Below are 56834 nucleotides of genomic sequence, written 5' to 3'. Positions count from 1 at the left end.
GGCGAACCAGAGCAGCGCACGGAAACGCCGTTTACCTTCCCGCCGGAGTGACATGCTTTCAGACTGCTAGGTTGGCAGGAGCAGGTAACGAGGAATGGGAGCTCACCCCGTCGTGGGGATCGAACCGCCGACCTTCTGATCAGCAAGTCCTAGGCTCTGTGGTTTAACCCACAGCGCTACCCACATCCCTAACCCGGAAGTAATACCTCGGGTTTAAGAACTTTGCTTCAGGATGAGAACAGAAAGCGTGCAGCGTCAGCGCGGCAGGCCCCATTAGCTAAAGTGGTACCTCAGGTTAAGAACAGTTTCAGGTTAAGAACGGACCTCCGGAATGAGTTAAGTTCTTAACCAGAGGTACCACTGTAAAAGCTTTGTCTGGAGATGCCAGGAATTGATTCTGGCACCTTTTGAATGCGAAACAGGTGCTCTGCCGCTGAGTGACAACCTTCTCCCAGCCACACTGCCTCTCCTGTATAGACCTTTAAAGTAACACGGCGAAATCCTTCAGTTGTTTCAGGCGGCTGCAGGGATTTTGTTAGATTCCCTGCAGTTTGTGCACCGAAATGCACCCCTCTGTACAGCAAGTAGAAGCCCCCCTCCCCTTCCACAAAATACAGTGCTACCTCGGGTTAAGAACTTAATTCGTTCCGGAGGTCCGTTCTTCACCTGAAACTGTTCTTAACCTGAAGCACCACTTTAGCTAATGGGGCCTCCTGCTGCTGCTGCACCACTGCTGCGCGATTTCTGTTCTCATCCTGAAGCAAAGTTTTTAACCTGAGGTACTATTTCTGGTTTAGCAGAGTCTGTAACCTGAAGCGTATGTAACCCGAGGTACCACTGCAGTTTGAAATCCAAGCTAAAGTGTGCAAGTCAAGTGGCATTTATAGATGCATGTGTAAGTTTATTAAATACACATTTTGTTCATCAACTTTGCTGCTCATGTTTATTTTCATTTGCTCCATATACAGAATCTAGAGTTTGCGAGTTTGCCAGGGGCCATATTGGCGTCGATGGACACTTTGGCATTTAGAAGCTCTGACCCATAGGCTCTTGAAACGTAGCAGTGAACAGCAAGTGCTCACCCAGTAACATAATAAGGAGAAGTCTTTTGTGATTGCAGGAGTTCAAAATTTGATCAGGGGGATCAGGAAAATGTCTTAACTCATGCACTGTCCTCCAAGTTGAAAAGCTCTGAATGCCAGGTTCTCCTCTATGTTCCAAACCCCATATTTTCATGGTGAACCCATGGAAGATGTGCAGTGCTTGAGATCCATAGGGTTCCATGCTCGCTTGCCTAATTTCACCCTGGCTGTGGTGAGATTTCAACTGGAGAGCCAGCATGGTGTAGTGGTTAAGAGCGGTAGTCTCATAATCTGGGGAACCGGGTTTGTGTCTCTGCTCCTCCACATGCAGCTGCTGGGTGACCTTGGGCTAGTCACACTTCTTTGAAGTCTCTCAGCCCCACTCACCTCACAGTTTGTTGTGGGGGAGGAAGGGAAAGGAGAATGTTAGCCGCTTTGAGACTCCTTAAAGGGAGTGAAAGGCGGGATATCAAATCCAAACTCCTCCTCCTCCTCCTCTTCTTCTTCTTCTTCTTCTTCTTCTTCTCCCCACCTTCCCTCTGCACCTCCTCATAGTACAGCTGGACCCTCACTTTTTCTCCGCCGTCACCTTCCTGCCAAACAGTTTGTTGAGCGCCTGCTTCATGTCCTCGTTCCTCAGCGTGTAGATGATGGGGTTGAGCAGAGGGGTGACGGCAGTGAAGAAGACCGACACCACCTTGTCCTCCGAGAAACTGGTGGAGGGGCGGGAATACATGAAGATGCAGTGCCCCAGGAAGAGGGTCACCACCGTGAGGTGGGCCGCGCATGTCGAGAGTGCCTTGCGCCGGCCTTCCGCAAGACGTTTGCGGAGGGAGACCAGGATGATGCCGTAGGAGACCACGAAGCAGACCACGGAGATCAGCCCCGAGTTGGAAACAATGAGGATCTCAATGACGTAGGTGTCTGTGCATGCGAGCCTGATGACCGGGGGGACGTCACAGAAGAAGTTGTCGACCTTCTGGGGCCCACAGTAGGGTAGCTTGATGGTCATGCCAGTCAAGGCGAGAGAGTGCACTGTGCCACCCAACCAGATCGTGCCGGCCAGCAGGAGGCAGACCTTCTGGTTCATGATGGTGAGGTAATGCATCGGGTTGCAGATGGCCACATAGCGGTCATAGGCCATGACGGTGAGGAGGAAGATCTCAGTGCAGGCAAAGAGGTGGAGGAAGAACATCTGGGCCACGCAGCCCCCGAAGGAGATGGTCTTTGCAGTTGAGAGGAAGTCAGCCAGCATCTTGGGCACAGTGACTGTGGCATGGCAGACGTCGATGAAGGAGAGGTTGCTCAGGAAGAAGTACATGGGAGTGTGCAGCCCCTGGTTGTGGATGATGGTGACCACAATGAGAATATTGCCAACCAAGGTGAGCAGGTAGACCACCAGGAAGACCACAAAGAGCACCAGCTGTGTCCCAGGGTCGTTCGACAGCCCCACGAGGATGAACTCGGTCACCGAGGTCTGGTTTGGGGCTACCACAGTCCAGTTTGGAACCACATGCTCTTCCATTTCTGTTCTAGAGAAAGGGAAAGGGCAGAAGAACATTTTGAGTGACCTAGAAGGTCCTTTATTTATTATTTCATACACTCTACATACTGTTTGATTGAAAAGAGAAACCCTCAGAGCTGTTTACAGATTGAAGATATCTGATTTATATAAACTTGCAACATATGAACAGCTTGCATATGAACGCAGACTTGCCATGGACAAATTCAATGATATTTGGAATCCATTCTTACAAATACAACCAGATGAAGGTTTCATTTTTGGAATTATAAATTTTCACAGTAGTTTTTACAGTTATATCAAAAATTACTGATTTGGTTATATTATTAGAAATACATAGACAGATAATTATGACATTTTTGTGAGGTTTAATAAGTTAACTGTTTATGTTTGGACAACTTTTCTTCTGTACTTTATTGGAAGGAGAAAAATAATCATTTTCGTAATAACAATTTAAACAATTTATTTAACTAAAACAGCAACATTACACCATATGTATCCATGTTTGTTAACTGATGTGGTTAAACATTTTTTTTTAAAAAAACAACACCTTAGACTGAGTTTTAGCAAACATGAAAGACTTAAAACAAATCCTTATTTCCTGATGAATCCTTTGGACTATAATGTAACTTAAATAGAAAACTATATTTAGAAAGATTTTTCCTCCAAAAGCATTTTATTTTTAAAATCCAATTTAAATTTTAAAAAAATCAAATTAAAAAAAAAAAATCCGATTTAAAGTTTTAAAAATCCAATTTTTTATTTTTTATTTTTAAAAAACCATTGATTTTTTTTTTTTAAATCATTGATTTTTATTCACCCTGGTGCTGAATAATCCTGAAGCCTGTTCTGCTTCTCCATATGGGTCAGATCTTTGACACAATGATCTTCCTATCCACCCATGTATTCTGTCCCCTGTACACACATACCACCAACTCTTGAGTAAAGGTAAAGGACCCCTGACTGTTAAGTCCAGTCGCAGATGACTCTGGGGTTGCAGCGCTCATCTCGCTTTACTGGCCGAGGGAGCCGGTGTTTGTCCGCACACAGTTTTTTCGGGTCATGTGGCCAGCATGACTAAGTTGCTTCTGGTGAAACCAGAGCAGCGCACGGAAAAGCCGTTTACCTTCCCACTGGAGCGGTACCTATTTATCTACTTGCACTTTGACGTGCTTTCAAACTGCTAGGTTGGCAGGAGCAGGGACCGAGCAACGGGAGCTCACCCCGTCGCGGGGATTCGAACCACCGACCTTCCGATCGGCAAACCCTAGGCTCAGTGGTTTAACCCACAGCACCACCCGCATCCCCTACCACCAACTCTTAGTTAACCATATATGTGGCATCTCACCCTCAGGATTGTGGGTGCCCACTGCCACAAGGTGGACATGTGATGTCATACACACACACAACTCTTCCTCCACTTCTGAGCCCCCCCCTCCCTGGGAAAGGGTGCCTTGCTCACTGGCTGCGGAGGACGGAGCTGAACTGCTTCTCTCTTGGAACTACGATTCTCTCCGCACAGAACTACAATTCCCAGAGTTCCATGTGAAGAAGAACTGTCCATTCTGATATTTTTGGCTCTGTGAGGGGAACAGGGGGCTCCTAATAGCTCTCAGCACTTCTTAACAAACTGCAGTTCCTTCCCGGGATTCTTTGGGAGAATCCCCCTCCTTTGAGAGAGGAGAGAAGAAGAAGGATTGTAAAGAATGGTAAAGAAATAAGGCAATGCAGCCAGATTGCTTTCAAATGAAATATAGATAATTGTTGCTATAGCTTCACTATGGTAACCATACAGGGGCCAAAGTACACCTTAATTCAGAGGCGGTAAGGGATGGGGGAGAGATTTGATTCAGGCCACATTTAAAGATGAACCTATTAACTTCGCACTTTCTGAAACAATATAAGCATCGACACACAGCCATCCATCAAAATCCACACTTATCTAAATCTTGCAGTGAAGGTCTCCGGCCAACGAAGCTTTACAAAAATGCATATATTAGGGGAATGAACATAACAGTAGAAATGACATACGAAAATGCGTTACATTAGGAGCAAGTGTTCGCAAAAATGTTTACTCTAGTCAAAACTGCAGACAAAATCTGTTTCTTGAGAGAAATTCACACTGTTTAGCCCTCGCCATCCTTGAGATTTCCCCTATCAAAATTCCCCCCCCACAGAGCGCTGCTGTTAATTTTGCTGGAGAAAAATGAATCCAGATCTTTTTCGTACATTGGGGCAAATGCAATAGGAGCTTTGGGTGTGTGTGATTTTGATCAGAAAAACTGCTTTGGGGAGCATTAAACACCTCTTTCCCCAACACCACTCCCTGGTCTGAACTGCCTTCACACCCACATCCCTGCTTAATATTTATCTTAAAAGAAGCAGAAGAAAAGGAGCAGGAGAAGCTGATAAGGAGTCTTATTTCAAACCTCTAAGAAAGTTATTTTAGCACCAACCAACCCCTAAATCTTTTCAAGTGATTCATGCTTTCAAATGATAAATAAAAAAAAGACCTGCAAGGTTGCAGTAGCCTCGGGAATATAGCTGCCGTTCTCCACTGTTGTCTTCTGAAAAGTTGTCTTCAGGTTGCAGCATGCCTTCTCTCAGGATATATAACCTTCTGCTGTTTTGCTTCAATCCAGGCTCTTGCCAACTTCACTTGGTTGCAATTCTTTAGCAAGTCAGCCCCTCAGAGATCAGAACTCCTGACAGGCCCCACAAGGGAGATAGTTAGGACGTTCAAAACTTCCAAAATGTTTTCGAACATTTGTACAGCATCACTGTACAAATGTTGAGGTTGAGGTTGAATCCTGACAAGACAGAAGTACTGTTTTTGGGGGACAGGAGGCGGGCAGGTGTGGAGGATTCCCTGGTCCTGAATGGGGTAACTGTGCCCCTGAAGGACCAGGTGCGCAGCCTGGGAGTCATTTTGGACTCACAGCTGTCCATGGAGGCACAGGTCAAATCTGTATCCAGGGCAGCTGTTTACCAGCTCCATCTGGTACGTAGGCTGAGACCCTATCTGCCTGCGGACTGTCTCGCCAGAGTGGTGCATGCTCTGGTTATCTCCCGCTTGGACTACTGCAATGCGCTCTACGTGGGGCTACCTTTGAAGGTGACCCGGAAACTACAACTAATCCAGAATGCGGCAGCTAGACTGGTGACTGGGAGCGGCCGCCGAGACCATATAACACCGGTCTTGAAAGACCTACATTGGCTCCCAGTAAGTTTCTGAGCACAATTCAAAGTGTTGGTGCTGACCTTTAAAGCCCTAAACGGCCTTGGTCCAGTATATCTGAAGGAGCGTCTCCACCCCCACCGTTCTGCCCGGACACTGAGGTCCAGCTCCGAGGGCCTTCTGGCGGTTCCCTCACTGCGAGAGGCCAAGTTACAGGGAACCAGGCAGAGGGCCTTCTCGCTAGTGGTGCCCGCCCTGTGGAACGCCCTCCCATCAGATGTCAAAGCGATAAACAACTACCTGACATTCAGAAGACATCTGAAGGCAGCCCTGTTCAGGGAAGTTTTTAATATGTGACATTTTAGTTTATTTTTCATCTTTGTTGGAAGCCACCCAGAGTGGCTGGGGAAACCCAGCCAGATGGGCGGGGTACAAATAATAAATTATTATTATTATTATTATTATTATTATTATTATTATTATTATTATTATCATCATCATCACTGTTCTGTTCTCTGCAAGGGGAGGGAAAAAACGACTTTATTCTTTAATTAGGATTAACTGCTGTTCTGATCCAATGTGATGTGTTTTTGTGCTGCCCACGGAGATGAGATATGAAGGAGCCCTTGAATAATGGTGGTGAGGAGGGGACAAGAGCCCACAAGCCTGACTCCCCCCCCAATTTCAACCTATTCATGCCCCTCCCCGAGATGTGAAACCTCTGGCCCTGCAGTTGTTGCTGGACTACAACTCCCATCATCCCCTGCTATTCTGTTTGGGACTGATGGGAGTTTGAGTTCAGTGACATCTGGAGAACTAGAGGGGTCCAGGGCAGCCCCATACAAAGTGTGTCAGGGGTGGCATCTCACTCTCAGGCCCATGGGTGCCCACTGCCACAACGCAGACATGTGATGTCACACACACACACACACACACACACAAAACTCCCTCCCTGGAAAAGGGTGCCTTTCTCACTGGCTGCAGAAAACAGAGCTGAACTGCTTTTCTCTTGGACAACAATTCTCTCCTCTCAGAACTACAATTCCCAGAGTTCCATGTCAAGAAGAACTGGCCATTCTGATAATTTTAGCTCTGTGAGGGGAACAGGGGTCCCCTAGCAGCTCTCAGCACCTCTTAACAAACATTTATTTATTTATTGAATTTATATATTGCCCAATACCTGGAGTCTCAGGGCGGTTCACAGAACAAAATCAAAATATAAAACCACAAAATATATAATCAAAATAAAAACAACCCCCCCAAACCGCCACATTTTAAAAGGGCATAGGATGTAAATTGGATCAACCAAAGGCCTGGTTAAAAAGAATCGTTTTTGCCTGGTGTCTAAAGGTGTATAATGAAGGTACCAGGCGAACTTCCCTGGGGAGAGCATTCCACAGACGGGGAGCCACTGCAGAGAAGGCCCTGTTCTTGTGTTGCCACCCTCCGCACCTCTCGAGGAGGAGGCACACGAAGAAGGGCCTCAGAAGATGATCTCAGGGTCCGGGTAGGTTCATATGGAAAGAGGTGGTGCTTGAGGCATTGCGGTCCTGAGCCATTTCAAGGTTTTAGAGGTCAAAACCAGCACTTTGAATTGGGCACAAAAACTAATTAGTAGCCAGTGCAGTTGGGCCAGGATCGGTGTAATATGCTCAAACTGTCTTGCTCTGGTGAGCAACCTGGCCACTGAATTCCACACTAGCTGAAGTTTCCGAACTCTCTTCAGAGGCAGCCCCACGTATAACACATTGCAGTAATCTAACCTTGAGGTTACCAGAGCATAGACAGCAGTAGTTAGGCTATCCCTGTCCAGATAGGGGCGTAGCTGAAGCTGATGGAAGGCACTGAGGCCACCTGAGCCTTGAGCGACAGCAAAGGATCCAGGAGGACCCCCAAGCTACGAACCTGCTCCTTCAGAAGAAGTATAACCCCATGAAGAACTACATCAAGAACCCATCAAGGAACTATACTTCCTCCCCAGGATTCTTTGGGGGAAGCCATGACTTTTCAAAATGACATCATACTGCTTTAAATGTGTGGTACAGACGGGGCCTAACAGTGAATGCTTATGTAGCCAAACCAGCACCATCTACACAGAAGTGGCATGTATAATTAGGCTTGTTTAAAATAAAAAGGTGGTGGGTAGAGAACCCAGCAAAGCTCAGTGAGGACTTAGCATGCTCAGAAGGGACAGAAAGCTGACACTTCTTCTTTGGCGATCACTCATACCTGAGTAAGATTGTCTTCCATAAACATGGTTTTAACAGTGAGTCCATAAGTGACTGTGGAGGCCAATTCTGGATCCATACATCCTTCCACAGTGGGAACATAGGCTCCCAGGTGGGAGTTGATCACGGTGAGGGTTTGCCAAATGTGCCCTCCTCTTAGCACGTTTCTCCCCTTTGTCCTGAGTTCAAGCATCTTTGAAGCCCATGACACGTTTGGTAAAGGCTGTTCTCCAACTGGAGCACTCGCAGGCCAGTGTTTCCCAGTTGTCTGTGTTTATACTACATTTTTTAAAGGTTTGCCTTGAGAGAGTCTTTAAACCTCTTTTGTTGACCACCAGCATTACACTTTCCATTTTTAAGTTCGGAATAGAGTAGTTGCTTTGGAAGACGATAAGCAGGCATCCGAATAACATGACCAGTCCAACGAAGTTGATGTTGAAGAATCGTTGTGGTTGGGTCAAGCAATGCCTCTATATGCTTGTTGCCAGAAACCTCAGGTGGAGAGAAGGATATTGTGCTTGGGGACTGCTTGAGGGGGATGCGGGTGGCGCTGTGGTCTAAACCACAGAGCCTAGGGCTTGCCAATCAGAAGGTTGGTGGTTTGAATCCCCACGACGGGGTGAGCTCCCATTGCTTGGTCCCAACTCCTGCCCACCTAGCAGTTTGAAAGCACGTCAAGTGCAAGTAGATAAATAGGTACCACTCTGGCAGGAAGGTAAACGGCGCTTCCTTGCACTGCTCTGGTTTGCCAGAAGCGGCTTAGTCATGCTGGCCACATGACCTGGAAGCTGTCTGTCGAAAAACGCCAGCTCCCTTGGCCTATAGAGCGAGATGAGCGCCGCAACCCCAGAGTCGTCCACGACTGGACCTAATAGTCAGGGGTACCTTTACCTTTTTACTGCTTGAGGATTCCCACAGGCATCTGGTTGGCGACTGTGAGAACAGCATGCTGGACTAGATAGCTGATCCAGCAGGCCCTTCTTATGTTTTTAAAGAAGGAAGATGAAAGTAGAGAGAGGAGGTGTTTATATTCACCCCCAACATCTGTTTCAAATTTTAGGTAAGCTCAGAGAATGACAAAAGTGACCACTAGGGGTCAGAAAACAACCAGGAATGATCAATGCCATTTAAAATTTTGTGATAAGGAAGGATAAAATTCTGGAAAAAAGGAGGACGAAGAGGAGATGAAGGTGCGATTGAAACAGAATCAGAGGCTTCTGATCTCATTACAGGGCCTGTCAGTGTCCCGACATCAAATTACATAATGGACATCAGCCCATGACAATGAGAAATGTACGTCTTCTTCATGTTTCATGTATCTGTTTCTGATGATAACTTCCCTAGCTATTCTCTGTCTCACACATTTGATCTAGAAGAGCAAGAGGTTGTGTTGTCAGCAAGTTACAGCAACTGAAGGTAGAGGCACCTCCTTTAATGCTCAGTGTGGGTTGAACAGGTTGCTCTCCTCCCTTCACCCCAGCTTGAAACATGGGCCTCCTTTTTAATTTTTTACCACACCTGTTCATCCTTTTCCTTCCCTCATTCCAAGGAATTCTGCCCCTGTAAATGGAGGTTAAAACATGTTTTCTAACCATGGTTAAGTCTGTTGTTCTAAACATACAGAGGCCAATTCCGCTCAGCACGAAAGCATAGCTGTCAACGGTTTCCCTTTTTTAAGGGAAATTCCCTTATTCTGAATAGGATTCCTCGCAAGAAAAGGGAAAAGTTGACAGCTATGCATGAGAGCCATTTGGAGACCCCGATTCACCTCATGGAGCTCCAGTTCCCAGAATTCCCTGGGAAGAGGGATTGATGGTTAAACCACTCTTAGCACCCTTAACAAAGTCCAGCACCCAGGAGTCTTTGGGGGATGCCTTGTCTATTTAAAGTGATATGATATTGTTTTAAATGTGTGGTAAAGAGGGGGCCAACTTCTACTCTTCTTGACTTTAAAGGGACAGCTTTTTCTTTCCCACATGTTAGACAACTGAAGCAGGGTGCTCCCTATGCACAAGGGGCTACAAATATCATAGGAGCAGCGCTATTAGGGGTGAGGGGTTGTTTAACCCTTTCATCCATACTGTTTCCCTGTTTTAAGTTACACCCCCCCCCTGCACCTGCTATATAAGAAAACTACAACAGATTGGTCATAAGTTGTACGTAGAATGTTCTGGATCATTCCTATTTTCAGCTTTAAGAAGGGGAAACAGGGTGAAAGCAAAGCATCGGTTTGTGGTGGTGGTTTGTGGTGTGCCGAGATCAGTAGGCTTTTCAGAACGTTACAGGAAACTCCCTTTCTGTCATAATGTGGTGATCTTTTGACAGAAGGATCTGTTAAGAGCTAGGGGTGGCCAGGCACCCTCCTCATTTCAGCGGAACAGCTACTCTTCATTTTTTTTTTTTATAAATTTTTTATTGCGTTTCTTTCCATAGTTTTATAGGTTACAAACAAATAACATAATTGCAAGAAACAAATTTTCCCCTTTTTTTAACAACAAACAAAGAAAAACAAACAAAAACAACTTGGACTTCCCCACCCCTTCCGATTCTGCGTTCTTTAAATTAAGAATGTCAGCATTTTGTTACCTTATTTCATGCCTTATTGTAACTTTCAAATGTTATGTACCCAAATTCGATATATTGTATCTCAGTTTCCATACCTTTAAAATAAACATAACATGTTCGATTCAAATTGTCTCATTTTCTCTTATTATCACTTATTTTACAATTTACTTAATCATGATTGCTAAAGCATAACTTTTCCTAATCATGCACTATCTTAAGATTCATACAGCTTGTAGTATTTTTGCAAATAGTCTTTAAATTTTTTCCAGTCCTCCTCGATTGTTTCTTTATCCAGATCTCGGATTCTGCCGGTCAGTTCAGCTATCTCCATGTAGTCCATCAACTGCTTCTGCCATTCCTCCAGCGTGGGCAAATCTTGTGTCTTCCAGCTCTTAGCAATAAGTATTCTTGCTGCTGTGCTGGCATACATAAACAAGGTTCTGTCTTTCTTTGGCATTTTCTGGTCTACCATGCCCAGCAGGAAGGCCTCTGGTTTCTTGGGAAAGGTATACCTAAATACCTTTTTCAATTCATTATAAATCATTTCCCAGAAGGTCTTCACTTTTGGGCAGGTCCACCAGAGATGGAAGAAAGTCCCCTCTGCTTCCTTACACTTCCAACATTTATTGTGGAACAGCTACTCTTCAGCTTTGAGCCGAAAGATGTTCCTGGCCCTGCTCTTCACAACTGGTGAGCCTGCTATTTGCTCTTGGAAGTCTAGCTCATCCTGTGAACTGTTGTTCGTTAAGGATGCTGAACATCATTAGGAGACCCTTATTCCCCTCAGATATACAATTACTACAATGGTTTAACTATCAATCCTCTTTCACAGGGAAGTCTGAGAACTGTAGTTCCGTGAGGTGAATAGGGAGCTGCCCATCAACATTCAGCACCCTTAACAAATTACAGCACCCAGAATTCTTCAGGGGAAGCCATGACTGTTTCAAGTGCTATCATAGTGCTATCAATGTACGGTGTCGCCCGAGTCAAACCATATGTCCATCTAGCCTCGGACTAGGCAATGTGCTGTCCTCCAGATATTGTTGGTCCTCAACTCCCATCATTTCTGATCAGGCAGAGGGCCTTCTCGGTAGTGGCGCCCACCCTGTGGAATGCCCTCCCATCAGATGTCAAGGACGTAAGTAACTATACAACCTTTAGAAGACATCGGAAGGCAGCCCTGTATTGGGAGGTTTTTAATGTTTTATGTTTTATTATGTTTTTGTATAAGCTGGGAGTTGCTCAGAGTGGCTGGGGCAACCCAGTCAGTACAAATATTATTATTATTATTATTATTATTATTATTATTATTAGTCATGCTGGCTGGGGCTGATGGGAGTTGTGGTCCAGGAACAACTCTGGGGGGAGCCATGTAAGCTAAACCTGATCTAGTCCAATACTCTGACCAGCAGAAGCTTTCCAGGGTCTTAGACAGAGATTGTTCCAGTCCATCTAGCTCCATATAGTCCACATCAACTGGCAGAGGCTCTCCAGGATTTCAGACACAGTGTCTCTCCCAGTCCTACCTGTAGATGCTGTGAGAGATTGAACCTGGGACTTTCTGCACCCCCAGTGAGTTACAGCCCTTCCTTCACTCTCTTCCTATAATCACCGTCTCTTTCCACATAGTGGCTCAGTGCTTTGCCTTTGGCCAAGTCATGCAACCTGAGAAAGTCTTTTCCTTGGAAGGAGGCAAGATCCTAATTGACTGTACTCAAAACCTAAGTGCATCCCACGACACGATGTATTGGTACAAGCAGGCTGGGAGCACAATGTCCTACTTGGGACACGGCTATGATGGAAAGTCTGTTGCAGCTGCTGAGGAGTTCATGCTAGACGTGATCAAAGAATCTCGCCGCACCACGCTGAAAAAAGACGTGGCAAGACTGAGCGACACTGCTGTATACTTCTGTGCCATGAGTAGCACAGTGGAAGGAAGCCAGGCGCCATCTGCACAAAAGCTACCAGCCTGCTCAGTGTTGCTCTTGGAGCAGAATCTCAGCACAGTGCCCTGCCGTGGATACCATTGACAGGATCCTAGAGTTGGAAGGGCCCTCAAATGTCTTCCAGTCTACCCTCCTGTCAGTAAACAGCTGCTACAGCATCCCTTATAGGCGGACAGTCAACTTCTAATGGAGAAGAGTCCATTCCTTTCCAAGACACTCTGATCCACTGTCAAACAGAAGGATGTAAGAAGAGGTTGTTGGGTCAGATGAAAGGTCTGTCTGGTCCAGCATTCTGGGTTCCATCCAATGCTTACTTCAGCGTAGACCCACTGAAGTTAATGAATATGACTTTTTGGACTGCTTAAAGAAATGCTACCATATGACGAAGTCTCGGGCAGGATTTGAGCCATGAGCAACGTAAGTAATTAGATTATAATATTGGGGTTATGATTTAGTAGATAGAAGATAGGGCAGCAGAAGGGAAGAAACAGCAATTCCATAGAAAATTGGGTGGGAAATTAACAAAACTAAGCAAAAAGATGTCATTGTGTTTTGATTGTATATGCTAGGTTGAAACTTAATAAAATATAATTGGAAAAAAGAAATTAATGAACATGACTAAGTCCATGAATTTCAGTGGGCCTACTCCAAATAAGTCTTAGTTGGATAGAACCCTTTGTTCCCACAGTCCAGATGCCTACTTCAAGGGCAAAAGGTAAAAGGTAAAGGACCCCTGGACGGTTAAGTCCAGTCAAAGGCAACTATGGGGTTGCAGCGCTCATCTCACTTTCAGGCTAAGGGAGTCGGTGTTTGCCCACAGACAGCTTTCCAGGTCATGTGGCCAGCATGACTAAACCGCTTCTGGTGCAACTGGACACTGTGATGGAAACCAGAGCACATGGAAACGCCGTTTACCTTCCCACCGCAGTGGTACCTATTTATCTATTTGCACTAGTGCGCTTTCAAACTGCTAGGTTGGCAGGAGCTGGGATAGAGCAATGGGAGCTCACTCAGTCGCAGGGATTCAAACTGCCGATCTTCTGATCAGCAACTTCTGATCAGCAAGCCCAAGAGGCTCAGTGGTTTAGACCACAGCGTCACCCGCATCCACTCCAAAGGTAACCAATGAGGGGCACACCAGATGGTGTTGGACTGCAGCTCCCATCTGGTCTGGCATACTTTTCTCACAGTGGCCAACTAGATGTCTACGGGAAGCCTGCAAGGAGGGCAGGAGTTTGGCAATGCTCTCCACAATTCTGATTCCAAGCAACAGGTTTTCAGAGGCATACTGCCTGTGACATTTGAGGGAGAACATAGTCATCATGGTCTTTGTGCAACCTTCACAACCTTTAGAGGTCACATGTAACTCCTTTACTTTCCTATCAAGTCACTAATCCTTAAACCAGGAGATGATCATTTCCTTGGAGAGTGCTAAGGGTGCCACAGAGATCTTTTAAAGGCCCCAGGCTTTGTTTGACAGCCTAAGAGACGACTGCCTCCCCTTCCATTTTACAGGCAGCTAATTAACTGTTCAAAACAACTGATGCAACCCTGCTGGTGATTTCACTGAGTGCTGCCATGAGACAGGGAGACTGGAAGGCATTCTCCAGAGTCTCAAATCCCTACAGAAGGACACAGAAGATGTAAAGATGCCTCCAGAAGACTGGGGCTATTTAGACTTCCAGAACCTGCAACACAGGAGATCTGCATTTTTACTGAACTGATGTAAGGGCAAAGTAGATTTTCTTGTGAAAGAAAGAAGGGAAGACACCCGCTCTGATCAATCAGTAGAAGTTTTATTTCAAGGAAACAGGTGCTGGTGGTGGGCTGAGATGATAATATTCAGCATCAGAGAGAAGAACTAAGTAATGCAGTAACTCCCTGTCTTCGATGCATGCAGGGTAAGAGAATATTTCTTTTCTCCGGCTCCTTTTCTTTGTTGTTTGAATGCTTTTTAAACATCTACCTTTCCTTATTCAAAAGGTCCAATTTTATTATCAATTCACCAAATGTATTTGCCCTGTTCTTCGGTACAAACTGGCTGAACGGCTTGCAACGGTCAATGATCCTACTCTTCTGCTTGCAATCTAGGAGATGACACAAAGGGGGAAAAGTTATAGGAAGGGAGGAGGGAAAACAAACAAACACAGGTGCTAGTTCAGGGTGCGGTCCTCCAGATGTTCTCTTCATCTGTGACCATTGGCCATGATGGCAAGGACTGATGGGAGCTGGAGCTTAATAAAAAGACCTGGTAGCACACATGTTTCTCACCACTGAGGGCTCATCTGGACTTCCTTTTGTGCCATGTTTCTAGTTCATACTTCAAAGAGCCACAAAGCTCGGATAATTCAGCTGATAGACTTTTAATCTCAGGGTTGTGAGATTTCACCTTGGGTGAAAAATTCCTGCATTGCAGGGCGTTGGCAGGCACGTCCAACAGGTAGATCGTGATCTACCGGTAGATCACTGGACGTCTGTGGTAGATCACTGGTAGATCACTGACTCCCCCCAAAAAAGCTCAACAACCTTGGCTCCCCTAAAAAATGCTCAACAACCCGAACCCCCCAAAACAGGGCTTTCCTTCCTAAAAAAAGAAGCTTAACAACTTTGACCTGAACCCCTCAAAATGGGGTTGATCACTGTCAGTTTTTAACTCTGTGAGAAGCTCGCCGTCTCTTGGGAGTTGGCCATCCCTAGATTGGATCATCCACACGGTGCCTTCCAACTCCATGATTCTATGATATCTGAGCACTTTTTTTTGTCCTGCTGCTTTCTGGATGAAAAAAACTGCTCTTTACTGCTGAATTGGAGCAAACAGCAATATGTGGAAAATCCAAATTGCCCTTTGTTCTGATTCAGCATTCAGAACAGGTTTGTGCAGGGAATGCACTGGGACACGACGCTTTAACACATGCCTAGAAAGTGCAGGACAAAAGGTAAGTGTGGATGAGCCCAGAATTAGTTCTTAATTAAAAGAGTCTCCCGCTTCCCTTCTCTCCTTCTGCTGAAACTGCTTCCAGGTGACAATTGATGGAGAGAGCAGCCTGCCAGAGCTGGCTTCTTAGCAGAATTTCTCTCACTCTGCTGCAGCCTGATTCAGGATAATTGCCTTTACTGCATTATTATTCATATATAACTTATGCATTTGCAAAATCCATTTAAAATCTTCACCCTGTCCTTTAGTGAAATGCTTGCAGAATTACCCCAGGCTCTTAGCTGCTGGAGGCACCTAAGTTAGCCTTGATCACCCACTCCAGCTGCTACAACCTGCCCTTCAGATGAGGTGGGCAGCTTCCCATTTTAGAGATGGAGGAACTGAGGCCAAAGTGTACACAGTGAATTCATGGCACAGATTTCCGCAGGACTAATTCTGGAATGATTCCCATGGAGTGTGCTGCAGGTAAAAAGCTTCCTAGCAAAATGGGTGCTTTGCCTGAAGATTATCAGGAAAAGATCTGTGAACGAGATTCCGCAGAAGCATGCACAGTCCACACATTTATGCACATTGCTGGACACCCCAGCACTTTACAGCCTGATCCTAAAAATGCTTAAAAATGTAAAGGTACCCCTGCCCGTACGGACCAGTCTTGCCAGACTCTAGGGTTGTGCGCCCATCTCACTCAAGAGGCCAGGGGCCAGCGCTGTCCGGAGACACTTCCGGGTCACGTGGCCAGCGTGACAAGCTGCATCTGGCGAGCCAGAGCCGTACACGGAAACGCCGTTTACCTTCCCGCCAGTAAGCGGTCCCTATTTATCTACTTGCACCCGGGGGTGCTTTCGAACTGCTAGGTTGGCAGGCGCTGGGACCGAGCAATGGGAGCGCACCCCGCCACAGGGATTCGAACCGCCGACCTTACGATCGGCAAGCCCTAGGCGCTGAGGCTTTTACCCACAGCGCCACCCGCGTCCCCTACAAAAAAATAAAAATAAAAAATGCTTACCTAGCTACCTAGCTGCAAATCCTATTGGCTTACTCAGAAGTAAGTTCTAAGAGGATGTAGCCTGACACTATGCAAGCCTACTCAGAAATAAGAGTTCAAAGGGATCTGCAGTCCAATTGATGCTCCAATCTGTTTTGCAGCCTCTCCTCTCCCTTCCGCTGCTCACTTGTTTCCAGCCCCCAACCTCTGGTACTTTCCTTGCCTCAGCTGCTATTCATTCCAGGCTCTGCCTTACAGTGTGTCCCTCCTATGTCAGATAGCCAGTCAGGACAGGAGGAAGACGATGAGCTAGGACTCTTATCTGCAACCCCTCCAATAATATCTAGAGCTGACTCTGGGTGTACATGCTTGACAAACGCTGCAAATGGTTCAGTCCTCCAGGTAGGGTTGGGGAAGACTTCTGTTTGAAACCTTGGAGAATTGCTTCCAGTTCCTGTAGAATGGGGAATCTTCCAGATGTTGACTACAAGTCCCATCATCCTTGTCCATCAGCCATGCAGGCTGAGTCTAATGAGAGTTGAGATTTCATCAACATCTGGAGGGCCACAGATTCCTCACAACAGATGTAGATCCTTTGCAACTCAGTAGCCTAAGTAGATTTCTGAAGAACTGACCAAGACTGTGTGTTTTTTCTCTCCCCCCCCCACCCAAAAAATATCCGTTTAGCAACATGGTTGGATCTGAAATGAGAAACCACACCGTAATCTTGGAATTCATTCTCCTTGGCATCCCCCACACTGAAGGCATACACAACATCCTCTTTGCCGTATTTCTATCTTTCTACCTCACCACTTTGCTCGGCAACCTCCTCATCCTCTCTGCCATCATCACTGATGCTCGCCTCCACACTCCCATGTACTGGTTCCTCTGCAATCTCTCTGTGGTAGACTTGGGCTTCTCCTCCATCAGCACCCCTAAGTTCCTGGCCAACATCTGGGCAGGGAGCAGAACCATCTCCTTAGGCGGATGCATGTGCCAGGTCTTCTTCTACCACTTCCTGGGAAGCACCGAGTGCCTCCTCTACACCGTCATGGCCTATGATCGCTACGCTGCCATCTGCCACCCACTGAGGTACACGGTCATCATGAACCGGAAAGTATGTGCCCTTCTGGCAGCGGGCACATGGTTCACTAGTTCGTTCCATGCCACCATTTTGACCAGCTTGACCTTCACGTTGCCGTACTGCAGAACCAACGAGGTGGACTACTTCTTGTGCGACATCTTCCCAGTGGTCAAGCTAGCCTGCGCCGACACCTACATCATCGAGACGGTGAGCTTCACCAACATTGGTGTGGTGCCCATGGCCTGCTTCTGCCTCATCCTCACATCCTACGTCAGAATTGCCGTCTCGGTCCTGAAGATGCGCTCGGCGGAAAGCCGGCGCAAGGCAGCTTCCACCTGTGCGTCCCATTTGACCGTCGTTTGCTTCTTCTTTGGGCCTTGTGCTCTTCTCTACACCCAGCCGTCCCTGAGCGATGTGTTAGCTACACCCATCCAGATTTTCTGCAATGTGGTCACCCCGATGTTGAACCCCATCATCTACACTCTGCGGAACAAGGAGGTTCAGGCAGCTTTCAAGAGGATGAAAGGTGCTTAGATCCTTTTCGTTGAAGAGGAAACAAATTGGAAACAGAACATCAGACTAAGCTTCTCACCTCTGGATGGCACAATATGATAAGTCCACTCCACTTCCTAGTGGGGAGGAGTTGCGGTGGACCACGTGGCCACCCACTCTCCCCCTGGGTGGGGGACGAAGTCCCGCATTGCCCTGGGGATCCCAGCTGCGTCACCACTCAGCCAGCCAATCTGCTGGCTGGTGGGGGCGTGGCCAGGACCATTTATACGGAGGCATGAGCGTCTAGACACGCAACATGAGGGCATATTGCTCTTCCAGAGATTGGGATCCTCAGGCCTGGGAGCAAAATACAGCCCTCCAGATCTCACAATGTGACCTTCAAGGATCTTCTCAGGCCATGTCCCTTCCCAGGCCACATCCCCTCTCTCAGGAAGTGCTTTTGATTGTTTGGAATGTGTCTGAGATAAGGCCCAGTGAAGCAAGATTATTTAGCAAGGAGGAGAGGAATAAAAACAGTTATTATTATTCATCATCTATTATAGCAGGTGAATCTCATGGGGTGTCCAGAGCCCTGTCTGGTCCTGTTGTGTTGGGTGACTTTCAGTTCGTAAGGCTCAAGCATGTCGACAAACTGCTTGGATCGGTCAGGGCGATCACTTGTACTCTAGACCCTTGCTTTTCTTGGCTGATTAAAAGTCCAGTGGTACCTCGGGTTACAGATGCTTCAGGTTACAGACGCTTCAGGTTACAGACTCTGCTAACCCAGAAATAGTACCTCGGGTTAAGAACTTTGCTTCAGGATGAGTACTGAAATCGCGCGGCAGCAGCGGGAGGCCCCATTAGCTAAAGTGGTACCTCAGGTTAAGAACGGACCTCCAGAACGAACTACGTTCTTAACCTGAGGTACCACTGTAGCAGGAAATGGGGCAGCTGTCTGGGCTACGGAAGTGATCGACGCCTTCTTGCAAGAGGGCAGTGGTGGAGTGTGTCTTCCTGGCATCCAGGGCTGGCAGGTGGGTGCGGATGCACGAGCCCAACCCTTGCCACCAACGTGACGCCAGCCCCAATCTGCTTTGCGAGGCTGGGATGATCTGGCTAGGGGGGGCGGCATGAGAAAGAAGCAACAGCCACGCACCCTTTGATCCCTTCCTTGCCCTTGCTTTGCGGGGCTGGAAGCGAAGAGGGGGGTGGTCCCTGCCTGCTTAAAAGAAGTAGTAGTAAACCCTGGATTCAGAAAATCTAAGTAACTACCGGCCAGTTGCTAATCTCCCCTTCTTGACAAGGCTCTTGAGTGGGTGGTTGCGGACCAGATCCAGGCGCTCTTGGAGGAAATGGATATTCTAGATCAGTGTTTCCCAACCTTTTTTGGGCAAAGGCACACTTGTTTCATGAAAAAAATCTCGAGGCACACCACCATTACAGCCCCGTGACGTCAGCGCGCAGCGTCACGCCGGGAGGGACATGAATTGCTAGCAAATTACATAATCACCTCCTTGAGGGCTGGCTCATCTTCTCCGAAGGCAGAACCCCATTAATTAACAGCACAGACTCACACCATAGCCAAGACGAGGGGGGGAAACCTCAGTCATGCACAGTCATGCACATGTGGGGGCTAAATGAGGATGAAGACCGGGCAGAGAGCAGGGTTCAAATCACCCCACCTGGCCAGGACAATCCCTGGGTGCTCCCTTGGGCCACTCGCCTGACCCACCTCGCAGGGCTGTTGTTGCGAGGATAACACGGGGAGAACCACGCGCGCCCCCGGGAGCTCCTTGGAGGAGAAATCGGGCGATGAATGCAATGCACGAAATATATGAGAGGCGACCAGGTTTTGCAGGTGAGGGGCCCCCGCCAGCCTCCGCTTCCAACACCCGGCGCAACGACGCCGAAGTTTCCCCCCGGGCTCGGCTCGGGGAGCAGCGCTGCTCCCCCCCGGCTCCCCTTCGCCCTCCCGGCTCTCTCTGCCGCCCACTGGGGACCCCCCTCACCTGCCAAGTCCGGAGCGCCGGTGGAAGTTGCATGCATGCATGCAGGGCGCCGTGTTGCCATTGCATTGCACTGCACTCCATGCAACGCCTGCACGCATGCATTGCCTTGCACGCCCGCCAAGGGGTCTCCCCACGGTCCGATGCGTCCCCTCCGGCGTGGATGCAGCATTGCAAAAATAAAAAAACCCCGACGCAGCCTGCTTTGGTCACCCTGTATGAGGACCTCTGTCAGTAGAGAGACATCCAGCTCTACTTCACAGTTACAGCTGCAGGTGTAGCAGTGGATGTAGTGCTCCACTGACTTGCCTTGGTCAATCCAGATAAGAATGAGGCACTGTTACTGGCTGGTTTCCCAGAGTAGATGAATGGGAGAGGTTGCCTGCTCTTGGTTGGGTTACGCTCCCTCTGAAGAAGCGGGTATGTAGCTTGGAGTTACTTCTGGGTCATTTGCTGTTGCTTGAGGCTCAGGTGGCCCCAGTGGTGGGGAGTGCCTTCCACCAGCTTCGGCTGGTGGCCCAGCTACGCTCCTATCTGGGTAGGGATAGCCTAATTTCTGTCGTCTATGCTCTGGTAATCTCTAGGTTAGATTATGGCAACATATTATATGTAGGGCTGTTTCTGAAGATGGTACAGAAACTCCAGCTGGTGCAGAATTTGGCAGTCATGTTGTTCACCAGGGCAAGACGGTTTGAGCATATTAAGCTGATTCTGGCCTGATTGTACCAGCTGCCAGTTAGTTTCTGGGCCCAATTCAAAGTGCTGGTGTTGACCTCTAAAGCCTAAAATGGCACAGGACTGCAATACCACAAGGATTGCGTCTCCCCATATGTACTGACTTGGACCCTGCAATCATCATCTGTAATCAGCATCCTGAGACCTTCGGGTATAGGGCGGTATATAAATTCAATAAATAATAATAAATAATAATCTTGTGAGGTCCTTCTTTGAGTGCCTCCTCCATGAGACGTCCAGAGGATGGGCCTTTTCGGCGGTGGAATGCTCTCCCCAAGGAAGTTCACCTGGCACCTTCATTACATATCTTTAGGCACCAGGTGAGAACATTTCCCTTCAGCCAGTTGTCTGGCTGATTAACATTCTATGGCTTTTTAAAAGTGTCTGTAGGAGAGAGGGAGGGATAGGTTCCAGACAAAGTCCTTTCCCAGTCCTACCTGGAGATGCTAGAGATTGAACCTGGGACTTTTTGAAAACAAAGCAGATACTGTACCATGGAGCTGTAACTCTTCACATCACTCATTGAATTGTAGTTGACTATGTGAAGCAGTGTGAGAAAATGGTGATGTGAGGTTAAGGTTTTTTTTTTTAAAAAAAACATTTTTAAATGAAAGTCTTTCTCAGGAAGGAAAGAGATGTCACCACAGAGTCAGGGCAGGGAAGTATTCAGTGGTTGGAGTGCATGTTGGTACCAGTGACATGGGGAAATGTGGTCCTGAGGTCCTGGAAGCAGCAGCTGGTGCAGAACTCTGTGGCCAGGCTGTCGAGTGAAGCAACTGGATATGCATCTATGATACCTGTACTGAGAGAAGTGCATTGGCTGACAATCAGCTGCCAGGTCACCTTAGAGGTCTTCTCCTTCTTCTTCTTCTTCTTCTTCTTCTTCTTCTTCTTCTTCTTCTTCTTCTTCTTCTTCTTCCAGTGGTACCTCAGGTTACATACACTTCAGGTTACATACGCTTCAGGTTACAGACTCCACTAACCCAGAAATAGTGCTTCAGGTTAAGAACTTTGCTTCAGGATAAGAACAGAAATCGTGCTCTGCCGGCACGGTGGCAGCAGGAGGCTCCATTAGCTAAAGTGGTTCTTCAGGTTAAGAACAGTTTCAGGTTAAGAACAGACCTCCGGAACGAATTAAGTACTTAACCCGAGGTACCACTGTATTATTATTATTATTATTATTATTATTATTATTATTATTATTATTATTATTATTATTATTATTATTATTTGTTTGTGTAGAAGCTGCTGGGTAAACAAAAATTGGCTCTTATATCAAAATAAAAAATTTCCAGTCCAAAAATATGCTTCAATCTTCCATTTCAATGTACATTAAACCAGTGGCGTAGCATGGGGGGGGGGGGAGGAGTCACAAGTTGTCCTGGGTGCAATATTGTTCGGGGATACAAATTTTCAACATCCGGTGCTGCCTCAATACAGTTGCTTGCTTCCGTAGCTGGTTTCCATTGAAAACAGCTTCTCCATGTGAACCAGGAAGTGACCTCTGCAGACAATGAATGACTCTTTTTGTATCTCTGCAGCTGTGATCTCCCAGGTGATGCGGATGCCATTAGGCAGTTGAATGTGCATGCCTACTCCACCTGTTTACCTCCCTACCACTACCCCCTCTGCATGGCCCTGGGCACTGGCAACCCACGCTATGCCACTGCATTAAACAATTATTCTTAACAGAGACCGGGTAACCTGAAAGATCGCCTGCTCCTGTGTAAGGTCTCTTGGATCATGCAGTTGCTTTCAGGTAGGGACTTTGTTATGTAGAAACTTGGTTCGAGCTACAAATAATAAAAATCTATGTGCAAGAGACAAGAGCAGTGGAGATTGGTTCATTGGGGTGAATTGGGTATTCCCTGTGCCAGCTTCAGTCTGTTGTCGGTGATTCCGCACCTGCCTGCCTTCTTACCTCCAATCAATCAATCAATCAATCAATCAATCAATCAATCAGGGAGTGACTTTGCCCATCGTTGTCTCTAGCTCCTCTTCCTATTGGTCTTCCAGTATTCATCCCTACCAACCACAAAAGGGCAACAGGCCTGTTTGCTGTTATTAATTTCGGCAGCAATACTGTTCCCCATGAAAACTAAAGGAAGCCATGAACATGTATGGGGGAAAGGAAGCACAGCTTGTATTTTGAAACAGTAAATTCAGTGTGGATGTAGGAAGCTGGTTCATCCAGCATAGTATTGCCAACAAGACCTTTTGCACACAAAAGATGTGCTCTGCCACTGAGTTATGGCCTTTCACTTTGCCATGATGATGTTTTGAAAATCTGATGTAACTCCAAATGGAGTTATTATAAGCCCAAGGTGCATTGTTATGATCAAAACACACAGCACAATCATGAGTTCAGAAATGCCTTCAAATCCCAAAAGCCTGGAAATCAGAAACCTAGGGAGGAAATAAATGCACAAGGGAGGGAGAGGATATAAAGAAGATCAGACACAAATACAGTATTATAAAAAGGGAAGAACTTATAGGAAAAATCCAGAGTTGTGGGAGAATGTTAGGAATGGATTTACGATGAGAAACTTAGGACCTCTAGAGGAGAGCACTCATTCTGCTGCGCTGGCCACTGAACACCAGCTGTTATTTCAGGGTTCAAACTTGGCTGAAGGACAGAAAAGGGATTGGCTGTCTCTCCAGATAGTTGAGTGAAGGCACGAATAAGGCACAGAACATTTTCTACTGGGCATCTCAATATGAAGGAGCAGGTGGGATTCTGTGTCTTCAGGGCCCAAGTCCACAACCTGTATTGCTTGGACCTCTCCTTCCTAAGAGTCTCCATTATGATAAGGACTGTTATCAGATTACAACCTTTTCCTCAGTTGCATGGAATATGCGGGAGAAAAGTGACCAACTACTAAATGTAGAGAAACCAGCATTCAAGTCTGGCTATATCATGTCCTCCAACCTAGAACTCTTTCCCCACAATTTATTTTGTCCATTTGTATGTCTGGAGGAAGGATAGGATTGGAGAAGGTATGGTGCTCATTATTTAAAAGCATTCTCTTTTTGCATTTTCCTGGCTTATATGCGGAATGTATCTGAAAATAGCTTCTGGAAGAAAGTACTGATAAACCGTGACTGAAATGAACCCTGGGGATGAAGTTGCATGATTGTTGCACCAAGACTCTGAGATGACGCCTGAACCTTTGGAATTTAGGGTGGAAAAGATGGATATTCCACATCTCACCACTTCCCTTCTGCCAGATAACAAATGACAAGAGCTTGGTGTGATATCCAAAATGTTACACAGAGCTTGCCACAGCTTCATATTTTTTGTCACTCTCTTTTGTACATTGTAGTGACAAACCTTAAAGGCATTCAAAGAATGGAGTGTGAAAATCAAACAGCACTGATGTATTTTGTCCTCTTGGGGATTCCATACCCACCTGAGCTACATGCTGCTTTATTTTGCTTCTTTTTGTCCATCTACTTGCTGACCTTCCTTAGTAATCTCCTGGTCCTCTTGGCTGTGATATGCGAACCACAGCTGCACAAGCCCATGTACTGGTTCCTCTGCCACTTGTCCGTCTTGGACATTGCCACCTCGACCGTAGTGGTGCCCAAATTGATTGCTGGGTTTGTGGAGGGTGGTGGGACCATCTCCTTTGCTGGTTGTGTGAGCCAACTCTTCTTCTACCACTTTGTGGGGTGCACAGAATGCTTCCTCTACACCGTGATGGCTTATGACCGCTTCCTGGCCATCTGCCGGCCTCTCCATTATGGCACCCTCATGAACCGCAATGCCTGCCTCTGGCTTGCTATTGGCACATGGGCAGGTGGTTGTTTGCACTCAGCCATGGAGACAGCTCTCACCTTCCGCTTGCCCTATGGACCAGGGAATGAGGTGAGGTATATCTTCTGTGACATTCCAGCTGTGCTGAAACTTGCCTGTGCTGATACAACCCTCAATGAGATGGTGACCTTGATTGATGTCGGTCTTGTAGCCATGACTTGTGTTTTCCTTCTCCTTATTTCTTATATGTACATTATTTTGGCAGTCCTAAAGATTCATAGTGCTGAGGGGCGGCGGCGTGCCTTCTCTACATGTACATCCCATATCATTATTGTAATGATCTGCTATATTCCTCTAACCTTTACTTATCTAAGACCAGGAGCACAAGATCCACTGGGAGGCGTGGTGGCTGTGTTTTACACCACAGTGACTCCCTTCCTGAACCCTGTCATATACACTCTGAGAAACAAGGAGATGAAAACTGCTGTCTTGAGACTAGGAGGCAGGAAAGCATAGTTCCTCTCCCATGTGTATGCTCAGACAGATCTTTCTAAGTTCTGTTTCTGGTTGCATCTTACACTTTCAAGATATAGTCATGGCCACTAACTTTGATGGCTTTCAAAGGGTTTTGGAAAAATTCTTGTGAGATAAAGTTACCAGTGGCTACTAGTATGTCTCTGAAATCATAAGTAGGGTGCTGTTTAGCTCCTGCCCTGCTAGCAGGCTTCCCATAGGCATCTGCTTGGTCAATGTGAGAACACAATGCTAGATTAGATGGACCTTTGGACAATGACCACAATGTTGATGAAGATTATTCTTATGATAACAATGAGAACAATGATAATAATAGTCAGTATGATGTATTCCAAAAATGGCTTGGAGAAATGATTAAGTAGAAGACTGTAGTCCAGGGGTCAGCAAACTTTTTCAGCAAGGGGCCGGTCCACTGTCCCTTAGACCTTGGGGGGGGGGGCAGACTATATTTTGAAAAAAATAATGAATGAATTCCTATGCCCCACAAATAATCCAGAGATGCATTTTAAATAAAAGCACACATTCTACTCATGTAAAAACAAGCTGATGCCAGGACCGTCTGCAGGCCAGATTTAGAAGGCAATTGGGCCGGATCCGGCCCCTGGGCCTTACTTTGCCTACCCATGCTGTAGTCATATCCAAACCATCTCAAGCACATGGTTTTCCCCAACAGGACAAATGTGTGTAACTGATGTACATGTGTAAGTGCCCAACATTCTTCGTTGACCTGCAGCTAAGCAGTGAACTGGCTGCACAGTCAAGTATTTTGAGGGGATGTGGAGGCTGTAGGAAGCCTCCATCCCTGATGCTTGACCTGTGAGCGTCCACTCACGCATTTCAAGTGGGCTTCTCTTGCCGTTGCAATCGGGGATTGAGGAAGGTGCACTGGAGAATTCAGCCTTGTTTGCCTGAGAACGTCTCATGCAGTGATTCAGTTGGACAACCATCTTGCCTCAAGCAAAAGAAGGATGGCAAGTGTAGCTTATTACACATGTATACAACATGCACCATTGCCATTACTAATGGCTTGAATCAGGGCACAGAGTCATGGAGTTTGGTGGAAGCCTTGTAGACCATTTACCCCAGCATCCTGCTTAATAAAATAAATCCAGCATCACAAAGATGGCTGCCCAGCTTCTCTTTGAAGACCTCTAGCAGCGCAGAGCTTACCACGCCTGTAGTTAACTGGCTCCATTGCCATAAACAAATTTCTCCTGAGGTTCATGTGGAATTGATCATCTTGTAACTTGAGCCCATTAAAGTTTGTTCTTCTCTCTGGCACTGTTGAGAATAAGTCTTTGTCCACTTTCTTCCATTTGACAAGTGGAATTCCTACAAGTCCTACAAGTGAAATTCCGAAGATGACGATTGCATGCCAGTTTATTTGTATCAGAAACATTAGAGGCATGTGAGAGGTGTCTTCAGCATCACCTCGTTCACTGGGGTGAAACATTTGATTCAGTTCACATTTAAAGGTGGACCTACCTAGATCTCACTTCCTGAAATGATACATGAACTGAAACAAATCCTTCAAAATTTGCACTGAATTTTGCACTGCAAATACTGTAATGTGTACCAAAACATATACAGCAAGGTAAAGTGACCATAAAATGAATGTTAACAAAAATGTATACAAAAATGTGTGTGTTAAGAACAATCATGTATAAAAGTTCATATATTACGAGGAATTTGCCCCTAATATGACGAGTTTTCGTGAGTTTTTTTTTTTTAAAAAAAGAAATTGCAAGCTGATGTGGAAACGTGGAGAAATGAACTTAAATCTGCAAAGATGAGAAATGGAGATTAACAAAAAAAAATTACAAGTTCACCCATCCGTATGCTTTACTGTTCTATTAATATAATTATTCGGAGTCAAAGTAGATGTTTCAAGAGATCAATGATCAGGATCTGTTTCTAAAAGTTTTTTAAAAGTTTGAGAAAGTTGCCTTTTAATTTATTACTTATATAAATTGCAGTTGTGAGGGGCCCTGATTCAGACTGGGATCATGCCTGTTTTCCTGATTCACACTAGCCCAACTGAATCTGTTATTTACACTTACAATACCTGTACGTTTTGCTTCGCAGAATGAAAATAAATTTAGGGAGAGATTTAAAAAAAAAATTAAACATGAGAGAAAGGGTTAACTTTCACTCCAAAGTAATGTGATCCCAATCCAGCATCGTGTGTCTGCTATTATTATTATTATTATTATTATTATTATTATTATTAGGTAGACATACCCTCTCCCAACATCACATCATGTTGGGCCTCAATGCTGATGCTCTTAGTTTTCCTGAAAGTGAAAATCTGTTTTTTTTTAAAAAAAATGATATTTATTAAGAGTTTTCAAACAAAAAGGAATTACAAAATTAAAAAGAAGCCAATAACAAATTAACAAGGAAAAGTAAAAATAAAAAGAATAAAAAGTACAAAAATGCAACAAAAAAATACAAAATACATAAAAAGTGAAAAAACAATTTAAAAACAAGTCAGTATTTTCATATCTTATATTTCATTTACTTATTTCTTGACCTCCTCACACCTCCCTTTTTTGTATTCCAGTTCACATGGTTAATTCAGCAAATCCTTTCCCTCTTTGTTTTTATCTTAATTCTATATCTCAACATATTATAACTTCCGTATTTTCATCTAATTATCAGTCCATTGTGAAAATCTGGACAAAATTGTAGAGTTGTTTTTTGTTTAGGTCAAAGTTGTTGAGCTTTTTGGCGGAACGTTTTACCGATTTTGCAAAAATCCACCCGTAACGCAGTTCCGTTCTAAAGCGTATATCATTACAATGTGCAAGGACTCCTGCCCTGCAATGATAGCTGCCAGATGGGATTTTCTATTTTTTTAGGAGACATACAGATTAAGGGGTGTAAAGAGTGTCTGCCTGATTTTACAGCTAAGTAGAACAGCTGCTGGCTGCTAACTCCTCCCCCAACTCACTTCTTCATTCAGCCTGCCTTCCTCTCAGCCGTAGCCCCTCCCCCTCAGACCCTGTGCTCTGGTAGAGCACACAGCCACACCCACAAACAAACTCACAATCAAATCTCCAAACAGCTCAGACAACCAACCAGCCTTAAACCAAAAGACACAAGCTCACTCTCTTCAGCCTCCTCCGCCAATCCCTCACCTCTGTTCATGAGTCCTGGTCACGAACCCCCAGAAGTGGTATTTCTTCTGTGATGTTTTCCCATCTTGTAATCATCATCACCATCACCATAATTTTTTTTTAATACCCTGCCTATCTGGCTGGGTTTCCCCAGCCACTCTGCGCAGCTTCCAACAAAAAATTAAAAATACATTAAAACATCAGTCATTAAAAACTTCCCTAAACAGGGCTGCCTTCAGATGTCTTCTAAACGTCAGATAGTTGTTTATTTCTTTGACATCTGAAGGGAGGGCATTCCACAGGGTGGGCGCCACTACTAAGAAGGCCCTCTGCCTCGTTCCCTGTAACCTCACTTCTTGCAGTGAGGGAACTGCCAGAAGGCCCTCAGAGCTGGACCTCAGTGTCTGGGCAGAACAATGGGGGTGGAGATGCTCTTTCAGGTATACTGGGCCGATGACAGTTAGGGCTTTAAAGGTCAGCACCAACACTTTGAATTGTGCTCGGAAATGTACTGGGAAACATATGCATCTTGCATAAGGTAATGTCTGAAATGATGAAACCATTGCACTTCGTTTGCTATCTCCTTGGAGGTTTCAGGCTTGGGGAACTGGTGAGCCATCAGGGATCAAGTCCCTTATGGTTGTCAAACTATTAAACAACAAACAAACCTGGTTGAGACACCAGGATGGGCAAAAGTGGATGGCATAAAAGCAGTGAAGCCACTGGAGTTAAGGAACAGTGTGGCACTATGTATGGTGTTCATGAGTAATGTCTCTAAAATTCATTCTCCCATTAGTTGTGCATGAGTTTGAATTAGAACATTAATTTCTTCTGCACTAATTGATTATGTGCTCTGGAAAACTGAATGCATCCTGTAGGTAAGTCAAAAGGCAGATGTGTGTGTGAATAGACCTGTGAGAGATGGCATTCTTCCACAACCAAATTGTTGTGGCTGATGTGAGAATAGCTGGTGGCATCACAATGAAGGTGAAGGAGTTATGGGGAATTGGCTTCATTTTGCATCCAAATTTCTCTGGCACCTGAATTGGTTTTCCACGTCACCAGTGTTGCACGGTAAACATTGGTTTATTTCTTCACATAAATGCATAAAACAACTATGGGATTTGCTGCTCAAGAAGTGCCAATGGTTGCAGGATTAGGTGGCTTTGAAGTGGTAGTGTAAAAATGAAGGGAGTGGCAGGGCACCAGTGGGTATTAGCTACAATAGTTTAATGAAACCTTAGGGTTCAGAGACAGGTGGCTGCTGACTGCCTGGATTTTGTAGGAGGGCATAACAGGAAATTTAGGTTTCTGCAGTTAAAGTGGATTAAAGTTGTCCTGGCATGACAGCAGACCCTCCTAGTGTCCCTATTTTCCAGGGACATTCCTGATTTACAGTAGCCATCCGAGTTTTGGATTTAATCCTGGAATGTCCAGCTTTTCCTTAGGAAGTCTCTATAAATGTTGGAGGGTATGGAGTTATTGGACCCTTGAGCCATCTGAAGGCAATACTGTATAGGGAAGTTTTTTTTTAAAAAAATGTTTAATGTTTTATTATGCTTTTATATATGTTGGAAGCTGCCCAGAGTGGCTGGTGCAACCCAGTAAGGTGTGTAGGGTATAAACAGTAAAATTATCATTATGGAATGGGACGTCCCTATTTTCATTGGACAAAGGTTGGAAGGTATGTGACACTGCTAGTCAGTGTAGACCATATTGCGCCAGATAGCCTGATGTGGTTTAAGGCTGCTTCCCATGTTCCTATCACAATTCAGAGCACGAGAGGAGAAACAACATGAACGTTCTTATTTTTCTGCTGCTGTAGGGATGGGTCCGACCAGAAGAACCACACGGTAGTGACCCATTTCATTCTCCTCGGGATCCCCAACACCGAAGGCCTCCAGACCATCCTCTTCGCTGTCTTCTCGGCTTTCTATCTCTGCACTTTGCTGGGAAATCTGACCATTATGTCGGCCGTCCTCCTCGACTTTCATCTCCACACCCCTATGTACTTTTTCCTCTGCAACCTGGCCATCCTAGACATTGGTTTCTCTTCCGTCGCCACTCCCAAAATGTTATCTATCCTTTGGGGACAAAGCAGGACAATCTCCCTAGGGGGGTGCATGTCCCAGGTCTTCTTCTACCATTTTATGGGATGTTCTGAGTGCCTGCTGTATACCGTCATGGCTTATGATCGCTACATTGCCATCTGTTACCCACTGCGGTACATGGTCATTATGAACTGGAAGGTGTGCGTCATCTTGGCGGCAGGTACATGGCTCGCCAGTTCTGTTCAGGGCATCGTTCTCACCAGCCTCACGTTCACATTGCCTTACTGTGGCCCTAATGTAATAGATTATTTCTTCTGTGATGTTTTCCCAGTCGTCAAGTTGGCCTGTGCAGATACTACCACCATCGAAGCTGTGGGCTTCAACAATATTGGCATTGTGGGTGTGACCTGCTTCTTCCTCATCCTCTTGTCTTATGTCCGCATCATTTACTCCATCGCACGGATGAATTCTGGGGAGGGGAGGCGCAAAGCGGCCTCCACATGTGCCTCCCATCTTCTGGTGGTTACCTTTTTCTTTGGACCCTGTGCCTTGATTTACACCCAGCCGTCTCTGAGTGGGGTCCTGGTCACCCCGGTGCAGATCTTTGGCAATGTTGTCACACCCATGCTCAACCCAGTCATCTACACTCTGCGCAATAAGGATGTGAAAGCAGCCCTGAAGAAACTAATGGGGAGGCAGACAGTCCCACAGTTGATGGCACATTAAGGAACATCATGTTCCTAAAGGGTGCATGCTTGGAATAAACATTTTGGCCTTTTATTGAGCATATTTGAGCATATTACAGTGGTAAATTGGTTCTCAAACTTAATCTGTTCCGGAAGTCTGTTCCAAAACCAACGTGTTCCAAAATCAAAGCGCTCTTTCCCATAGAAAGTAATTTAAAAACAACCCCTAAAACAGCAATTTAACATGAATTTTACTCTCTAACGACACCATTGATCCATAAAATGAAAGCAATAATTAATGTACTGTACTATAAAATAAATAAGACAGTATTGTAGATGATAAAAATTAAAAAAAAAATTTTTTTTTACCTGCAAAGATGATAGTCATTGTTTAGATGGGGGGGCTTTTATCCATTTCCACAGTCACACATTCAATCAATCAATCAGTAGCTGGACTGGGTTCCACATAGTCACAAAAACAAATTAACTGAAAAAGCCTCAGAAATAAAAACACAAAATAAATAGCAAAAACAAAAGCACCAAACTCAATCTATTCTGGAAGTCTGTTTGACTTCTGAAATGTTCAAAAACCAAGGTGCAGCTTCTGATTGGTGCAAGTGCTCTGGAAACAATAGCCGACAGCTGAACTCAACGTTCAGCTTCCAAAAAATGTTTGAAAACTGGAACACTTACTTCTGGGTTTTTGGCATTTGAGAACCAAGGTACCACTGTACACCTATCCTGGTTGGGCTGCACTGGCTACCAATTAGTTCCTGGGCCCAATTCAAAGTGTTGGTTTTGGTGCTCGCTCTGACAGCACATATACTAAAGTGTTGGTTTAGACCTACAAAGCCTTAAATGTCTTAGGACTGCAATACCTCAAGGATCGCCTCTCTCCATATGAACCTACCTGGACCCTGAGATCATCTTGTGAGGCCCTTCTTAGTGTGCTTCCTCCGTGAGAGATCCGGAGGGTGGATCCACATCAACGGGCCTTTTCTGCAGTGGCTCTCAGTTTGTGGAATGCTCTCCCCAGGAAGGTTCGCCTGGTGCCTTCATTATACACCTTTAGACACCAGGCAAAAACGTTCCTCTTTAATCAGGCCATTGACTGACTGACATCCAATGCCCTTTTAAAATGTGTGTGTGGAATTTATGGAGCTGGCAGAACTGACTGGGAGAATCCACGATCAGAAAGAAGAGGAGCACCAAGAAGATTGGAAGAAATTTAAAGACTATTTAGTTAAATATTGTAATATAAGATAATTAGAAGATACCTGAAAGTATCTGATAGGCCTAGGATTAGAATAAGAACGTTGTATAGTAATATGGATTTAAGCCAATAAGAAAAGAGAGGAAGATAGTAAATTGAAGGAGTTAATTGTTATTTTTGTTATAAATGTGGAAAATTAATATTTTTTTTTGAAAAATAAAAAAATAAAATGTGTGTGTGGGATTATTGGGTTCTTCTTGTTCTTGTTCTTGTTTTTATTATGCATTTTGTGTTTTTCTGATGTGATTTTATGTTGTGAACCACGAGACCTGCAAATGTAGGGAGGTATACAATTTTTAATAATAATAATATTAATAATAATAATAATAATAATAATAATAATAATAATAATAATAATTCAGTGACCTCTTCAAATGTAATCATGAATGTATCACTAGTATATTGCTTTCTGCAGCACATGGTATGGTGGTCAAGAATCTTGGAGATTTCTTCTTTCCCCTATCATTCTTAATATAGTAATGGTGCTGTTAGAACAGCCTTTGTCAACCTGGTGCCCTCTAGATGGCTTTGCACAGCAGGTCCCATCACCCTTGGCCAAGCTGCCTATGGATGATGGGAGCTGTAGTCTAGAAGGAACCAAACTGCTCTAGGATGGATTAGACAGTTGCACTGGTGCACTGCCAGTGAATTCACTGGAGCCCCCATTCTTTCGAATGCTTGAATACTGCTACCCCAAACTTGATTCCTCAAGTGAAGGCTTCTGGATGTCTCTGCAGTTGGAACCAGATTAAGTTAGTCACTTTTATGTAAGCTTCTGTTGAACTCAGTGTGATATCCAAGACTAGCTTGAACCCTAGACTAGTCCGCATTGAACTCCATGTGACCAAAGAACTCAATCCTGAGAAAGCTAAGCAGTCTTGCAACTATAGCCTATTTTTCTTGAGAAGAATACTTCCCACTGGTTTTAATGTGCTGATATGTTTCGTGGCATTATACACTGCTGTTCACTGCTGTTCTGGGGGACACAAACATGTTGTCTAGCGATAAGAAGATATCTGCGGAGACAAATTTGGAAACATGAGGAACACAAAGGAGTAAGGTCTCTCTCTCTCTCTCTCTCTCTCTCTCTCTCTCTCTCTCTCTCCATGCTTCAGAACTGAGACACAGCCTGATTTTAGTTGGACCCAACATTTGTCTTTAGCAGAAGCAATGATGGTAGGGGAAAATGGTCAAATAATCTCTGGACGTCAGTGTCTAACCACTAGGGATATTTTTCAGTTAAAATATACCATACCAATTGGGAGTCCAGGACATCTCCTCCCAAACTACATATGAACCAAATGAAATTATTTACATAAGAGAGGAGGTGAATTTGGGCAAATGTCGTCTATGCAAAATTTCATTATTCTTGTTTTAGTCTCCATTTATTAATTTCTGAATGACCTTTCGTGTATGTCTCACAAGGTGCTTTATCAATGTACCATAAAACAACTAAGATAGTTTTTCCAGCTTGATGAAAAAGTCTCTGCTGCAGGTGTTCATTTTATATTATTTTAATGCCTACCTTCTGCTGTGTTTTTTCCGTTCTCTTGTTTGGTGGGATTTATTTCTTATGTTTCAGACTCACTTTGCCATCTTGAGAAATCTGAGTTAATCCTGGGTGTAACTATTTCCAATGCATATAATTTTAAATGCCCTGCCTTGCTTTTGTATGCTGACTTGATCCCATTTTATTGCTTATTTGTATTTGTTATTCAAAGCATTTGTATTTCATAGTCATAATATAAAATCCTATTAAAACAAAAGTACAATCATTTACTTCAAGGGGAGTAATAATACCACTCTATTCTGCCTTGGTCAGACCACACCTGGAATACTGTGTCCAGTTCTGGGTACCACAATTTAAGAAGGATGTTGAGAAGCTGTAACACAGGCTTCCTCAACCTCAGCCCTCCAGATGTTTTGAGGCTACAATTCCCATCATCCCTGATCACTGGTCCTGCTAGCTAGGGATCGTGGGAGTTGTAGGCCAAAAACACCTGTAGGGCCGAGGTTGAGGAACCCTACTGTAACAAGTGCAGAGGAGGGCAACCAAGATGATCATGGATCTGGAAACCAAGCCTTATGAGGAACCTTTGAGGGAGTTGGCCCAGAGAAGAGGAGACTGAGAAGGGATATGACAGCCATCTTCAAATATCTCAAGGGCTCTCACATGGAAGATGGATCAAGCTTGATTTCTCATGCTCTGGAGGCTAGGACCTGAACCAAAGGCTTCAAGTTACAAGAAAGGAGGTTCTGACAGCAAAAGCTGTTCAATAGTAGAAGAGTCTCCCTCGGGTGGTTGTGGACTCTCCTTCCTTGTAGGCTTTTAAGCAGAGGTTGGATGGTCATCTCTCATGGATGCTTTAGGTGAGATTCTTGCATTGCAGGGGGTTGGACTAGATGACCCTCGGGGTTCCTTCCAGCTCTACAATTCTATGATTCTATGTTATGATTATTATTTTCCTTTTTTTTTGTATGTTTGCATTTTCATAATACTCTTTTTTTTTTAAAAAAAAGGATATATGTGAAAGCTGTCATTGTCAATCCTGAAAGGACTGCAATGATGATGATAATGAGGTGTTACACCATGGGTAAGCAAACAAAGGCTCGGGGGCCGGATCTGGCCCAATCGCCTCCTCAATCTGGCCCACGGACGGTCCAGAAATTGGCGTGTTTTTACATGAGTAGAATGTGTCCTTTTATTTAAAATGCATTTCTGGGTTATTTGTGGGGCATAGGAATTTGTTAATTCCACCCCCCAAAAAAATATAGTCCGGCCCCCCACAAGGTCTGAGGGACAGTGGACCGGCCACCCTGCTGAAAAAGTTTGCTGACCCCTGTGTTATGCAATATACTTGAACTATTAAGAGCTGTTTCTTATACAGTGGTACCTCGGGTTAAGAACTTAATTCGTTCTGGAGGTCCGTTCTTAACCTGAAAATGTTCTTAACCTGAGGTACCACTTTAGCTAATGGGGCCTCCTCCTGCTGCTGCCACACAATTTCTGTTCTCATCCTGAAGCAAAGTTCTTAACCCAAGGTACTATTTCTGGGTTAGCTGAGTCTGTAACCTGAAGTGTCTGTAACCCGAGGTACCACTGTATAAGCAATCAAAGAGCCATAGGGATATGATCACTGGGGTCTTAGACACTTCAATTTACTTGAAATAGTAACATCTCAAAGGAGTTTGCTTGGAGATGGCATTTTTGTTTGTCACTGTGTTTCTGGTGTGATAGGGCTTTAAGGAATATAAATACATTTGGGGTTGAGGGAGACAGAGAGAGGCACCACATGGGGCCATAGCCACAAACCATTCTGAGGGAATCCTAGTGGGTGCAAGTACCTCATGTTGGGAGGAACCAGAGAGCATTCAGCAACTCTTAAATTGTCAGCATGTGAGAGTGCCTGAGCCAAGTCATGCTGCGGATGCGGATAAGGAGGAAGAGGCAGGGAGGAGAGTGACACAGAAGAGGAGGAACGCAGAAGAGACAAAGAGACTGCGGCAGTAGAAAAGGTGAAGAAAGAGGGACACGGGAAGAAGATGGAGGAGGTAGAGAGAAAAGGAGCGAGCTTCAAGGGGAAACAGTGCTGCTTCGGTGAGGACAATGAAGAGCAGAAAAGAGGAAGAATGATAGGATGGAAAGGGAGCCAGAAAGTGAGAAAGGGGTGAAAAGACTGGCAGGAATGGAAACTGTACAAGATGAGATAGGAGAGGAAACTCTATAAGGGAAGAGTGGATGGAGGAAAGACAAGAAAGAGGGAGAGGGGGGAAATACAGGCAGGGGAGAACATGTATAGAAAAAAAAAGAGTTTCACCCTGTGATGAAAGGGAGCAACCATACTCTTTGAGTAAGGTCTGCAGAACAAGAGACCTGGGGGTCTGCAGACTTCTGGGTCTGAAGGTAGGGTTAGAGCTGACATAACGAAGACCATGAAAAGGATGTCAGGAATACCACAGCTGAATGCAACAGTAGCAAAAGAGGATTCTCAACTTAAGAAGAGTTGGACTTATCTTCTGAACAGATTCCATCTTTGGAGAGGCTTCTTCTCTCTCCACCAAGAGCAGATGGCCAGCAGACACTTTGAGATAAGGTGTCTTCCAATTATTTATTAGACCAAGTTGAAAGCTCTCCTCTTAACTCCCTAGCTGTTTTGTAGTTCTTCTTTGCTTTAGAGGCAAAGTCTGTGGTTGAGATATGTTTGTGCTAGAATAAAGGGCTGAGATCAAGAGTTATTGATGCTTACCATCATTTCTCAAACACAGAATGATCTAAGTTAGGCTGCAATTCTATACTCACTTGAATGGCATCACAAAACATCTTAGCACTCTGTAGAAAAATTTCTGAAAGGGGAGATAAAGCTGTTTGTGCACTAATTTGGAAGCATTCTAATGAACAGACTAGTAGGTAACTGGTTCCTAGTGGACAGGACATTCACCTGAACATCTTGATCACTGTTCTTTACTGAATTAAGATGGATAACCAGGGTGCTTAGCATGCCCCTGTACAGTAAAATTGCACCCTTTAATATATCTGTGTTCATTATTTATTTGGATTCTGAAGCATTCCCATGAACAAAATCTTGAACCAAAAAGATTTGCATATTAGTGTGGTGGTTACGAGTATAAGTCAGGAGACCCTTGGTCAGCTCATATATGATCTTTCTGTGTGTCCTCAGATGAGTCCTCAGATGAGTGACCTAACTTGCTGAATTTATTGTAATGTTAATACCGATAAAACACTTTGAGACCCTTGGGGGAAAAAAAGAAATATACAGAAGAGGAGAGGCTTGACGTATGTCCAGAATGCCTTTGTCTCATCCCTGAGCAACACAGCCACAATATCTTCCCTCAAGTGGCACCTGCAACAAATTGCTTTAGTGTATTCCCGCTCAAGCCAATGTGAAACAGGGGCCCGGTGTTGCTTTTAAGATCACATATAGTGTGTGGTGGAGAAGGGGCACCTTTTTCAGCCCCTTCTCACCCAAAGGACTTTTACCTGCTATGCTATGTGGTATTAAAGTATGCTGTGCTATACAGAGCAATACATTAGCAATCCTCATACAAGAAGGAAACCAACATTAAGGGTAGATCCACACCATATATTCAGAGGATCTCCAATGCACATTTAAAACATGTGAGTACCCCACCCAGTCCTATGGTTTCTCCCTCACAGAGCTACAGTTCCCAGTACCCTTAACAAACTACAGTTCCCAGGATTCTTTGGGGGAAAGTCATGTGATATAACTGTGCATTGGATGTTCTTGAAGTGTACGGTCTAGATCTCCTCTAAGAAATTTCATTGAGGGCCTGATTAGCTCATGACTCATAACTTTTGTTCTGCATGTTGTTGCTGCTAGTTCTGTTCTTCACCCCTTACTTACTGACGATGCCCATGATTTTTACATTACAGAGATGGAATACAAAAATCAAACTCCATTGACCGAGTTTGTCCTTGTTGGCTTTCCATACCCCAAGAACTTGGTGGGTCCTTTATTCATCTTCTTCCTGCTTATCTACTTACTGACCCTCCTCGGAAACTTTCTGATTTTGTTGGTTGTGATGTCCAATCCCCAGCTCCACAAGCCCATGTACTGGTTCCTTTGCCACCTGTCCTTCTTGGACATGACGGTCTCCACTGTGATTGTCCCCAAGGTGATTGCTGGGTTTCTAGAGGGTGGTGGGAGCATCTCTTTTGGGGGCTGTGTGTGCCAACTTTTCTTCTTCCACTTCCTGGGCTGCACGGAATGCTTCCTCTACACTCTGATGGCCTATGACCGTTTCCTGGCCATTTGCAAGCCACTCCATTATGGCACCATCATGAACCGTAGGACATGCATCTTCTTCGCCATGGGTACCTGGCTTGGTGGCTGTCTTCACTCTGTGATGGAGACAGCCCTTGTTTTCCGCCTGCCTTTTGGGTGGAGAAACCAGGTGAACTATATCTTCTGTGATATCCCGGCAGTGCTGAAGCTGGTTTGTGCTGACACGGCACTCAACGAGGTGGTAACCATGGTTGATGTTGGCTTTGTAGCCACCACTTGCTTCTTTCTCATCCTGACTTCCTACACGTACATTTTATCTGCCATACTGAAAATCCGCAGCACTGAAGGGCGCTGGCGAGCATTCTCCACCTGCTCAGCTCATCTTACTGCGGTGGTGACTTATTATGTGCCACTTGTTTTCATTTATCTGAGACCAGGATCGCAGGATCCATTGGACGGGGTAGTGGCTGTGTTCTACACTTCACTGACTCCACTTCTGAACCCCATAATCTATACTCTAAGGAACAAAGATATAAAAGTTGCCCTTCTAAAACTGACGGGGAGGGCACTCTAGTATGGAGCTCTGTGAGGTCCATGTGGTGCAATGGGTTGCAGCGCAGGCTGGTATCTGCCATGGAATCCCTCGATGTGAGAAGCTATTCTTTGTAAACAATTGTTTGCGGATGTAATCAGCTCACAGGAATGGGGATGAATCTTGTGAAACATTAGAGTGAGAGGTTTCATGAGTCTGGAGTCCAGCAGTGACCAGGACACCAAATCAGAATCTACAGGGCCACTGATTTAGGTACCCAGTGAATCTGACACTGGGAGATGAGAGGCTGCTGAACCAAGGTCCATAGCTATTAACCATGATTGCTATGCTGGGCTTTCACAGTCAGAAGCAGTAATGCTTGTTAATACCAGTTGCTGAAAACCACAGGAGGAGAGAGTGACCTTGCGTTCTGGTCCTGCTTACGAGTTTCCCAGAGGCATCTGGTTGGCCACTGAAAGTGGCCACTGAAGCAACATGGATGGGGCACTGTTGCTCTCCCAACTTATTAATAGAGCGCTTACCGAGAAGGGAAGGGAGCTTGGACTGGTGCAGCATGTGGTGTTGGGATCCTTTGATGGGCCCCTCTGCCATGCACTGCACCAGGCCAAGCTCTCTGTGCGTCACATATCCCACTTCACTCTCAGTGACTTACTGTGTTGGGAAGCCAGGAGAAAAATGGTGCCTCACCGGCCACAGCTGTACTACATGACCAACCCAATGGCACAGGGAATGTGAGGGGCAAGGCACCAACCTTCATGCTCTTTAAAAGTCTGTAGTCATCCAAAAATGGGGACGGAGGATAAGAAATGTTGCCAGGAGGCAGATGCTAAAAAAATCCCAAAGTATCATCAGAAGAAGTTGCTCAACAGAAAATGTGAGAGGCTAGGACCTCCTACAAGGGACGCGGGTGGCACTGTGAGTTAAACCACAGAGCCCAGGGCTTGCCGATCAGAAGGTCAGCAGTTCGATTCCCCGTGACGGGGTGAGCTCCTGTTGCTTGGTCCCAGCTGCTGCCAACCTAGCAGTTCGAAAGCACGTCAAAGTGCAAGCAGATAAATAGGTACTGCTCTGGCAGGAAGGTAAACGGCGTTTCTGTGCGCTGCTCTGGTTTGCCAGAAGCAGCTTAGTCATGCTGGCCACATGACCTGGAAGCTGTATGCCGGCTCCCTCGGCCAGTAAAGCTAGATGAGCGCCGCAACCCCAGAGTTGGGCACGACTGGACCTAATGGTCAGGGGTCCCTTTACCTAGGACCTCCTACACGAGCAATATCATTTCCCTAGAATGTGGGGGACCGGCACTGTTACTAGCCTCAAATTTTCAGGGGGCAGGATGGTCGCTAATCTCAAGCAACCTTGTTCTGTAACAGAGCCTTGCTTTAGCCCTTTTATTATAAAAACACATTTTCCTCTATTTTAACAAAGCAGGATGGATTAGAAAAGTAAATAAGTCCACCAACCTGATCTTGAAGCAGGCAAGGCTACAGCTGCTTGCTTGACTGCAGGGCTGGAAAGAGTCATCGGGTTTTTCTTTAAATCTTTGGTTTAATAAAGTTTTCCCCTCATTTCCGAGAAATTGACTTGTAAATTAAGGGCATTTTGGCGTGCAGTCACACCTATGGATTTTGCCTCCATTTGGTGGCCATTTGTAGAGTGGCTGGGATAACCCAGCCAGATGGGCGGGGTATAAATAATAAATTATTATTATTATCAGTGCTTTTTTTCTTTAAAAATGCTTAGGGGTACTCTAATTTTCACTCAAGAAAACCACCATTTTATAGTTCAAATCGGGAAAAATAAATACAGTAAATGGACAAAAGTACAAAGATTTGCAAAATGTTTAGGGGTATGCATATCCCTGCGTCCCCCCAGAAAAAAGCACTGGTTATCTGACAGGCCGGTCACGGGGATGGCAAATCCCAATGAAATGAAGCTTTCTTTGGTATCCATAACATTTGTTTTCTGCATCAGGTTGGGTTTTGTTGCAACATCTAATTCACGGTGTGGTCTCTTGAGAAGGTGCTTAATTTTATGAGGTAAGGCCATGAACCCATGTACCATGGGTTGGTACAGTTTCTCTCTCTCATTCTTTTTTTGTTTATTTAATATCACATTTCTCACTGGATTGTTATTTTAACTTCATAATAAAGCCTGGAAAATTTAAGAAAAAGGTCTACAGACCTTCTGAGCTCTGACGTGCGCATGTCTTTCATCCACTTCTCACGTATTTTAAAACCTTATGTGTTTACTCTCAGCCTTCTGGAAGACCTTGAGGTTACATGGCTACTGCATCTCAGTCAGGAACTGAGTTAGTCGTTTCTGAAAGAGGTTCCAAGATAGCATATCCTCAAGAGCACAACACAGTTTACACTGCCCACAAAACATGCTTCACTGGCTACAAAATAGTTTTCCTCTGGTTTTCCTTGAAGACTTCTGTTCTCTGTTGAATGGCTCCATATGTGGTGCCATTTGGGCCATATGAGATCTGTCACAAAGCTTTCCATGGTGTGGCAATCACCAACATTTATTTATTGTGAACAACTTGGGACCAGAATACTTGCAAGAGCTTCTCTCATTCCATTGCCCTGCCTAAGCATTGAGCTCAGCTGCGTTAAGCCTGTTGGTTGTGCCACAATCTCAGTTAGCAGACCTTCTCTGCAGTGGCCTCCATTATGTGGAATCATCTTCCCGCAGAGCTTTGACATGTGCCAATGTTGATGTGTGTTTTTTGGCCATTGTGAAAAGCATACCTGTCCACTCAAGCTTTTCAAAGAGTTTAATGTCAGGTATAACACAATGCTCTTGCATCATCAGCTGTATTTTATTTATATTTTTGTGATGTCCGTCTTTCATCATTTTTAACTTCTACACTGCCTTGAGGCAGATTGTAATAGGCGGTATCTGACTACTTTAACTAACTAACAAACAAACAAACAAACAAACAAACAAACAAACAAACAAACAAACAAACAAACAAACAAACTTTATTCTCCCCCTCAGCATCCTCCCAATCTTTTATAAATATTCCACTATTGTTTTCAGCGTTGTCTCCCTCACACCCCTCTTGCTGTTCTCCTCAGAGCATTAAAACCATTCCTTAGCATCCCAGCTAATCTGACTTTTGCTTTTTGCTTGGCTCTTAGGCACGTCTGTATACAACAAAGAATGGATAAATCAGTGTACCTCTGGTCCATGCCAATTTCCCTGGTGTTCATTCCAAAATATTTTATTTCCTTGTTCTACATTAATCTGCATTTTAATACCCACGCCAAATTCACATTTTAACTGTCGAATTTATCACAAAAATGCACACTTAATAAAGTTTTTTAAAATCCCAGTGTGTACTTTATCAAAAATAAAAGAAGAATCAGACACACAGGCTTTTAAAGTCCTTTAAAGCAGGCTGAAATGAGGAAAAAGTGTCTTGATTAAGGTCATCAAATGAACAACCGGCTGATTTGAACCCGGGGTTTTCTTGTCAACAGCTCACACTCTAGCTATGGCAACCTCAATGAACTAGTGGAGTGGTTCTCAAATTGTGGTCTGTTATTCAGGTGGGTTCATGCTGTGTGTCTGGGAAGAGTGATTGAAGCAGTGGCTGTGAATGGCGAGCGCAGCACATTCACTATTCATCTTAATTTTTAATAGTACTTTTATTGCTTCTTTTCTTTCTTATATTGCATTTGAATATTTAGTATTGCATTTTATATTGCATTCTATGGAATTCATATGGCAACACAATAAAAATACAATATAAGAAATTGAAGAAGTGATAAATGTGGTCTATGAGTCAGTTGTCCACAAGCTTCATTCAGGTGGCCTGTGGCATGTCTGCATTACATATTCAGGGGATGTGGGTGGCGCAGTGGTCTAAACCATTGAGCCTCTTGGGCTTGCTGCTCAGAAGGTCGGCGGTTCAAATCCCTGGAACAGAATGAGCTCCTGTTGCTCTGTCCCAGCTTCTGCCAACCTAGCAGTTTGAAAGCATGCCAGTGCAAGTAGATACATAGGTACTGCTGTAGCAGGAAGGTAAATGGAGTTTCCGTGTGCTCTGGTTTCCGTCATGGTGTTCCGTTGCACCAGAAGCAGTTAAGTCATGCTGGCCATATGACCCGGAAAGCTATCAGTGGACAAACGCTGGCTCCCTCAGCCTGAAAGCCAGACAAACATTGCACCCAATAGTCACCTTTGACTGTACTTAACTGTCCAGAAGTCCTTTACCATTTACCTATTACCTATTCATATTGATTTTTTAAATTGTGTTTATATTGCTTCTTTTATCTCTTATATTTATTGCATTATATTTTAAATTCATAGGTCATACAATAAAAAACAAGGTAAAAATAAATAAAAGAAGCAATAAAAATACAACTAAAAACAGTGCATCACAATGGCTACAAGAGGCAGTAAAATCGTTAAGTGGTCTGTCAAGACCCTCAGCAATTTTTAAGTGGTCGGGGGGCGGTAATTGGAAACCACTGAGCTAGTGAGTTATAGTCTGAGTCACTCTCTTTGCCCCTGTCAGCTTAGTCAAAGCTGCTTTCACTTCTTTGTTCCGAAGTGTGTAAATGACTGGGTTGAGCATGGGTGTCACCACATTGCCAAAGATCTGCACAGGGGTCACCAAGATTTCACTTAGAGATGGCTGAGTATAGATCAAAGCACAGGGGCCAAAGAAGAGGGTGACCACAGTCAAATGTGAGGCACAGGTAGAGGCTGCCTTGCGCCGTCCTTCCCCGGAACTCATCCTCAGGACAGAGTAGACAATGCGAACATAGGATGTGAGGATGAGGATGAAGCAGGTCATGGGCACAACACCAATGTTGGTGAAGCTGACCGTCTCGATGATGAGGGTGTCGGCGCAAGCCAACTTGACGACGGGAAAGATGTCGCAGAAAAAGTAGTCCACTTCACTGGGCCCACAATAGGGTAGGGTGAAAGTCAAGGTTGTGAGGATGGTGGCATGGAAGGAGCTGGTGACCCATGTGCCAGCAGCCAAGATGGCACATACCTTCCAGTTCATGATGATGAGATAGCGCAGTGGGTGACAGATGGCGACGTATCTGTCGTAGGCCATGACGGTATAAAGGAGGCATTCAGTGCTCCCTAGGAAATGGTAGAAGAAGACCTGGCATACACATCCGCCCAGCGGTATGACTCTGCTTTGCCCCCAAAGGTTGGCCAACATCTTTGGGGTGCTAACGGAAGAGAACCCAATGTCAAGGATGGAGAGGTTGAAAAGGAAGAAGTACATGGGGGTGTGAAGACGGGAGTCAGTCAGGACAGCCGTCATGATCAATAGGTTCCCCAGCAAAGTGCACATGTAGAAGAGTAAGAAGACAGGGAAGAGGATGTTCTGGAGACCTTCTGTATGGGGGATACCAAGGAGGATGAAGTGGGTCACCACCGTGAGGTTTTCTCCATGGGACCTATCCCTGAAGAAGAAAAAGAAGAAGAAGAGGAGGAGGAGTTTGGATTTGATATCCCACTTTATGACTATCTAAAGGAGTCTCAAAGCAGCTAACATTCTCCTTTCTGCCCCCCCCCAAAAAAAAACAAACACTCTGTGAGGTGAGTGAGGCTGAGAGACTTCAAAGAAGTGTGACTAGCCCAAGGTCACCCAGCAGCTGCATGTGGGGGAGTGGAGACGCGAACCCAGTTCACCGGCTTACGAGTCTACTGCTCTTCACCACAAGAGAAGGGGGAATACCCCACAACAGAGAACAGATTAATAAGCATGGAGGCTGCAATCATCAAGCCACTTGCCAGGGATCAAGACCCATGGAGCTATAAGATAATACCTTTTCTGGAGTAAACAAGTCTAGGATTGTCCTGTTGGTGCAACCAGTGGCACATGCCAATGATAGCACAGGTGCTTAATTATTTGGATTTTCTCAGGTTCAGCTAGTAGCCATTTGCATATTATTCAGTAAATAAAGGACCAGCTTCTTCTTCTTACTTCTTACACAGCGGACAGAGTAACAACATGCTTGTAATTTTAGTATAAAAAGAGTATGGCTTACCAGAACAACAGTATCTCCCTTTCCCCAAATGCAAAAAAGAAGAAGAAAATGGTACCTTTGATTCTAACGAGGCAAAATGAAGCTTATATGAAAAGCTAAGCACATAAAATCAATACTAGAAGAAGAAGAAGAAGAAGAAGAAGAAGAAGAAGAGTTTGGATTTGATATCCTGCCTTTCACTCCCTTTAAGGAGTCTCAAAGCGGCTAACAATCTCCTTTCCCTTCCTCCCCCACAACAAACACTCTGTGAGGTGAGTGGGGCTGAGAGACTTCAGAGAAGTGTGACTGGCCCAAGGTCACCCAGCAGCTGCATGTGGAGGAGCGGAGACATGAACCCGGTTCCCCAGATTACGAGACTACCGCTCTTAACCACTACACCACACTGGCTCTCAAAAAAGAAGAAGAAAATGGTATCTTTGTGTTAAGTCGTGGGTTGACATAGCAGCCGGCACAGCGATCTCTTCAAGTAGCTCTTTATTATGGTAAGCTGGAATAGAACTGACTGTGAACAGCTCAGCCGGCCTGTATTTATAGGCAGCCGGCTGTCACATTGTAACCACAACAGCCCAGAGTTCCCGCCTAAAATAACTGCCGCGGACCTGAGTGAAAACTATCTACAGACCTGAGTGAAAACTATATACAGTATCCCCCTGTTGGCCCAGGGTGAAACTACACTACATAACACCCCTCCCCACCGAGATAAGGCGTTAGTTACAATCGTAATGGTTTCCTTATATACAGCACTACGCGTAATGGTTCAATTAGGCACAAAAGCATATCGGTTACATTTCCCATACTTAGACCAACAGTGATACCTGTCCAACAACATAGTCCTTTAAATGAGTTGGGCGCTTGGAAACTCTGCCAGACCGCCGGGGACTGGTAGCCAAGTCCGGAGGGCCACACAGTTCTCGCTGAGGCTGTGGTGCGACCCTAGGTGGCGTTGGAACCAACTCCCCTGGATCCGCTGCTGTGAGTGGAGCCTCCGCAAGTGGAGTGGTCTGAGTCTGTTCTGAGACGGCTTGGTTCGGCTCCACGCTGGCAGTTTGCGAGGGAGGTGTAGGTGGAGCCTCGCCATCTGTACGTGTCTCTTCTGGAGCCGCAAGCGCAGTTGGGGGCACCTCGGTAGTGTCCAAGTCCCCAACCCTGCGCCTAAGTTGGTCTATGTGCCGTCGCCACAAGCGCCCGTCTTCGAGTGCCACCTGGTACGAGCGAGGTCCAGTGACTCCCACTACTGTGGCTGGCACCCAAGGGATGTCCCCCACATAGTTCCGGGCAAAGACCTGGTTTCCTGGGACAAATGACCGTGGTGCGTTGGCACAGCCTGGGGGTTCAGCCACGGCAAAGTCTGGGTGTAGCCGGTCGAGCGGTGACCTGAGGCGGCGGCCCATAAGCAGTTCCGCAGGACTCCTCCCTGTGGCCGCATGAGGGGTGATGTGTTGCGCGAACAAGTATTCGGCGACCCGCTCATGCCAGTCTCCCCGGTCCAGGCGCGCCAGTGCCTCTTTTGTCGAGCGCACCATTCTTTCCGCTTGCCCGTTGCTGGATGGATGAAAGGGTGCCGTTAGGGCATGGCGGATGCCCAGTCCCAAAAGATACCGCTCAAACGTGCCTGATGTGAACTGCGGTCCGTTGTCAGAGACAAGGACATCAGGACACCCATGCGTTGCAAACAGGCCTCGCAGCACCCGGATGACAGCTTCGGTAGTGGTGGAGGGCATCAGGGCGACCTCCAGCCATTTGGAATAGGCGTCCACCACTACCATAAAGGTCCGGCCGTGAAAGGGGCCAGCCAGATCGATGTGCACCCTCGACCAGGGTGTCTTTGGCGTCTCCCACGTGTATCCCTTAGCTGCCGGTGGTGCAGGCCTCGACTCCTGGCACGCTTGACAGGCGGACACCCAGGCAGTGATGGCATCGTCCATATTAGGCCACCAGACGTAACACCGAGCCAACGCCTTCATTTTGACAATTCCCGGGTGGCCAACGTGCAGAGCCTCCAGGACGCGCTGACGGAGTCCCTGGGGAATCACGACGCGGTCTCCCCACAGCAGACAGCCGCGATGAGCTGAGAGTTCATGTTGTCTGGTTGCGAAGGGCTGGAATTCCGATGCAAAGGGCCCTTGTGGCCACCCCCTCCACACCCAGTTGAGCACCCGGCTGATGGTGCGATCCTGGGCAGATGCGGAGGCCACAGTGGCAGCCGACACAGGCGCTGCCGGAAGATCCTCAATCAGAAGGAGCGATGAAGCTGGAGCCGGGTCTTCCACAAATGCTGGAAGAGGGCAACGGCTGAGGGCGTCGGCATGGCCCATCGATTTCCCCGGGCGGTGGATGAGCCGGTAGTGGTAGGCAGCCAGGAAAACAGTCCATCGCAGCATGCGTGGTGAGAGGACCGGTGGAGTTGGACGATCACCGGCGAGGAGGCCCAGGAGTGGCTTGTGGTCAGTGATGAGGTCAAAAGTCCTGCCATAGAGGTATTCATGAAACCTCTTCACTCCAGCCACAAGTGCCAATGCCTCCTTGTCGAGCTGGCTGTAATTCCGTTCCGTCGGAGATAGTGTCCTGGAAAAGTAGGCGAGCGGTGCTTCTCTTCCATCTGGAAAACGGTGACTAAGGACAGCCCCGATGCCAAAAGGTGAGGCGTCGCAGGCAAGGACCAGCGGCCTGGATTCACTGTACTGTACCAGCACACTGTCCGAAGAAAGGAGAGCCTTGACCGCGTTGAAAGCCGCCGTCTCCCGATGACCCCAGGCCCAAGGCGTCTTAGTGCTAAGGAGTCGGTGAAGAGGCTCAGCCACTGTGGCTTTGTGGGGCAGGAACATGTTATAAAAGTTCAGCAGCCCCAGGAACGCCTGCAACTCCGTTTTGTTCTTTGGAGTGGGGGCCTGCTGGATAGCGCGGATCTTGGATGTGGTTGGATGAAGACCGGAGGCATCGATAAGATAGCCCAGGAACTCTACCTGTGGAACGGCGATCTGGCACTTCTCCCTTTTTACCTTGAGCCCGGCCTCCTGGAACCTGGTCAGCACGGCACGGAGGCGCTCGAACAGCTGCTGGTGTGAGTCTGCAGACACCAAGACGTCATCAAAATATGGTACCACGCCCGGAAGCCCTTGCAGGAGACGCTCCATAAGGCCTTGGAAGATGCCAGGAGCCACACTCACCCCGAACTGCAACCGGCGGCAACGGAATGCCCCCCGGTGGGTGACGATCGTCTGGGCTTCAGCAGTGGCATCATCGACTGGCAGTTGTTGATAGGCTTGGGCAAGGTCCAGCTTAGCGAAGACCTTACCCTCACCCAGGGAATGCAGCAGGTGTTGGACAACAGGAACCGGATAAGCGTGCTGCTGAAGTGCCTTGTTGATCGTGCACTTGTAGTCAGCGCAGATTCTCACCGACCCATCTGGCTTGACAGGCGTGACGATGGGGGTTTCCCACTTTGCGTGGTCAACCGGCTCCAAAACTCCTTGGGCGATCAGTTTGTCCAGTTGTTCGTCCACCTTAGCCTTGAGAGCAAAGGGAACCCGGCGTGGCTTTAGCTTGATGGGGGCGACTTGTGGATCCAGGCTAAAGGAGATGGGCGTACCTGTATATTGGCCCAAGGTGCCGTCAAAAACCTCGGCAAAGTCTTTGACCAGACCCTCAGTCTCTGCGTTAGAGATGCAGTTGATGCCGGTGACTTCCAGGCCGAGGGCATCAAACCAGTCTAGCCCTAGGAGGCTTGGCCGCTGACCTTCGACCACCACCAACCGGAGCAGGCCCGAAAAATCCTTGAAGGCGATCCGGAACCGGCCAACGCCTACCACGGGAACGTCGTTTCCCTGGTAGTCTCTCAGGTGTACGCGGTGAGAGTCGAGTTGCCTTTTGGACACTCTGGGTACCAGTCTTTTGATGGTGCTCCATGACACGATGGACAGGGCAGACCCGGTGTCGATCTCCATGTCACATGGAGCTCCTTCAATGAGCACCGTGACGTTCAGCTTGCGTCTCGTAGGCGAGTCGGTTTGGCCAATCGTGGTTCCAGACGGGCAGCGGCAGTTGGTGAGAGCGAAACAACTTTCCTTGGCAGACTGGAGTGAAGACTTGGACTTGCGAGTCGATGAAGGGGGGGTGTCAGACGGAGCCGATCGGCAGACCTTAGCGATGTGGCCCCTTCTGGAACACCTCCTACAGATGGCGTCTCTGAATCGACACTTGGCACGGGAATGGTTGCCTCCGCAGCCAGCACATTCCGGTTGGCCCTTGGACTTCTGTTGGAACTTCCTGCGCTCCCGCTTTGTCTGGTGCACATCATCGTCTTCACTGGAGGATGCCTCCTCACTGCTGGCCTCTTCATGATGCACCGGAACGGGCTCCCTAGCAAGACGCAGGCTGCTGGACTTGCGGATCTCCTGAGCGGAGCGTTCAGCAGCTTCTGAGGCCACAGCCTCCTCAATGGCTTTCTGTAGCGTGAGGTCTGGCTTGGCTAGGAGACGCCGTTGCAGATGGATGTCCCGGACCCCGCAGACGATTCGATCCATCAGGGCATCGTCTAAGTCTCGGAACTCACAGTGCATTGCAGCCTGTCGCAGGGCGGTGGTGTAGTTGTTGATTGACTCCCCCTCTGCCTGGTTCCTGTGGTAGAACGCATGGCGGGCAGCAATCTTGGACGGCTTTGGTGCGTAGTGGTTGCGGAGCTTCTCTTGGATCGTGTCCCATGGTGATGCCTGGACTGCTTCAGGCGCAACCAACGCTCGGGCCGTCTCAAACACCTCAGGCCCACAGAGGCTGAGGAATAGGCCCCGCTTCCGATCCTGTGATACTGCTGTCAGTTCGTTGGCTTGGAGGTAGCAGTCGAACCGAGCGAGGTAGGAGTCCCATGATTCAGAGGCTGGCGCAAACGGCGGTAGAGGCACAAGTGAAGCCATGATTCCGATGCCGGCGTGAAGGGCGATGGATGGAACACAGTGCTCTAGCCAGAACAGTCAGCTCTGAACTGGTTCTGCCCAGTGATTTCGCTCAGTGATTTCGCTCTGTGATTCAGCTCAGTGATTCAGCTCAGTTCAGAGGCTGGCCGCATCTGGCTGTGCTCTGATGTCCATCTATCCCATCCTCGTCGCCAGTGTTAAGTCGTGGGTTGACATAGCAGCCGGCACAGCGATCTCTTCAAGTAGCTCTTTATTATGGTAAGCTGGAATAGAACTGACTGTGAACAGCTCAGCCGGCCTGTATTTATAGGCAGCCGGCTGTCACATTGTAACCACAACAGCCCAGAGTTCCCGCCTAAAATAACTGCCGCGGACCTGAGTGAAAACTATCTACAGACCTGAGTGAAAACTATATACAGTATCCCCCTGTTGGCCCAGGGTGAAACTACACTACATAACACCTTGATTCTAACGAGGCAAAATGAAGCTTATAAGAAAAGCTAAGCACATAAAATCAATACTACTGTATTTAGATTGCTTGTTTTGGGCAGGATTGTGCCCTAGACATTTTAACTGTTAGAAAAATTGAAAAATCTCCTTTGAAGGAAGAAAAACCTAAACTGAGACATACTGAGAACTTGTAAGCAAATATTATCTATAAGATCTCCTTGTTAAATAAAAATGACAATTTTCCTAAGGGAGAAAATACTGTGCAGTACTGTGTTTGCTGTTCAGTTCTGTTCCAGCTTACAAAATAAAGAGCTGCTTTGGAGAAATCGCTGTGTCATCTGCCATGTCTACCCACTATTCAACATCCTCTAAACTAAAAAGTCCCAAATGTCCTTGAATGAGACCTCAGAAGATGTGCGAGTACCATGCTCTGTCCTTCCTCTTCCTGGAGCACGAAACAAAACCTACTCTTTCCTCCAAACTGTCAGTTTATTGGCTTCCACCCAGCCTGCTTCCCACACCAACTGTTGTTGTTGTTTAGTCGTTTAGTCGTGTCCGACTCTTCGTGACCCCATGGACCAGAGCACGCCAGGCACTCCCGTCTTTCACTGCCTCCTGCAGTTTGGTCAAACTCATGTTCGTAGCTTCGAGAACACTGTCCAACCATCTCATCTTCTGTCGTCCCCTTCTCCTTGTGCCCTCCATCTTTCCCAGCATCAGGGTCTTTTCCAGGGAGTCTTCCCTTCTCATGAGGTGGCCAAAGTATTGGAGCCTCAGCTTTAGGATCTGTCCTTCCTTCATGGATCACTGCCTTGTCGTGGCGAAGGGGCTTGAATAACTCAGAGAAGCTATGAGCTATGCCGTGCAGGGCCATACAAAATGGACAGGTCATAGTGGAGAGTATTGACGTGATCCACCTGGAGCAGGAACCGGCAAGCCACTCCAGTATCCCTGCCAAGAAAACTCCATGGACAAAACACCAACTGTCTCTCCCCCCAATTACTTTGAACACTGCATTTTCAATCCCTTTTGTCTCTACTACTGCCCATCTCTAGTGTAAGAGCTCCAGGCAGGGAGTGACAGAGTACTTAGTCTTCGGACCAAACTCAGTTTAGGAGAACAGCCATAATATTAAAACTTAGCCTGTAGTAGGAGAGGACAATTCCTCTTCCATGTCTTCTGCCCTCTGTTCCCATCAGCTTGGCAGACAAAGAAAATTGCCATTTACTCTGTGAACCCAATTATCTACACTGGTGAAGAGAGACATACATTACGTTTTACGTTCTCTGGGCACAAAGAGGCTCGAGGCTGACTCCGTTCCCAGACTACTCAATGCTGAACCCAATTATAATTTCACACAGAAGCTTAATTTCAGTGCTCCTCCATAGCCTTCACTATCCTGCTATCTCAGCAGTCCCATCTTTTAAATTGGTTTGAGTCCATCAGGACCCAGCTCCCTGCAGTGATGGTCCTTTGGGCTACCCGTCCAAACTCTTTCAGGGGGTGAACAATTAAACATATATATATTTTTAACATTCCAGACAAGCATTGATTAGAGTAGACTCAAGGGGTTCTTCAATGTTAATGAGCTCATTGATCTCTCTCCCCCCCCCCCCATTTCTGCTTCTTGCAACAGCTAGTTAGGCCTTATGCAATGATTGGGCTCCAGTGTGCATTTTATATATTCTCTCTCTCTTTTGGTAATCGTGAGGGGAAATAATTTCAAATGTTGCTTTTGAAATTAGATTTTAAGAACATTAGAATTTGCGTACTGTGCAGGGAAAGTTTAGAGTTTTAAAGCCACTTCAATGACGGAGGTTTACAAAATTATGTGAGGCATGAAGAATGTGGATAGAGAAAAAAAAAATTCTCTCTCTCTCTCTCTCTCTCTCTCTCTCTCTCTCATAAAACTAGAACTCATAGACTCGAATGAAGCTGAATGTTGAAAGATTCAGGACAAATATGCCGTAAGAATTTTAAGGTCTCAAATACAGAATAAACATTCATAAATGCACACATATCTAAATATATGAACCATGTGTCTGAAATAGTATGGGAGAGCTAATCCTGAAGCCATTTTGGCTTTCCTAATGAACTCAAATATTCTGCTGCAGTAAGGGAGGCAAATGGGGAAAGCCTTCCCATTGTCTTTTTGCTTGCAGATCCTGTCTTAAGGGTGTATTTGTGTATGAATAGGGTGAGCCTGTGACCTGGATTCAGGAACTAAAGGATTAACCACCACAAAAGAATGGCCAGGTAATGCAACCAGTGACCATTATCAGGTATCCTGGCAGACAGGATTTCTGCTGTAGACCGCCTCCTTCTGTGATGTGTGTATGATGTTTTGGGAGGTGGTCTTGGGCTACAGGGTGGGCAATTTAAAAAGTCTATATAAGGGCTTGCACACCATTGTTCAAGGTTCCCCTCCCTCCTGCATGTGGTGAGTGGGGACCCTGCTGCAACAGTTTGATAAAGATCAGGCTTACTAGCCGCTTTGCTTAATATACAGTGGCTGGACGCTGTTTTCTCCTACTGATAGAGAACCCACTTAAGGACTCTATATGGGCTCCGGAATACCCCATAAGGGAAAGGGAGCAGTTTTCTTACAACACATAAAAGAAGCTTTCACTGGCAGACCTTGGGCTGCGTGACGCTAAAATTTGGCACCCCTTGCTTCTCACGCTCCGTTCTACAGTGCTTTTTTGTCACCCCCTGCAGCGCAGCACCCAGTGTGACTGCACCAGTCATGCCAATGTGTCTTATTGATTTCATAGGCACTGAACGTAGACCAACTGTCAGGGGCTCCTGGTTTGTGTGTGTATGTGGCTGCCACCTGTGGTCAACCAATGAACTGCAGGTGGCAGTGAAGAACTTTCTGGACTGATACTGCCCACCCAGGCTTCCCTTTGGGTTTTGTTTAACCAGGTCTTCTTCAGCTCTCATGATTCTTTGGTGGTTCTTTCATGCTGAGCCCTGGTTTAATCTACTGTCCTCTCCAGCTCATCAGTTCAGGCCAATGACCTGTTTCATATAGGTCCTGGTTTCTAGCTGCTGTCTCACCCCAGACTCTTGCTCATGACCATCCAAAACCATTGATTGCAAATAATTATTCCCCAGTGGAATTTATAATAACTACCAGTCTCTCTTTCCACCCTCCAAATAAACCACATTATAAATGACACTGTCTGGAATCTAATGAAACCATAGGGCATAAACATGTTCTCAGATGGGCACTTTCTCTCCAGGGGCAACGAACAAGGATCTGCTCTTAAACCCAGTGAAGCTGCAGTATTATAAAGGTACAGGGGGAGATGAAATGGTGCCTCTCTTGGTGAAAAACATTGAGCTGATTATCCCCTGCCGCTATCCTCATGCCAACTTTTTTTTCCTTTCTGCATCTCAGAAGAAACAGATATGAATGAAAGGAAATCTGATTTGTGGGCTGACCTAGCCGCAGCATAGCTGAAAGCCTTTAAGGTGTTCCAACACCCTCCATGTTCTCTCCTGCAGCTGATTACACAGCTACCACTCTGGAAGGGAATATAGCTTCAGGATTTCCTCTGCTCCCTCATTTTCTGAAGTGAAGGTACATCTGGGGCAACTCCAATGAAATAGCTTGCACTGAGGGGCCACCTTGGCCCTTGGTACAACATCAGGTGAGTCTTCTGAACAGAAACAAACTGAAATGATATAAATGATTTAAGGTTGACAGCAACAAATTCGCTTCTGCCAGAAGTTCTCACCATTCCTGTTGGAACTATCACCAGGTTCTATAGCAAGTGTGTCATCAAAGAGTTCATTTAGTCAATAGCTGTCCAAAAACTGCATTGAATAGCGCCTCCCAACTGTGTTTATGGAAGAAGATGGAACAAAGGACAGGAGATGCATTTAATAAATAATAAGATTAAAAAACTGAGAATAGTCTTTCAAGAGCTGTATCATGGCAAAAGCATTAGTATGCTAATGTTGGATTATATGTGACTTGTATGGATTGTCCCGTCCCTCCCAGCTTATCACTGAACTCCAGTAAGCTGACTTAAGGTGTTCTGGGCAGGAAATAACTGTTGAGGAGTGGGCCCTATGGATGCAGAAGCCCACTGAACTCAAGTGGAAAAGCCAGGCTATTTTTTTCACATTTGTTACAAAGTGGTTTGTAATGGATACACAAGTTGGTGAAAGGATGTCAGAACCACATTATATCCAAGCCTTGGGTAAATGCATCCTTCCATACCAAATCTGACAACTGCTTTCCTAACTGCATGATGGATTTTATGTCTGGCTTATTCTGACAAGGAGATTTATTGCCAATCGTTCACCTGACGTTGACCTATTAAGCCAAGATTTTTCCAGCCTTTTAAAACTGGGCTCTTCCTAGTGCCTGTTGCTAGTTCCTACAGTTGAATGTAGAGAGCCTTTTAGTTCTGTTCTTTTCTCTAACACAGTTAGAAAGGAAACTCTCCTTCCTTCTCTCAAACAACACATAGGAAAATAAGAGTGGAAAGCAACACCTCTTTGTCTCTTGTGGTGCAGTTACCACCACAAATCCCGTGCTGTTCAGCAATTATCTGCTACCTGGGTTCCTTAAGATATTAACAAAGGTCTAAGTTGTTGCTGGGACAGTGGTGCCTATTGGAAATGGTAGGGGAAAAGGCAAGAAGACAGACAGTGGGTGGTGCCAGAGCCGATGACAGAGCGAACGAATGCAAGTTTTTCCTAGAACTCCTCTGGGCAAGACAGAGACAAAGGAAGAGGAAGCAGGCAGGCCTTTGGATCAGTTGTGACTAGGAAGACAGGCAGGTGGGCGTTGGCTGAGAGCAGACTGAGGTGGGTTTGGTGGTTCTCCATTCACCTTAATGGACTTGTTTCCATTGTGCTGGGAGGAGGCCAACAACTGCTTCTATAGATCATGTCCTTCCCTACAACTGTATAGGTGTCACCTACTTTTGGAAAACGTTGTCATCAGTAGTGATATCTCACCTTCTCATTCACTTCCAAAATGTTAATCAAACTTATCTAACTGATATTAATATCTTACCAATGGAGTGTGCAAATGAAACAGCACCAACAGAGTTCGTCCTCTCAGGTTTCCAATACCCACCAGAAATGAAGGTCCCATTGTTTCTCTTCTTCTTGCTCATGTTCCTGCTGACCCTGTCTGGAAATTCCCTCATTCTCTGGGTGGTGGCTTCTGACCTCCAGTTGCACAAGCCCATGTACTGGTTCCTCTGCCATCTGTCCATCCTGGACATGGCTTTCTCTTCTGTCATCGTCCCCAAAGTGATTGCAGGATTCATCCCTGGTGGAAAGGTCATCTCCTTCACAAGTTGCATCTCTCAGTTGTTTTTCTTCAACTTCCTCGGATGTGCAGAAAGTCTCCTTTACACCTTGATGGCTTATGATCGCTTCTTGGCCATTTGTAAGCCTCTCCATTACAGCAACATCATGAATTGGAAAGCCTGCCTTGGCCTCTCTGTGGGGACAGTGATTGGAGGCTGTTTGAACTCAATTATACAGACAACCCTCACCTTCCGTTTGCCATATGGGCAAAGAAATGATGTTGACTATATCTTATGTGACATCCCTGCAATGTTGAAGCTGGCTTGTGCTGATACAGAGTTCAATCAGATGATGGTGTTGATAGATATTGGCAGTGTGGCAATGACTTGCTTCCTCCTTATATTGACCTCCTATGTCTACATTATCTCAGCAATTTTGAGGATCAGCAGCAGGGAAGGGCGTCGACGGGCCTTCTCAACCTGCACAGCCCATCTTACTGTGGTGGGAATATATTACCTACCTGTGGTTTATCACTACCTGAGGCCAGCTTCTCAGGACTCCATGGATCCTGTGGTTTGTGTGTTCTACACCACAATAACCCCATTTTTGAACCCGCTCATATATACACTTAGAAATAAGGAAATGAAGACTGCTGTGGTGAAAAGGTGGGGTGGGATTGCCATGTAAAGAACCCCCCATGTGTGCAATTCTGTTTTATGTTCCTTTTGACACATCAAGTCCAGTGTTAGAAACTGAGATATGAAAGCTAGGAGCTAAATGGCACCTTAAACCTAAGTTATGGGTGGAACAACTTCATGTCTAGGCTCGCTTTTTTATAACAAGGATACAAAGTTGAAAATGAATGAACTTCAGCTAAAATATTATGTTAATTTTTCACATAGTCTAGTCCTTCCCCTGCCCACCCCCTAATATTCTTAAGAGGGTCCCTTCTCCAGTCTTCAGAGAGTGGCTGGAAGTGGGGAGGAGGAAAAAGGTCCTCCTTTCCTTCCACTCTGCAGTTTTAATCTGAAATCTTAGGTGCTGTACAGCGCCCAGAGCTAAGAAACTGCTTGTACTAATGAAATTCCCCGTCGCAAAATGTGCCTAGAACAATGGGAGTCTCCAACCCTGATCAAGTCAAGTCTGATTGACTTCACCATGTGGGCCTAGGGAGTGATCAATGCTTCACTGGAGGAGGCAGGACTACCCACCTGTCTTGAAAGAGGCTGTTGTCCACCCCCTCCTTAAGAAGACTTCCCTGGACCCGGAAGTGCTAAACAGCTATTGCCCAGTGGCTCATTTTCCCTGTTTGGGTATGGCGCTTTAGAGGGTTGTAGCAGTCCACCTTCAAGCATGGTTGGAGGAGACTGAATTTCTGAATACATTTCAGCCTAGTTTAAGGCCCAGTTATGGCACTGAAACCACTCTGGTCATCCTGGTTGATGACATTTGCTAGGAGAGAGTTGCAGGGAGTGTGACCCTGCTCATTCTTCTTGATCTTTCACAGTTGTTTTGATGCCATTGACAATTGTATCTTTCTGGAACAGCTCTGAGAGATGAATGTTGGGGGCATTTGAATTCATTTGATCTGCTCCTACCTCCAGGACTGTTTCCAGAAAGTAGTTATGAAAGGTCATTTTTCAACACCCTCAGATGTTCCATTTTGTCCCCTATGCTATTG

General features: G+C 46.0%; 7 protein-coding genes across 7 annotated transcripts; 5 read left to right on the top strand and 2 right to left on the bottom strand.

The window, feature by feature from the left end:
- Window positions 1-1609: 1609 nt before the first annotated feature.
- LOC144325260 (olfactory receptor 4E1-like) lies at window positions 1610-2613 on the bottom strand. Its single transcript, XM_077917979.1, has one exon. It carries the CDS (start codon window positions 2605-2607, stop codon window positions 1651-1653), a length of 957 nt encoding a protein of 318 aa, XP_077774105.1. The 5' UTR covers window positions 2608-2613; the 3' UTR covers window positions 1610-1650.
- Window positions 2614-17134: 14521 nt separating this feature from the next.
- On the top strand, window positions 17135-18059 carry LOC114582235 (olfactory receptor 10D3-like). Its single transcript, XM_028703084.2, has one exon. It carries the CDS (start codon window positions 17148-17150, stop codon window positions 18057-18059), a length of 912 nt encoding a protein of 303 aa, XP_028558917.2. The 5' UTR covers window positions 17135-17147.
- A 6012-nt stretch (window positions 18060-24071) lies between these two features.
- On the top strand, window positions 24072-25031 carry LOC114582234 (olfactory receptor 10G6-like). The gene has a single exon (XM_028703083.2). It carries the CDS (start codon window positions 24108-24110, stop codon window positions 25029-25031), a length of 924 nt encoding a protein of 307 aa, XP_028558916.2. The 5' UTR covers window positions 24072-24107.
- Window positions 25032-30271: 5240 nt separating this feature from the next.
- LOC114583450 (olfactory receptor 10D3-like) lies at window positions 30272-30945 on the top strand. The gene has a single exon (XM_028704769.2). It carries the CDS (start codon window positions 30292-30294, stop codon window positions 30943-30945), a length of 654 nt encoding a protein of 217 aa, XP_028560602.2. The 5' UTR covers window positions 30272-30291.
- A 6648-nt stretch (window positions 30946-37593) lies between these two features.
- On the top strand, window positions 37594-38517 carry LOC114583451 (olfactory receptor 10G6-like). Its single transcript, XM_028704770.2, has one exon. It carries the CDS (start codon window positions 37594-37596, stop codon window positions 38515-38517), a length of 924 nt encoding a protein of 307 aa, XP_028560603.2.
- Window positions 38518-42976: 4459 nt separating this feature from the next.
- LOC114583452 (olfactory receptor 10D3-like) lies at window positions 42977-44276 on the bottom strand. Its single transcript, XM_077918013.1, has 2 exons — window positions 44260-44276; window positions 42977-43928 (listed from the first exon to the last, which is right to left on the bottom strand). Exons 1-2 carry the CDS (start codon window positions 44274-44276, stop codon window positions 42977-42979), a joined length of 969 nt encoding a protein of 322 aa, XP_077774139.1.
- A 10619-nt stretch (window positions 44277-54895) lies between these two features.
- LOC114583453 (olfactory receptor 10G6-like) lies at window positions 54896-55840 on the top strand. The gene has a single exon (XM_028704772.2). The coding sequence runs from the start codon at window positions 54914-54916 to the stop codon at window positions 55838-55840; it is 927 nt and encodes a 308-aa protein (XP_028560605.2). The 5' UTR covers window positions 54896-54913.
- The last annotated feature ends 994 nt before the right edge of the window (window positions 55841-56834 follow it).

This window comes from Podarcis muralis, chromosome 13 (genome assembly GCF_964188315.1).
Source record: "Podarcis muralis chromosome 13, rPodMur119.hap1.1, whole genome shotgun sequence".
In the NCBI taxonomy this organism is placed as follows: Eukaryota; Metazoa; Chordata; class Lepidosauria; order Squamata; family Lacertidae; genus Podarcis; species Podarcis muralis.
The sequence above is the reverse complement of the archived record's forward strand: the minus strand, read 5'-3'. Positions and strand labels throughout refer to the sequence as shown.

Coding starts and splice junctions, on each gene's coding strand:
- LOC114583450 (XM_028704769.2), top strand. CDS start 30,292: ATGTCCCAGGTCTTCTTCTACCATTTTATGGGATGTTCTGAGTGCCTG.
- LOC114583453 (XM_028704772.2), top strand. CDS start 54,914: ATGGAGTGTGCAAATGAAACAGCACCAACAGAGTTCGTCCTCTCAGGT.
- LOC144325260 (XM_077917979.1), bottom strand. CDS start 2,607: ATGGAAGAGCATGTGGTTCCAAACTGGACTGTGGTAGCCCCAAACCAG.
- LOC114583451 (XM_028704770.2), top strand. CDS start 37,594: ATGGAATACAAAAATCAAACTCCATTGACCGAGTTTGTCCTTGTTGGC.
- LOC114582235 (XM_028703084.2), top strand. CDS start 17,148: ATGAGAAACCACACCGTAATCTTGGAATTCATTCTCCTTGGCATCCCC.
- LOC114582234 (XM_028703083.2), top strand. CDS start 24,108: ATGGAGTGTGAAAATCAAACAGCACTGATGTATTTTGTCCTCTTGGGG.